This window comes from Ceratosolen solmsi, unplaced genomic scaffold (assembly GCF_000503995.2).
Source record: "Ceratosolen solmsi marchali unplaced genomic scaffold, CerSol_1.0 scaffold39, whole genome shotgun sequence".
NCBI lineage: Eukaryota > Metazoa > Arthropoda > Insecta > Hymenoptera > Agaonidae > Ceratosolen > Ceratosolen solmsi.
This window is the reverse complement of record NW_011948433.1, coordinates 3142076-3214164: the sequence shown is the minus strand read 5'-3', so window position 1 is coordinate 3214164 and position 72089 is coordinate 3142076. Positions and strand designations below refer to the sequence as shown.

Sequence of the window (72089 nt, the reverse complement as noted above, 5' to 3'; positions counted from 1 at the left end):
GTCGTCGCCGGGACGCCGCTGCACTGCGCGAGCGGCATCGGGAGCGCCGAGCTTCAGAAGCTCCTCAACTCCTCGATGTCGGCGCTTACCCTGAAAAGGACCGACGAGGTGCTAGGATCGGTCCTCGCGGTCGCCTTCTCGCCCAACGGCGAGCTCTACATCGCGGCTCGCGATTCCCACCGCGTCAACACCATCCGCGTGGTCGACTCGGCCGGCAAGATGTCGCACTTTGCCGGCCAGCAGCAACGCGAGGACATGAGAGAGCAGTGCGAGTGCAACAATACCACACCGAGCCCCGTCGACCTCGAGGCCACCTGCGCCTGCAGCGACGAGTCCAGTAACGCCGAGACTCTGCTCTCCTCCAACGCCAAGTTCATCTCCATATCCGCCCTCACCGTCTCGCCCGACGGCGTTCTGCACGTTGCCGATCAAGGAAGCCTGCACATCCTCGCGCTTCAGCCTTACCTGCCCAACCACGATGACAGCGGCGAATTTAACATTCCCTTCCCACCCTCCAACGAAGTCTACGTCTTCAACAGGTCAGTTGTGTGACAATGTCCGTTGCACGGATACGCCCATTATACCTGTCACCTTGCCTGCGACCTCCGTACGGTACGCTTGCCTCTCATCACCACCACCGCCCTTCCCAACTCCCCTCCCACCCACCTTACTTACCCCATTCCACCTTGTGCTCCGCTACGATGATTTCTAAATGCGTTTATGCACTTGCGCAGGATTTTATTTGTTGTTTCTTTTAATAATACCGGGAATCGCTTATTTACACAATCCCCGTACATTGTGCCATAAATAATTATTTCGTTGTATCTAAAGACACTTACCGGTTGATATTTGTAAATTTTCAAACATAATATAATCATTTTAATTAGTATTGCCTTGACACTTATTTCGCTCGTTCTCGTAAATGTTAGTGTATGAGAAAATATAATTGCTTAATTGATGGCAATCGTCTGGATTATGAATAAAAGAATAATAATGTCGCTGAATATTCTTTAGAATTTAAAGCAAAGCATCATCGCCCCTTCGTACTCCCTAAATAATTTATTTCCCATAAATCACACGTCGGTTGATTAGCGCGCAATCGTAAGATTAGCGGGCTCGCTGCTTTGACGAGATTTGGATCGCGACGGTGTGCAACGCCATTAGGCAAACTCTGACGAGGGATAAGCGAACACGAAGGAAACCAAACGGTTTATTTCACAATTCAATAATCGGGGAATAGAAGAGGTGCGAGACTAAACGACTTAGATGCATTAGACTCCTTGGCACCGTTAAAACTCGGCGTTGCGAGACTCGAGCGCAAAAAGTACGATCCTCCTGACGAAAGTTCTCGGAAGTAAGTATCGTCTCCACAGGTATGGCCAGCACGTGGCGACGAAGGACCTGACGTCCGGCAAGACGCGCTACTCCTTCCTCTACAGCAAGAACACGAGCTTTGGGAAGCTGTCGACGGTGACGGATAGCGCAGGGAATAAGATACAGTTCTTGCGGGACTACAGTAACGCGGTGAGCTCGATCGAGAACACGCAGGATCACAAGTCGGAGCTGAAGATATCGGGAGTCGGCTTCCTCGAGCGTCTCTCGGAAAAAGGTCGGGCGGAAATCACGCTTGGTTATGACAGCGACACAGGACTGCTGACGAGCAGATCCGGGGTAAGTATCTTTGTTCTTGGGGACGCAAGAAGGATGGGAGTGAGTGAGCGAGCGATAGCTTAATGTACGTACGCGCTCTTCCTCGTCTGATTCATCTCTTTGAGGATGTAATATAGCGGTGCGGTGGGGTTTGGATGAGATGGGAGGTGGGAGGGAGAGAGGGTGGAAGCGGTGGGTGTAGAGACAGAGATAACAGCGGCGGTGGTGTGGCTGCGGTAGCTCGCCCGTTCTGCGCTTGTTATGCAATTTGACTCGTTTTGAAAGGAAAGTAATGGGCTTGCCTCGCTCTTGCCTCCCCCCCCCCCGCCGATTTTCCACAACAAGATATAAAGCCAATAAGATTCTCGAATCACTTACATAAGTCATTTGAATCGTTCTGTTCGGGTGAAATACATCTTACGTGTAATATCAGAATCGATCAACTTATATAATAATATTCGAGTGCTTATTTTCTCTCTCACTCTCTCTCTCTCTCTCTCTCTCTCTGTTCTTTCTTTTTTATGCTCGTCCTCTTGGATCGCATGTCTGAGGGAAGAGATAGAGAGAGGGGGGGGGGAGGGAAGAAGCACTCAAAAGAATAGAAATTAAATAAAGTTCGAGCGTATAATACAGATGGAACCAATAAACGACAAACCGAGGGTTCTCCGAAATCGAAATCAATAGCTGTTAAGCACTTGTTACAAAAATTAATATACTAATAAAATGCGAGAAGATATCGAAACATCGATTTTTGATCGTAATACGTACATATAAAGTGCACGAGCGCGCTTGCAATATACGCACGTAATTTCTTTCATAAAAGTTAATTAAAGTATCGAGATGCTCCATCATTTCACACCTTCAAGCCTTACTCGTGTTAAAGTAATAATAAGCAACTGCTAAAATTACATTGTTTCCCAAATGCATTGTACGAATAATTTAGTTTAATCTAACTTTGTAATAGGATAAAATATTGTTTTTTATGCTACGAGTCTTATTAAATTAAAAAAAAATTTATACGAAATTTTAATAAAATTTCGAGCGCGCGTCATTAAAACTGTCTTTTTCACGATATAAATTTTTACGTCTGTTGTACGTCAAAATAATGCTTTACGCATAAAGATTTTATTTTACATATTTATGATGTATGTATAAACTTAAATATATTTGAAACAATCATGAAAAAGGGCATTATTAATAATATTACCTTGCCTATTACAGTCGAATAAGGCAAGGGAAAATAGAAATGCGTATAAATGATACTGTAAGTTATATAATAACTTACATTTATTATGTTCCTTTAAAATCCGTGTCCTAAAAACCTTAAAAAGATATTCTAGAATCATATAAAGCGTTGGGAAACGCGTCTACGTAACAAGTGCATTTAGAGGATATTTGCATATATTATTATTACACGAGTGTTACGGCATTGCATATATAAAGTATTTAAATGCTGCGAACAAAAAGTTCATATAGTAGTAGTAGCATCTATGCCCTCGAGTTTATTGCACACGAAGAGTGGAGCTTGGTATCTTCTTTTTATTCCTTAAAAAATAAAAAACATAATCTACTCTTCTGTTTGCAAGACTTTATTCGATTGATGAATTAATATAATCGGTAATGGATTTTAACGAAGCTGTATTAGAATTCGATGTATGCGTGTTCTTGAATAAATTGAATTGAACCTTGAGCATGTAAATTTCATTTTACTTTTTTTTTTCTTCAGTATAACTGCATAATTTCTCTCGCTCTCTCTCTCTCTCTCTCTCTCTCTCACTTAATATGAAATTATATTCATAATTGGATTTTATAAATTTCCGTAGCTAAATAACGGTACTTTTATTTCACAGCTAACCATCTTATTTTAATATTTATTGACAAATATAATAGTAGCGCATATTGGCAATTAGAGCATAAAATGGTTAATTTGAATAAAAAATTGCTTTATCACTGAATACAATTTTCTGAAATTATTAGTTTATTATGGGAGGAATTTGAATAATTTTATCGCGTATGATTTTAGAACTCACATGAACTTTATAGGAATTTATAACCCAATAAAATGAAATGCGACGTTTCAGGTCCAGTTGATCGCTCATTTTAAATTTATTATCCTGTTTTTTATTATTTTTTTTTTTAGGGACGTGAAACTTACATATATAACTATGATGACCTGGGTCGAGTAACAGACGTCATTTTACCTACCGGAGAAAAAGTCAAGCTGACATCCGATCTTTCAACCGATGAAGGTCTTTCTGTAAAAGTGGCTGCGCCATTGCAAGCTCTAAAGCGCGGAGATAAGCAACGATTTATGGAGTTTAAGATGAGAAATGAACGCTCGAAGATGCTCACCATTACGGACGGTAAGGATCATTATTTTCTCGGCAAATTTTAAGACCGAGAACTTTGTAAAAACTTTTTGACCAAGTGTAATAACGGCTCTTATACAAATGTATCGGCTTATTTATTTTCACTTTCGCATGCCTTTTACATAATGATTGATCCTCCAAATCGTCTATTCAGTTATCTCTTATCATTCCTCGCCTTCAACATTCATTCATTTTGTATGCGCACAAATTCTAACTAATCTTCACTTTTTATACATGTATTTAATTACATATATTAACGTGACCTCTATTTTGATTATAATCTTGGCCTCGGTTTCCCACTTAAAATGCCGACGGATTTCTTAAGATGCAAAATTCTTGTAAAATTGTCACCAAAGTGCAAAGCAGTGCATCAGCTCGCATTAGCTGCGGGTCTTTGAAATAACAGTCGGTCTAAAACCTAGGAACTCGTTATGCTTTTTTCAGGCTCGATGATAAAGAGAGCCACGGCCTTCACGAATAGTACGTTGGAAGTGAATCTACCGGGCGGTGGTCGCATCACGAGTGCGGCAATGACGAAGCATCCGCTTTTGAAAGCCTCCTTACCCGTCGAAGCCGAAATGCTACCAATGTGGAGCTACCAAGTGATGTCGCTCGGCGAATTAACCAATACGATGACGACGACCTACAATCTCGTCGGGGACCCGAGTCACCTGCAGCAGACCCTGAATCGCGAGATATGGGTGAACGACTCGCGAATAGTGAGCGTCGAGTTCGAGCAAGCCTTTAGCCGTGAAACGTTTTATGATAAATACCGCACGCCGTTGCTTACGGTGACCTTCGACCCAGCCGGGTTGCCTCTCTCGTGGCAGCCGCACGAACATGGCCACAACCTCAGCATCAGCTACGATCGCTTTAACCGTATCCAGAGCTGGCAGTGGGGCCCGTCCGACGAGTCCTACGGCTACGACAGGCACGGCCAGTTGGCCCAGATAACCAACAGCCAAGACGGTACCAAGACTTACACGTATAACGACCTGAATACACTGTCGAAGGTGACGCTGGCCAGCGCGAGGGAGTTCTCGCTACAGTACGACGACGACGGTGGCCTGAGGCACATAATTCTGCCGTCCGGTACGAAACATTCCTTCTCCTGTCAAGCTTCACTCGGCTTCATGCGCGTCACCTACACTCCGCCGGGCAGCTCGAGGTCCTACCTCCAGCACTACAGCCACGAGGGGAACCTCCTGCAAACGGTATTCCCAGGGGATGGCGCGCGAATCGTCTATCGTTACCATACGACCGGTCAGCTGGCCGAGGTCGTGCACGGCGATGGTAAGAGCGAGATGCTCTACACGGAGGTTGGGCTGCCAGCTGAGGTCATCCACTCGGAGCGCGACGTAGAGTACAAGTGGGATTATCAGTATAGCGCGGGATTGCTCGTGGAGGAGAGGATCGATTTCGGGGCGAAAACGGGCCTCAGCAACGCCAAGTTTACCTTCGACTACGACTCCAACTTCCGCTTAGTCTCGGTGCAAGGGAGAATCGGTGGCTTGACACTGCCGTCCCACGTGATGTCCTACAGTCCCAAGACCGGCAGCTTAGAGCAGATCGGCCAATTCAAGGTGTCGAGGCGATATTTAAACGAGACGTCCGTTCACGACGACACGGCCATATTCTCGCGAACGACCGATCTGCGCTTCCTCGAGACGCACATCACCGTTACCATCCGTGGCCTCGAGGTCTTCAAGATGGAGTTCACTCACGACTCCAGGGGCAGAATCAATCAGACGCGTACTTATACAAGGAACGTGGGTGTTAATACCTACACCAACGTGAAGAACTATACGTGGGACTCGGATGGCCAATTGACAGGAGTCGAGGCGCAGGAACCATGGGGCTTTCGTTATGACGTGAACGGGAACATGCTATCGTTGACTTATCGAGGCAACACAATTCCAATGGAGTACAATTCAATGGACAGAATCATTAAGTTCGGCGAGGGTCTGTACAAGTACGACAATCGTGGATTAGTGATTCAGAATGCGCGGGAAGAGCGATTCAATTATAACGCTAAAGGTCTGCTGGTTAGAGCAACTAAGAGAGGCAGATTTGACGTTAGGTATTACTATGATCATTTGGATCGGCTGGCTGCGCGCAAGGATAATTACGGGAACGTCACGCAATTCTTCTATAATAATCAGAAGAGGCCTTACGAGGTCAGTCAGATTTACAGCCCAAGAGATGGGAAGTTAATGTCGCTGGTATACGATGACAGAGGGCATTTGATATATGCGCAAATCTACAGACACAAGTATTATATAGCGACCGATCAATGTGGCACGCCCATAATGATTTTCAATCAATATGGAGAGGGCATCAGGGAGATTATGAGATCGCCCTATGGGCACATTATCTACGATTCTAATCCATATTTATATCTGCCAGTGGACTTTTGCGGCGGTTTACTCGACCAGGTAAATATACCATATTTTTGCATGTCGGCATTATTGATCGAAAGAAGGGAACGTCTAAATTAAAGGAAGTTTTTTAACGTTAATTTCATTTGATAACGAGCCCAATTCACGATTCTCTTTCTACGTTTAACATTTTATTTCATGAACGCACGCACGCACTCACACCTACACACGTGCACACACGCACACACACGCACGCACACACACACACACGCACACATACGCACATATACGCACATACATGTGCATGCATATACGCTAAACGATTTTATTTCATTCAAAATAGATAACGACCTTGGTTCACATGCCAAACGGCAAAGTTTATGATCCGCTTATTGGTCAATGGATGTCTCCGCTTTGGGAAAATGTTCTCGATAGATTACAAAAACCGACGCACTTGCATTTGTACCGTTTTAATGGCAATGATCCGGTTGATGTTCGACGTTCCTCAAAAAATAATCTTCCTACTGGTAAGTTAATTGCTTATTTCATAATAATTATGATGAATGAGATAAGCTAGTTGCGCATTCGACGAATGGAACATATAAGGAATTTTAATTTTATTATTAACCGCACTCGTTTGTCAGCTCTGTTGTAAAATATTAATTGCCCATACAATACATAATAATCGACAAAAGTCATTTAAAATCGTTATATTTATATTCAATGCGCAGGGGGTTAGGGAGGCTATCGTTCATTAACATTTCAAAATTCTTTATCAATAAAAGCTAATTAGACTATTCATGCTTATGACTTATTGCAACAGTTAAATATCGATGATGTTTGTCGATAATATCGATAATATCGAAAATATCGATAAATGTCGATCATGCAGTCTTAATAACAATTAATTACTTTTAATAATTTTTATTAATAATTTTATTATTAATATTTTTAACATTAGTAATTAGAGCTTTTTTAACATACTCAAACACAAAATTGAATTTCTTCTTAAAGACGTTTTTGATCGTTTAATAAAAGTCTGGCACAAACATTTAAATATTCATTTTTGAAATCATAAATATTCAAACAAAGCCAAAGTGAAGTTTTGCGAAGTTGAAACACTTGTAGATTATATGCAAGGATAATTTTGTTGTCAACGCAGCACAGCTGTTAACCCGTATTTTTCAACTCATAATATAACAATATAATTTCATTATTATAAAAGCAAATGATATTTTAATACTTTTTAAATAAAATGCATTTTATCAATCGTGTGAAGGTCAATTTTATATATAAAAATTCCTGCCTACAACAAATAATTATTATTATTGATATCCTAGGCGAAGGTTTGGTTGGGAAATGCACTTAAAAATTTATTTATAATTATAAAATACCTATTACGTATTATCAAGGTTCCTTTCGGATTTTACGCATTTCAGGTATAAATTATTTACAAATTTATTATCCATAACAATTAAAATCCTGAAAATTATTTTCTATCTTGTAATTCTATGCAAATTGCAGTTATTTTTGTGTAATATTTCATAAAACACAAACTCAAATGTATTACTGACTGTTATTTTAATTATTTTCCATATTATTTAAAAACAATAATTAATAATACCATACTGTCGTATAATTTCATTAGGAAAAAACGAAAATTAGTCATATTATTATAAATTTTATTATAATTAATTTATCCTATTATTAATTGATACTATTATTGGTAATCAATCTACAAAAAAAACTTTAAAATCTTGTATTTCATATTTATAAACTAAAAAGACAAAAAATATTCATATAAAAAAATTAAATAAAGAGCCCTATGCGTTCAAAGTCTTTTTACATTAACTAGTAATTTTACAATACTTTTCATTAATTTTTTCCACATAGAGACAATCTTTTTTTAACGCCATTAACGAACTGCACACTGTCGACCATTAAATTTAATTTTTCTGCTCACAAAAGTCGCATTTTAATAATGTTTGTATATTCATGTCGTGACATTGCGTGCAATATATAATAATCTTCCCGTTTCAAAAAGAAAATACGAAAAGCTATTGCACTTTCTCCCTCTCTTCTATTAACGCTCCAAAGTTCGGCAATTTCATATTTGTCGATTCACCGAAATTCGAAGATTGTTATTGTTGTTGTTGTTTTTTTAAAAGATCTTCAAATTAGTTATGCACGAGATGCATATTATGTAAGGAAACAGGAGGGAGGGGGGAGATCTCGATGTTAAAATAGCCTAGAGTGTCGGCTGATAAAGAGTAAGCTTAGTCTTAAAGAAACCTTAACGCTTACTTTCAGATCACACCAGCTGGCTGTCGAATCTTGGCTACGACCTGAAGAGTCTCGCGCCCCAACTGTTTCCGAAGAACCTGGTGAACAGCTTGGTGCCGCCGACCATGGAACCGGCAAGCTCGATCCTAGGTAAGCGCAAGAGCGAGGGCAACCTCGGTGTCCAGTCGGGTTTCCTCGCCTACATCCATCAGCGCCATTCGAGTGATGCCGTCGGCCTCTCCGCACCCCCGCGCTCGGCCCTCAAGAAGGACATCTCCGAGCTGATACCGAGCCGACTGGGCGCGGCCTCGGAGCCTCCCTTCGGCAAGGGGATCCTCGTGTCGCGGACGAAGAGCGGCCAGGCGGTCGTCTCGAGCGTCCCCTCGGCTAACTCGATCTATAAGGATGTCTTCACGACGGTCTTCAACGAGTCCTACTTCCTGCCGTTCACGTTCGTCGTACACAGCTCGCAGCAGGACGCGTTTTACTTCGTGAAGGAGGAAACGTGGCGCGCACCGGAGGACCAAGGCCAGCTCAAGCGCCTCGGTGGCCAAGTGAACACGACGTTCCATGACGGCGGGGGCGGCAGCGCCGTCGGACCAGGCTCCCTCGCCGACGTCAAGATCCACGGGCTGAGCTACGTGATAAATCTGCGCTACGGCACGACCGCGGACAAGGAGCGGCAGCGGCTCCTTCACCATGCGAAGATGAGCGCGGTGCGCAAGGCCTGGCACCGGGAGAAGGAAGCGCTCAAGGCCAATGCGCCGACGAGTATCGAGTGGACGCCGGCCGAGCAGGAGGAGATCGTGAAGCTCGGCCTAGCCGCGAGCTACGAGGCCGAGTACGTGCACGAGGCGCAGTTGTACCCGGAGCTCGCCGAGGACCCCTACAACGTGCGATTCGTGAAGAAAATCCTGGAGGCCGGGGGCGGCGGCAAGAGGCGACGCAGGCGTGCCAATTCGGCCTGTAACATCTGGTGGCTCGACAAGTTCTGCTAGGCCGGTTCGTCCTCGTTTATCTCCACCTTTTTTTTTCTTTTTTCTTTTTTTTTTACCAAAGTCTATATTGTGTACTTTGCAAGATGCCAAAAAGATACAAAAAGAAAAAAAAAACATAACGCGAGCTTGGCGGCGCCATGCGGGGACACTGACCAGGCAGGACCAAGTGCGCGAAGGCTGACGAGTGCTTGGGGTTTGGGGTGTGTGTGTATGTGTGTGTGTGTGTGTGTGCGGGGGGCTGAGAAGAGAGAGGAGAGAGACACGTAGAGCCGGGAGACGTCTAAACGAGAGTTAGATATTTATTTCGATACTCGCCATTGGTAACTATAATAATTATGAATTGAAAACTATCGCTTCGAACGCTAAGAGGATGCGACCGCTTGCGACGTGTGAGTGAGCCTAAAGGAATGCGAGGGACGAAAGGATCTCGGCTACATCGGGCCAGTAGTCGTTACGGGATAGGGAAGAGAGATAATTTGGTGAATTTGGTGCGCGCGAGTGCTATGAGCTGGATGATAATGAACCTAGTCAATACGTAGCTTTAATAGGGGAAGGTCGTGCTCGAGTGTGTGTCTTTTTCTCGCGGATAAACGCATGGACACTGTCCGACAGACGATAGGCAGTGGGTCGGAGGAGTGTCCTTTCTCCGTGTCACGTACTTTCCAACAGTATATGAAAATAACTCGTGGTTCTTAGGGTTTGAAAGGTAAATCGTTTTCGTGAGTTCTTGGTGTCGCAGCATTTATTCATGCTCGAACGACAAAGCGGACTTGTCTTAACGAGTAATTTTTAATGTTCGTTGCCGAGCGTATCGATCCTTACTCGAACGTTTTATTTACCTTTGTTCCATTGAAAATAGTCCGAGTATTTAAAGATCAATTTTCCACGATCAATGAAACATCTTACGTGGAACTGTGTATGCTTTTTCTTTTTTTTTATTCATTATTTGTTTATGTTTTAGTTAAGAATCGGAAGTTTTCGTAGATGATCGAAGTTGGTAATTTAGATGTACCGAAACAATGAAATGTAAAAGCACGGCATTGTAAAATTGTCGGTCATGCGAGGCTAAAATAATGTTTTGCATCAAGAATTGTACAAAGCCATGGGGATTGAGGAAAATTCGGTAAACGAAAATCTTCAAGGAGTAAATGTACGCGCACTCGTAGCAGCAGACCTTCTCGCGCAGTCCATCACTAACTTGTGGATCTTAAGTCTTGAAAATCTTTTCTTTCTCGAATCACTGGAACGGACAATTTGGCTGGTGGACCGTGTACGAGAGATTTTTTCGTGGTGCTTTATAAGTGATGCAATGGGAGGAGGGGAAGCACGAGAAGTATTTTTTAAATGGAGCGTGAACGTCAGAGAATGAAGCTGTGTAAAATCGCGAGTGTGTTATGTACCCTAACATTATCATAGCGTCCACGTTTAAATATTTTGCCGTGAAAAATTTTCCAACCATGCATAATATTGGAAATGTGAGCGAGAGCGTATGACAGAAACAACGCGACTGATTTAACAATATAAATATATAAATATGTATGTATGTATAGATATAATTATATATACATACATACATATATATATATATATATATATATATATATATAGGTAATGACATAAAACTCGTTAATTGTCGATATAAGAATAACGTGTATTAGACGCGTAACTCTGCTTACGGTGGTTATATTGCGTATATATCCGTGGAAATCGGGGTATTTTATTATTATAATTGGCTGTCAAAACGGATACAGTTTTACGAAGCTGGACACATTGTAAGTTTATTCATTCGGCAATTATACGATTATTATTTGCGAACTACGCGTATTTTTTCTTATCGGCATCTTTCAATTTTAGCGGACAAAAATCCACACACACCTACAGCGTGCATACGCTCGCGCAGTCGCGCATGCAGTGGCACACTGACACGCACACGCGCACGCACACGTACACCTGCCCACTCAATAATAAACGAAAGTCGAATTAAATTTATATGTAATTATAGATATCTAGGGAAAGTGTATATTTTTTATTAGTTATTGAATATATTAATTGATATTTTTTAAGAAAAGCAAACTGAGCGATTCCAATTGTTCCAAAAACAATTAATATTTATGCGACACGCATTTATTTATAATATTTCTTTTGTACTAAAGTTCTAAGTTAAATTTTTTGAACTGAATCGTCTCGATGGTAACTAACTCGTCGTATCCCATGTCAATTACGATTCAGATTATCATCATTATATACTGAATTCTTCGATTCTTCCACGTGCCGTATGAATAAATAAAAGTCCAAAAATATCATTCTCTTGTAAAGAATAAAAAGAGATGTAAATTTGTTTTCAAATGTATTATCAAGTACAAAATGTTTTATGAAACGGAATCAAAGTATTTTTTATTACCGATCACTCGTTTGTAAAAAAAGACATAAAACGGAAGGAAGAAAATTCAGAACTCTACACTTATGAGTTTCTACTTAGCATCTGCGTCCGCCTCTCAAATATTCGTTCGCTGTGCAAACCTAAATATTCCAATTATAAAGAAAACCTTTTGCAGATTATTACTTTCATGAAATAAGAAAGCGTACGATACTGCCGAGTAAATTAAAATAAATTTATGAGGGAACGAAAGAGAGAGGAAGAGAGAGAGAGAGAGAGAGAGAGAGAGAGAATATATATATATGTGTGTGTGTGTGTGTGTGTGTGTGTGTGTGTGTGTGTAAGAGAAAAAAAATGGAGAGAGACATAGAGAATGAGATAAATAAAAAATACAGAAAGGTATGTGTGCATGCAGAAGGATTTAATATACACGCGAAATAAAGAGATAAATTATATACATATATACATATTCATGCCCACGCACAAACATATGTATGTATGTATGTATATATATATATATATATATATATATATATATATAGTGGCGTCCTTATGGCTAGATAGTGAACAACGATATTACTGTCTGGTATAGATAAAAAATAACTACTAGATGTATAAAATAAATGAACCGTTAAGACTAGGCGCGTGAGCGAGCTTGGAAATAAATAAATATCTTTTGAAGAAAAGGAAATTAAAAATTAAAAATAACAATTAACGATAAAAAGACAAAGAAAATGAAGAAAAAGAAAAACAGAAAAAAAAATTCGAGAGTGTTGAGACTGACACTTATTCCATTCTGTATCTCAACGGCTGGCTTCTTCCGATTGAGCGACAGTTTCGAGTCGTGATCATCTAAACACGCACCGTCGCACCTTATTACGTATATATAATATTTAAAAAATTAAAAATTAAAAAAATAATGCATTCTATAAATAAATAAATGAGAATAGAGGAAATAAAGAGAGAGCTTGTAAGAGATGATAAAATACATAACACGCCGTCGCAAATTTACGTGAGGCTTAATTGAAACAACTATTTTTTAATAAAAACAATATGAAAATAAAATAAAAGAATCGGTTTATAACGTATGATTAAATGTGCGTTAAAAATAAAACTATAACTATAGAGAAAAGAAAATGGATTACGAGAAAGATCGGTCGATTTTTTCACTTCCACGGTTAAAAAGAATTGTCGCGCTCTACGTTTTGTTTAAAATAAGGGTAAAGTCCTGTCGTTTCTTGCAGGGATCGGATTCGATTTTTTTGAAGTTAATAATTTATCAATTTAACGATATTCACTAGATTTTTATAAACATAAGTTTTATAATATATATATATATATATATATTCATGATTATAAATTGTATTTTATATAAAATTTTTTTAATATAATCCATTGAATATAAATTGTATAGATCATAAATCAATACATGTATGAACAGCTTAGAAGAAATGCGTAACGAGTTTCCTATTGAAAGAAAAATTATCAAATTTATTTCCTAATGCTAATACAAAATGTGTAAAATTTAATGAGATTAGCTGCCAATCTTAACTATCAAAACACAAAAATAAAACAAAGAATACAAATTTTCGAATTTAATTAATTCTAAATTGTATGTTGTATCGTCAAAAGTAAACCCTTGCTAATTTTAAATTTACACATCAAACTACTAGAATTATTTAGAATAATAATACTTCATTGAAGAGCGAATCCGTTCCCGATTTCTTAACAAATAGAAATTAAACTGAAAAATGTTAAGGTGCAAAAACTCTAAGAGTCTCCTATTAGTAAAAATCATGAATTTAACGGGAAAAAAAAAATCTCGTACTCATTAAATACAGAATCACACAGAAACGTACATACACTCTCTCAGATACCAAATAAACTAAATAAGCGCGTCACGTTGTCGAGTACATCCCTAAATACACAACTCTTTCTTGTGATGCTTGTTATAAAAAAAAAAAAAAAAAAAAAAAAAAAAAAAAAAATGTAAAAATTACGCGATCGCAAAGTGACGCGCGCTTTCGGCAAAATCTTTTTTACGTCAGCTTTTTACTACTACAGCGAATAAAGGAGGCAAAAGTTTAAAGTAAAGTAAAGCCACAATTAAGCAGAGAAATACTTTAATAACCAGGTAACGGGGAGTGTATTTGGAAGGTGGCAAGTAAGTACAGATCGAGTACGCTCAATTAAAATGCAAATCAAAGTGTAATTAAGGATTTATAATCTAATAGTCGGGAATGAGAGCCGAGCGAGCGTAAATCGAAGAAAAAAAAGTTAGAAACTATACCGAAGTCATGAATACTGACTAAAAAAATGTAAAAAGTGGGGGCAACAAATAAACGAAAGAAAGAGAGTAGAAACAGATAGTTATTTAAGAGAAGAAAAAAGAAGAAGAAGAAAGAAAGGAAAAGTGAATTTAGGTGAGAGTGAGCCCAAGGCACAGAAAGGAAACGATTCGAGATATCCGAGATTTGAGCGAATGGAAATAAGTGGAGAACACAGTGAACGGTAAGAGAAAAATGAAAATTTCTCAGCAGCGACGACGCGCTATTGTAAAATATAGCTACGACCACTACCTTAGTAAGACATATACTATTTTATGCCGCTGATCTAATTGTTTATTGTCACGTGTTACTGTAATGATAACTAAAATTAACGATACGACATACGACATTGCGTATACATATACACATACACATACACATACATATACATATACATATATATACATATATACATATACATATATATATATATATATATATATATATACATATATATTTTATTTTATTTATATTTAATGATATGTAATTGACTGTATTTATTGTAAATAGTCACCGATGTTTGCTATGACGTACTGAATATATCTGTACTTGAATGGAAAAAAACTTGCCTCATACAATATAATTAACAAAAACAAAAACAAAAACAAAAGCAAAAACAAAACAAAAAAAAAAAAAGAATAAATAAACTAAAATCCTTTTATCGAGATCGTCCCAAATATCACCTTCTGTCCCACTCCCAATTTCCCCCATAACACGAACGAATTAAGAAAGGCGAAGACCCTTATGAAATATGAAATATGAACAAAAACAGTGAAAAAATGAAGATAAATTAAAAAAATACAGTGTGTGACCACGTATGAAATATTTGCGATGCAGATTAGTGCAGATGCAGAGCTCCACAAATCCATTGTCGCTCTATTGGTAATTTCAAGGATAATGAGAAAGCTGAATGTCATGTGTTTGTTATGTGTCGTAAAGCTATATCATAATGACGACTCGTTGAATGGAATCGCTTGTATAATTTTCTTTTCATATGGCAGAAACCCCTTCGTAATTTTATTGCCTGTTGTTATTATTAATTGCTTACGTAATAGGAAAGTTTTTACGCTTTGGATTCTTTTCTGAATTTTTTTCCCCAAAAACTTTGAGTAAATTTCACGAGAGATATTTATAATAAATTGATAAAAGATATTGATTAACTTCTAATGATGAAAATTGTGATTCATTCTCAATGTGAGTGTGAGTGTGTGGGTGCGTGCGTGCGTGTGTGTAGTAAAATTTACTAAAAGTTTTCACGGACATGAATTAATGAATGCTTATGTAAATTAAAATTAGTCGTCACTTTTGTGAAAAGTACGATCGATGAACAATTTCAAGGGTCATCTGATTATTCGTAAGTGGCAGATGCGTGATTCGCACATGGGATTGTTTAATTTTAGAAAATAATTCAAAGTGTAATAATGTAGTTGTTTTGTGTCATCGAAAATAATAAACCGACTGTGTTAACTTTCGTTGCATTGCAAAAGTTGACGAGAAAAGTTCGCGAAAAAAATTCGTTGTCGCTATTTTTATAAAAAAAAAAAAAACAAAAAGAAATCAAGAAACGCGGTGATTTTCCATACGGATATTAGTTTTGCTGATTTTACGCACACGGATAATATAAATGCATACGCTTAATATATGAATTTCGAATTTTAAGTATTGTGTTGAGACGGAATAATCGCTTACGAGCTATAATTAGAATCTTTTAATGTCCACCTATTATGTGAAAATTGACAGATTCAAACGACGCGTAGTATCGAAACGAGATGATTATAAAATAAAATATAAAAAAAGAAAGCCGGTGGAACGTTCGTGGTCCAAGCATGATAATGCAAGGGAATCATCACCGATAGGTTGAGATCGTCTCGAGAATGCGAGAGCCAAGAAGACAATGCGAAGGTTTTGTAATCGCGAGCTCGTCAAACTAATACAGATGTCAATATTACACTCGTATAGAAGAAAGAGATACGAAACTGAGACGTGCGATGACAAAAGAAAAAAAAAAGAAAGAAAAAAAAAAGAAAAACTTGATTGCTGTGGCGTGGAGTACGATGCTTTTGGTATATGCTAATTCAATGAGCGATCAATGAATCGATCATGACAGCGAGAATGCCGGGGGAAAAAGTCGCACGATCGGCTGATTGATCGCACATTTTTCGTTTCTGAATCGCGACTACACACACGCGTTTATTATTAAGAGAGAAAAAATAAAATAAAATAAAATGTAAAGGAACGAATTTTCAATTGCCTCTTTCGATTATATCGCGCGGATTATAAAAGGCGGTTTAAATAGAGAAAAATGTAGTCACGATTTGGGAGTATCTAGAAAGACTTTTGAATTATGGACTTTCGAATTTTTCATATTTGAGAAGTTTAAATTGAAGGAAATTAAAAAAAAAAAAAAAAAAAATCTAACACTGGGAAACTCCACGTAGAGTCACGACTCTTGACCCAACCAGCATGTCCAACAATTTACGATATAATTATAAGTACATTATATTAAGTGTTTTCAAAAAAAAAAATAAATATATATATGATCTATATATGATAATAAAAAGGAAAAAAACGTTACAATTCTTTTCACTGTATCCCCTTCATCGATTATCATACGTTCTCGTTGCGCTTAAAGTAATGATTATAAATTCGTTGGAGATTTTAAAAATTTTTTAATCTTGAGTAAAAAGTGATAACGAACGATTAAAAATTAAGTATCTGTTTTTATTTCTTTGAGAATATAAAACTAATATTTTACAACCATTTTAAATACATTAAGAATTTTTTTTTTTTTTTTTTTTTACAATGGGAGCTTACGCAAAATTATTCCTTTAATGTTTCTTATCCTTTTTATTTTTACTCTTTGGTGTAGTGGGTTTCGGAACTTGCGAGCCTGGGCCAATAACGATGCGGCCTGACGCAATTTCTTCCCTCTCTTCCGAATTTTCAATTTCATTTCGCGCTTCCAAAAAGAACATCAGATCGCGTATTTGCTCCCGTAAATCACTCGTCTCTACTTCTTTCTTCTTTTTATAATCGTTCATTTCATCTTGCAATTGATTGTGTTTGATTTGCCAAGACGTTTGATTGAGCTGTAGTGCTTGTCTTAATTCTTTTTCTTCGGTCAATTGAGTTTGAGTTTGTGTCAATTTAGAGTTTGAATTTTGCAATTTTTTTTCCACTGTTTGCTTTTCTCGAGTCAAAACGGATAATTGATTCTAAAGCGTAAAAATAATTATGACCGTCATAAATTATTACTCGCAAATTTTTAATTCAAAGTACTTCAAAATGCCATTTATTACCTTCATTCGGGAATTTTCTTCGGTTAAGTACTCGACTTTCTCTCTTAACTCGGCTGTTTCGGCACACGTTCGTTCTTCAATTTTCGTAATTCTCTCCTCGAAATATTCCCGTTGAGTTTCCAGTTGAGATGTCAATAAATATGTAAACTCCAGCTGTACAGAGTCAACTTTCTCATCGACACCTCCTCGTTTACCTTTAGTAGATTCTTGGCCTCCCTCGACCATTTTACCATCTTTATTTTGTAATAATCTATCGACCCAATGGTCTCCAACATAATCCCAGACTCGATTTTGCCCCAATTCCATTGCGTAACAATGATGTGTATCTCGGTAGTGCTCGAATGCGTGACTTTGGTCGTATCGGCCACAGCCAATGTGTCCACAAATTAAACAAATCCATAATGCCTCGTTAGGCGTTTCTGCAACTAATTCCCATTATAAATATTAATTTATATTAATTATGCACGATTAAAGAATCCTTTTATAATTACTTTATTGCATTATTTAACACTGTTAGAGCAAATTTTGTTTTTATTTTTTTTTTTTTTCTTTTTTTCTAATAATTTTTTTAACTTTCTATTATACAGATTGTAGATGGAATTCGAGTTTTTCTATTGATTTAGTGAACTTTTTGAGTTAAGGGCTGTAAGACGGTATGAGAAAGAGCGTACCGCATTCCATGCAACGGCTATCGGCAACGGGTTCCGGGGTCTGAGCATAACGGCAAACAGGGCACGAAGTGTCGCCCCATTTAACGAGACAACCAGCGTGAAAAGTATGGTTGCATAAAATTGTTAAAATGCCATCGACGCTTTCATCCATCTTTTCTAGGCATACGGGACAAGATGGTAATTCGGTATGACCTGCAAGTGGCAAACCATTGTCCGCGGTTTCAACTTTTGAAACAAAAACCATGTGACAAACTATTTCAGGTTCCAATGAATTATAGGGAGCCCCATTAAACGTTTCATAAAACTCACTAGCGGCAGCCTATTAACGATAGATATTAATTAATGTACATACAATTTTTAATTAGACCAATGAACTAAATTTACCGATGAGCGAAACGTCATTAGTGTCATATATTGATTAGGATTTCCATCTCTAATGATTCTAAAGTATTGAATATCTTGATGACAAGCTGCCGTAAAAGTCATTAGATCATGACAAGTCATTGTCGCTGGAACTGATAATATACAAATTGTATGGCTTCTATTTTGAGGTGAACGCATTTCTGTTAATGTACTGAAATTTATAGAGGATGTTTTATAGTATAAAATGCAGCCGAAATAAGTAATGAAAATTTTAATTATAGTATTATAAACGACACATTTACTTTTCTTTAAAAAGATGTAAGATTCCCTTAGTAACTTCGACAAAAGGATTTCCTGAAATGAAATTAATTTGATCCGGTGTATTACAAGCAGCAGCACCGATAAAATTATCCATATTCGGAAGTGAAGCAGCACTAGACAAACATGATTTATCCTCTAAATTCTCTCTCGATGTCGATTCAGATTTATTAGACATTTGAAAACTTGTAGTCTGCGGTAATAAAGGTAAAGGCCCTTCGCTACGATCCGAGTATGTTTCTATTGTTATGTCTCGAGATTCTCTAGAACCTCTCATTTTCCTTGCATTTTTATCCATAGCACCTAAAACAGTTTCTCAGCATTATTTATGTTTTACATGCATTTCATGTAAAAGCTTAGTTCAATTTACAGACAATTGTGGGATAGAAATTAATTCGAACCATTAACATCGTTAATTCAATTGATAAAACTATTAATTTTAATTTCATTTTCTTTTACGAATCAAAACAAAGATCAAAACGAATAGAAACAAAACAATATAAAAATCTGCCTTACTTGCGTCCTCGGAAAGATTGTTCACTTCTATTCGAATCACACAAAGAGATACCAAAATTTCAGAAGACATCACATACTAAAATTCTTCCTTTTTTTTCGCGAGGTATAAACACCAATAGACAAAATTTCTCATTAACAGTGCGAGATAATCTCAAAAATGACTTTTCGATTTTTTCATGCGACATTTCTTCATTTCCTCGCACTGGCTTTAGCTTTATATTATTCAAATAACAATGTTGCACAATCAATACAGGTGAGACGAAATTAATAATAGGGATAGAAGTTTTGAGAACTCTGTAAACATAGGAAAATGGCGATGACAAAAAGTATATTAATCTCGAGAATATGTTGTCAATGCCAAATATACATTTCACTCACTAGATGTCGCTACGTACTGTCCATACCAAGTTTCCCAACTTTCCATATTTTCTCCCCTTCAATTTATGTTTCCATATTTATGTTTATATACATGCGCTCGCATACGCTCATACATATATATATATATATATATATATATATATGTGTGTGCGCGAGTGTGTGTTTATGTACGCATATGCATGTGTGCGTGAATGCGTGCAACTAGGAGCTGGGATCTACAGGCAAAGATGTATTGAGGAAAGTGAGAAAGAGACGTATTCTATGAAGGTAATGACAACCGTATTTTATGGAATTATTTAAAATACAAAAGACATAATAGAAAGACGTTATTTCCAAATGGTAATGGAGTGAACTATTTTGTTTTTTTTAAATATATAAAATATTTTTCTACTATGATTCTTAATTTTTCATTGGAAAGAGTTTAAATGATAAGAAATGCAATTAAATAAAACTCTGGACTGCACGATGTTTGTATACAGCAAGGAAGAAGATGCAGAGAAAAAAGGTGAGTTATTTGATTAACATTTGCCATTATTTTAAGATATAAAAGGCATTTCGTTATTTAAGTTTGATAATAATTAGAATGGAAAATATATTACTAAAATGACACGCTTATTATGGAATCGTACAAGGATAATTGAGCTTGTTACATAATGTAAAATTCTAACCTCGAATTCATCAACTTCTTTCGTTATCAAAAATAGATAAGAGTTCTTATGAATTTCTTTAAATCACTTTTGTCAGTGAGCGTTTATTTGTGGTACTTAGTTGCTGGCTACTTTAAAGTAAAAATATATTCTTTAATCGTTTATAATTCATTCATTTTAATTCATGTAATTAATTTTTAAACAAAATTTTTTAATATTTTTGACATTCTGTGTGAAGTTATTTTTATTTTTTAATATTGAAAGAGAATTTTATTCTTCAGTTATTTTCAAGAAACAATTTTCCGTTGACGTGCAAATATAAGTATATTGAATTTTTAACTCAGATATATTGATAATTGAGTGAAAATTATTAAAAACTTTTTTATTTCTTTTATAAAATATATTACATTTTTAAAAAGCATAATAAATTTGAAATTTTAATATTTTTTCTCCAAAAGTTGTCTTATTAATATAAAAAAAATAAAAAAAAAAAAAAAAAAAAAAAAAAAGTAAGTAAATAAAATAAATGTAGTTTTAGTAAGTACAACAACAAAAGTTATAATTCTTTATTATGGTATTTGATTGCAACATTTTTCTATCTAATAGTTACGGATTTAAACTTGTAATTATATTTGAATAATTATTAGTTTATTTCATCTTAAATTTACAACATTCTACATACATATCATATCTACTTAAATTAATAAAAATATTTTAACTTACAAATATAGTCAGTAATTTAAAGATCAAAAATATCGGTCATATTATATATAAAAATTGTATATAATTTATATTGGTAATTAAATTGCTTCACAAAGTCATAATACGGCAAAATGTATATAAAAATGGAAAAAACTTAAATCTTATTGGTGTACAAATTTTTTTTATCCTTAGGTTGGCCTATTATTATGAATTACAATTAGAAGCGGAAGGTATAGAAGAGCTAGCTATGACATCCTTAGGAAAACTTGTTTTTGTCGATACTCATTCTAGACAATCGAAACTATCGCTTTCAAATACTTCCTCTCAAAATTTAAATAAATCATTGTCACTTGCCTTTGAAAATCTTTTCTATATGCCTTATGATATTATTGAAACTTATGGAAATACTGTTCTTACATTGGACATTAGTCACAACAAATTTAGCAGGTTGTTGACAATTTTTTTTTTAATAAAACTGTTAAATCTAACTTGTTGTAAACATCTTTAATTTTCCAAAATTTTTATAGAAATTTACATTTCCTGGCTGAATTTGAAAATTTGACTTCCTTAAATTTGGATTATAACGATATTGATGATTTCACAACTTTTCTCTACATGCCAAAACTACAACTTCTCTGGCTGAACTATAATAATATTAAAAACTTATATCCATTTTTAAAAAATTTATATACAAGTTTGCCCAATCTAAGATATTTGTGTCTCATGGGAAATAAAGCAGCTCCAAGTTATTTTAATGGTGGAACTTTTTATGATTATCTTCAATACAGGTACTCCTGTCATATTAAACAAAAATTATTAGAAATCACTTGATTGATTTTTCTGAATTTAAAAATATTTTTTCACATAATGCAGATTTTCTAACAAAGACATTTTATTATTATTATGCTAATGTAAATGTATTAAGAATATTGGTCCAATAATGATCCAATCAAACTAATTATGTATTGTATTTTGCTCATAAAATAAACAGGTTATTTGTAATTTCATGGTTTCCACGACTGGTACACCTAGATGATCGTGTTATCACAGCTGAACAACTTACCGAAGCCAAAAGGCTATTCAAGAGGCCTATTTTTGATCAATTAGTTGAAAAAACACCACTTCCTAATTGTTTAAAATTATTACATAATAAATTAACAGCAATGTTCTTCAAACCACTTGTACTATCGGAACAGTTCAAATCGACTAAAACAGTAAATCTTATAATCTGAATCAGTATTATTTAAAAGTAAAAATTTAGTTTACATTTGGCTATGTCTACATTTTTATAGAATATGGGATAATACGAGAAATTACTGTTAATTTTATTATTAAATTTTATTTCACATGTAATACAAATTATATATTCAATTTATATATTTCGTTTTTGTATTGCATAATTATGTATTACATTTTTATATTCTAATTTTATGCACTATTTTGAATTTTATTTGCAATTTAGCATCAGCAACGAACTTGTATTTACGTGCCTGTCTGTCTTATAATGAAATTTTACGAATTCGATACATTTGGATTATAGATAATTATTTAATAACTCACGAAGTATATATTTATTAACTATGACGCACATCGAGTAAAAAGGTTACTGACTTCATTTTTTTTACTTTTATATCTTTTTGTACATTATTAAATTTCAAAAGATGTAAAGTTTATGATAAGATAAAAAAAATCTTTAATTGATTTATTCCAAAAATATTGACGAAAAAAACTCAAAATTATTTGTTTTTTTTTTTTTTTAATAAGACTATTAATTATGTAAAAATTTATCAATTTTTTTATACACCGTATATTTATAAATATTTAATATATTTTAATGTAAAACGTTGAGAGTTTAATAAATTACTTAAATTTTTTTTTTTTTATTTAATTTTCTAGCCATATAATCTATGAAAAATTGTAAAATATTATAATATAATAAAACAACATTTTTATTAATGTAATATTTATTATTTTCCCCTTCTCTATTTTCTATTACCAAGATATATTTCAAATTTAATTATTAAAATCTATTTAAAATAGGTAAATTTTTTTTAATACAATCTCAATAATATGATGTTTAAATTATGTATTTTTAATCATATTTTCATCTTTTATAATATATATGTATACATATAAAAAAAATTATAACAATAACAACATATTACGACAATTATGAAGCTTTTTGAATTAAAATGTATGTATGTATTTGCAAAAGTAATTCCTTATCATATGTAAATAGTAATTTAATGAATATTGTTTGATTTAAAATGTGTAAATATTTATTGTATTATCATTAATTAAAATGATTTATAAAACATCCTTCAACTACAGTATCTTTGTAATTACTCTGTTTAAAAACATAACATTTCATTATAGTTAAAATTCATTATAGTTAAATTTTGATAATCTTGATCAAGATATATCGATAAATTTTCAATCGTAAGATACAAAGAATTAACATGCATTGTAATTTATTTATTTATTTATTTCAATCATTTGACATTATTTCAGATATATATGAGGTTATTATTATTTTATGACACCGTATTTATGTGAAATGTTTGTAAAGATAATATTGCTTTAGAATTGTTAAATTAATATTTCTGTTATTATTATTATTTTCTTTTTTTTTCTTTTTGTTTTTCATAAATTTCTTTGCAAAAATACTATAAAAATAAAATGAAATATAATGATATAGCGATATTTGATCTTTATAATAATATATATACGGATATTTATGACATATTCTTAAGTAGACTGCACAAGAAAGCTTATTAATTGTGAAGAAATATAAAAAATATTGTCCCAACTATGGTAAGATTTTAAAAATTGAACAAAGTTTACATTGGAGTTATAAAAACGCTTCGTTACGTTTTGTAAACTTTTTAATATTTTGTTTATTGTCACAAAATATTTCCATATATTATAGAAAGTTTACTTTTTTAAATCCTAATTTATTGTATAAGTTATTCGAATTTTGATAGAAATAAAAATTATTTAATTATTATATATATATATATATATATATGTATGATTTCTATTTTTCTAATTACTCTAATATAATACATATGATTAATGTGATATTTTCTAATATTCTTATAATTCGATTATCCACAATATTTGATTTAATTACTCGGTATCACGAGATGAAACGAAAAATAACTCAACGTTCCTCGGAAAAACAATTATATGAAATTTTTTAATAATATGAAAAGGAGATGTTGGAGAGCAGATACGAGTAAGAAGAGTTTCAGTAATATGAGACAGAGTACAAAAACAAAGTTTCTATGAGAAAGCTGACTTTGTCGACCTCCAACTTTAACTTCATCCATCTACCTTCATTGTAAAAATTTTTTGATATGAAAAAATCATCACCGTGGATGCAGGAGCGCGCGCGCACGCACAGAAAAAAATACCTATCTGTATATATATATATATATATATATACATTTCAGATTTAGAACAATCATCTCAACAAAGGCATATATTATCAGTTATCCAAAGCATTATTATAATTATACTTGTTAATCTGTATTTATGTGACGATTTATATAGATTAAATATATTTGAGTAATTTCATAAGTATTCGGATTAATTAAGAGTATCCTGTCACCAAGTAACATTCGCGTATACTTATAAATATTTGCGTACTTAATAAAATCACTTTCATTCTTCATTATATTATTAAAGTATATTAATGTTTTATTTACATAATAAACATTATACTTAAAATTCAAATTCAGATATTTTATCAAAAGAAACATGATATAATTTTTATTATTTACACAATATTTATTTTGTAATAAATTATTACAGTGGCCTTTTCTAATAAATAATCGAGCTTAGTAAATCTAATAATATTATTTTGTTTTCTTTTAAAGCAATATCAGTGATTCCATATTTATGCTTAATAAATCATGCAATTTCAAGTTTGTAGCGACCCGACTGTTTATTTAAATATAATGTGCAAACCGATATAACACACAATTCGTCGCATAAATTGTAATTGATATATTGCTTTAATAAATTTATCATTTGTTAAAACCAAATATATACAAATTTAAACATATAAGATAAAGTAGTATTTGAAATTTGAATAAATATTTAGTATTTATAAATATAGATATTGTATCGTTAATTTTTCTTTTTTTCTTTTTTTTTCAATAATTACGTTGAATATTCGATATGGAATTTCTATTATTCTGCGTTTATTATTTTCGTTCTATAAAAATAAAGCTTTATACGAGACTGTTTTGATTATTTACTCTATCGTTAAATTAATCTAATAATATATCCGAAGAAGTGAAAAAGTAAATGTTAAACAGGAAAACGAATGTATTGCGATTAGAAAATATATATCAATATATTTGAAATCAATATATTGATTTAGATTTAACAATAAGTTGAGAGACAAAATTATCGTACATGATTTACAAATGCACACATGAGTAGAAATTTTTAATTGATTAGATGTTTATTTATAAAATTTATTCATGAAAATAAATGTATAATAAATTCAAGTTAATTAATTAATATTTATACGAAATACTGGAAAGATGAATAAAGTTACTTTTCACAGATTTTTCATATTATTTACAAAATTTTATTAATTTTATATTATTATTCTTTAAAATTTACTTATTTTATTAATAATATATGATGAATATTAAATAACAATAAATAATAAATTTTATTAATAATATATTTGAGTAATTTTAAATAAGATGCTTTAAAATATTTGTATTTCTAAGTACTTTGTTCATAAATTTGAATTTATCTTGGTTTTAACAATTCTTCTTCTCAATTTATCTCAATTACGATGAAGAATAGAATCCTTAAAATTTAATAGTTTTACCCATAAATACTTTCTTACGTTAGCATACTCTCATTGAAAAAATAATGTTAATAAAAAGCAAAATATCAAACAACAGTAATTTTCATGTATAGTTAACTATTTTTTATTTTTATTTTTTTTTAATCTTTAATTTATTATAAATTATATGAAATCTCTACTTATGAAGTACACATACACACACGCATATATGGTTCTGAGTGGGAATTTACATTGCATATTATCATTAAAGATATTTTTAAGTGTGCTTATTCGTTGCTTGTCAAGCTTCATTATAACAGAATATTAAAAGTCGTATTAGCCGATTATTTAAAATGGTCTCGGTATTAAAAACAGATATATTTATGTGGGTTACATTATGTTATATAAAGTGTTATATTAATCAATATTTTTCCGTCATTTTATTTAACATCATTAGATGAGATAATATTTTTATGCATACACATTTGATATAAAAAGGATTTGTGCTCGTCACGTCTAGTATTATCATTAGAGCAACAGATATACAAAGATAAGGATTTTAAAGTAGGTGCACACCTAAATAGTCTTATAGAAAGTGATAGGTGCATCTTATGGTAATAATTTGGTTAATAATGCGTCCTAAGCAATTCAGCAAAATCATTGCAATTTAATGAAAATGATTTACAAACTAAAATCAATATGATATTGAGCATTTATAACCCCAGCTCTGTTTTATATTCGGAAGCTAAATTATGTTACAGAATAATTGCGCTATGTATATACCATTTATGGCAATTACCTTAAAATTTCATGACAAAAAATAGAGCTTTTTTAAGATATTTTTTTTTTTATATATATATATATATATATATATATATATATATATATATATATATATATATGATATAATTGGAATATTTTGGTAAAAACGGTGTTAATTACTTTTAGTTACGCATAAATGTCCTGAACCGATAAATAAGAGATTGTTCACCATTTATGGTCTCAAAATTTCTGAAATTGGACGTAAGTTTTCGAGTACTTGTTATTTTTAACGAGGCTTAAAAAATTAGTAGCAATAATAATTTTTATAATCGAACAAGCACGCGTTGATTGATTTATATAAAATGTCCTTTATTTCAACATTTTAATTGAGAATTTGTTTTATTCGTCAAAAAATATTGCACAACTTTTTATCGCTATATCTTTAAATTATCAAATGCAATTCAATAATTTAAAGATCATTGATGTGGACAAAGTTCTGATATTTTTTTTTTTTTTTTTTTTTTTTTTTTTTTTTTTTTTTTTTTTTAGAAATCATCTACTTTTATTTTATATGCATACATTAGCTTTTCTTAAATGATTGTATTTATTTTTTAATAATTTGTTTAACTGAAATTAAGTTACTTACGTATGTATGATAATTATTTATATATGTTTAAAATATATAAATTTGATATTCATCATTTAATGTTTTATGACTCTTATATTAAATTACTAAGTAATTAGTATTATCTGATCAAACAACATTTTTAATAGAAAGCATACTTTTTATGTGTTTTAAACGTGTACTATAAAAAAAAAAAAGAAAAAAAAAGCTTAATAATTGCACCATTTTAAGGTAATTTTATATTTACGTGAGTGATATAATAAGTATATAGTACAATGTAAATATAGTGCGTTTCTTATAAAAGTAATAAGTTTCTAATAAGTTCCTTTAAAAAGTTCCTAATTATTATACATTCGAAAATTTTAAATTAGATATGACTTACAGAAGTAAATTCACGGTTGAGGCAGAATCTGAAATTTCTAGAACTCGAGTAGTATCCTAAAGCATTTAACTTGGAATAAATTATTCCAAAGTGCTGAAATCAGAACAAAACATTCGCATAGTATTATCATGATTATTTCATTATGAAATAATATTATGAAAAGCATTCGACTTTAATCAATATTGAAATCGATAATTTCTAAATGTTCGGAATCATATTGTTTATAGTCATAATTTCTTGAAATGATAAAGAGATTAAATATTCGTCTCTGTCTATCATATAAACAGTGATTTTTAATACCAAATACATAATATTGGAAAGACATTGGTTCGGTCGAATAGATCGATGTCTAAAATCAAACTCTCGCTTATATTAAAAATGTTAATACACGCAATAACTTTTACAATAATCGTATAATAAATTGACATCATTTAAGTTTTATGAATTTCGAAGGAACGCGACAATTATCTCTTATTTGCTTAAAATGACATTATTTTTATCCTTCACAATATTTTACTCGTCACTTACTTAAAGTATTCGTTTATAAAAACGTAGCATTAGTTGATGTTCATCTTTCAATTTATTTCCAATGTACTTTCATAAGTAGGATGATAGTGCATGTTGTAAACTTATATTAAAGCTTTAAAAAGTTCGTGAATTCTCAAGTTTACGAATTCCGGGCCATTAAGTTAGTATAATGCGATTAAGAAACTAGGGGATATTATTTTAGAATTTAAGCTCGTTAATTGAAGATTTAAAATTGCTGACAAGAAGAACATTTGAATTAAAAATCGCGAAAAAATTGCAATAAGCTCGCTCGAAAGTCATTTCCAACAATCGTGAGCTAATAAGTTGATAATTATTAGCCAGACATCTTTGACATAAACGACAAAAGCGAGCACGCGAAACAGCTCGCGTTTTCAGCTTCGTCATTCCCGGCTATTATAAGAATAAAAAAGAAGAAAAAATATATAAAATGAATAATAATAATAACAAGGACTAAAGCTAAAAAAGGTATGGTATCGCGTAATCTCGACGTAAAGAGCAAAAGCAAGAGCATTTGGTTGTTGGGTGTGTGGGGGGGGGGGGGGGGGGGGGGGGGGCGGGGTGGGGTGGGGTGGGGGGGTGGTGGTGAAGGGGTCGCACGCGTTCCCGCTTGGCCTGGCCCCGCGATTGCAGGAAGTAAAGAAACGCGAAATCTCGGCACGCCTGGAATATTCGTGCTGAAAAGGAACGAGGGTCGGCGGCCGCATTTTCCAGAGTCCGTGCCGTCAAAGGGCTTTGAGCCCGATGCATGGTAGGGGGAGGGTTGGTGTGGGACGGATGAGGGAATCTCGTTGATAAGTAGCTTACCGCAGCAAAGGAAATAGCGGCGAATACTGAGATGCCGAGCCGCAGAGCCGCCGGTGGTGTGGGCGCATCTCGGATACCACGTAGCGCAGGCGCCGATGAGAATCGGGGATGTGCAAAGTATCTCGATCAGGATCGCTTGCACGCTCGATGTACCGGGGATGTGGATGTCGAGGTGGCACGGCCGCCCCCGCCCCTAAGGTCCTCGAGCTGCCGTAGCTCATCAGTCGTTGGCTTTCGGGCATGCAAATCGAGCGCGTCACGTTCGCTTTATCGGACGGTAGGGGGAGCGCGTCGCCGGCGGGAGGGAACGAAAGTGGAGTAGGGGTCCGCACGACGAGGAGGAAAGTGCCTGGCGTGCGAGACGGCGCGGGTGGTGGTGGGGTGGGGGGGGGCAGGAGGAGGGATACGGGACTTGGACGCGACGCAGCTTCGTCGACTTTAGATTGTGTTGCGACTTTTCCTTGGCTGCGACTCACAATAATGAAAACAGACTTGGAGCTCTCGGTATTTTTGACCTCTTTCTCGGAAAGTTAGATGAGTTTGGATTCTTATTTAGCTTGCTCATTACGTATGTTAATTAGATGCTGCTTAAACGAGTAGTTGTTAATTATGTGGCATTACTTAATTAGAAACTTATATCCTGTTGATGGCTGAATCAGGCTATGAGCTTAATGTTAATTTTGACTTATCTCCTATATTTTGAAGTTTCTGCTTGAAGGAATATTCAAAACCAATTTTTGTTGTTGTTGAAGGAGTCAGTTTAAAATCATTTCAACTTATTTTGTACTAATTGTAAGAAATGTCGATTAACAAGCGAGGAGACTATTTGATAACTTCGTTTTATTATGGGTATTCAGGCCCAAAATGAGCTTATCGTTATTCATGATTTTCTCAAACGCATTAGCGAATTAGCGAAAGTATTTTTAAGAAAAGTATGCAGTTTAGAATTGGATTTGGCTACCGATAGAATAACTCCTTCACTATTCCTTATCTAATAATTTACGAATATTTCGTTTCCATTTGAATTAATATGATTAATCATCCAAAAATACTACTAAAATACTATAGTCAATTAAAAACTCTACTGATACGAGTTTTAAATTAAGAAAAATAGACAATTGAGCCGTCACTTCAACCACCAACAATTTTCCATAATTGTATGAGATTGTATACGTGCAATGTCACAATATTATTTCATAATTTATAAGAATGTAGTACTTGAAATTATTATGATATGATTACGAAGCAAAATTCTGTTTGTAAAAGTATTTTTAAATTAAAGGAGTCTGTTTTTACACATGCGCTCTTTAATACGTCGTTTAAAGTAAAGCGATTCTCCTTGCTCGAAAGATCAAAAATTTGTTGAATAACGTATCAAAAGATTAATTGTTAAGCCAAATAAAAAAGCTATTTGCGTTGTTGGAGGAGATTTAGTTAAGATTGTGTACGTATATTCTATGCACCTTATGAAGAGAACCGTAGTGATTTTAATAATTTTTTCTTAAAAAAATCATTGTGATTTCACTTTATATCTTAAATCAAACGACCACTCGTATAATTCAAGTCACATCATTGTTAATGTTAAATGTTTTATTTGAATAATTTCTTTTCGTTAACATATAATAATTGCATTGTGCATACAATACGCGAATGCGGAAATCTTTCAGGATTATGTAATGTACGAATGAATCTGTGAATATTTATTACTTTGATGTTATATATTCTTATACGACAGCAGTGCTTTTATCGTGTCACGGTAATTTGTGTTTGATAAATAACATAATTATATTTTATTCAGTACAATTTTTTGCTATTAATTTGATTAGTGATTAAGCAAAATAAAACAAACTATCTTAAAAACTTAAATTGACTAAGTTAATATTTAATTGAATACGACCTATTATAATATAATTTGTTTGTATAATCGTCGTGCATTATCTTCATATTTTTATATTTTTATAACGAACAATAGATATTATCGAATCATTTAATCAGTTCAGAATGATGTTAAACAACATTAACTAAGCATATTTTTTTTTTAAACTGATCGATATCTTTAGACAATCGTAACAGATTATTACACTCATTAACTAATTTTAACTTTTTGCTGTTTTTTTTTGTTGTTGTTTTGTTTTGTTTTTGTTTTTGTTTTCTTGAGATCTTTATATCGTTAAGCGATCGTAATTATGGGGGAAAAAATTTACTTTTTAACTTTACTTCTTAACAATGTTATTAAAGCAATTTGACAATAATAAGATTATACGATAACTTTTAGTTCGACATAAAAATTCCTTCGAAATGTAGCTCCCTAAATAGTATGGGTAAAAATATAAATTAATTGTTTTATTAGAAATAAGCATATACGTGAATTTGAAACAAATCATAAATTAGGTTTTTAAAATGCTAGTTTATTCACCATGTTAGAAATTATATAAATATTTAAGAAGTGCAGGTAAATTTATGCGATATAAATATCAAAAGTTTTGCATATTAATCGCTTGCACGTGTAATTTGATTCAAAATTTTAGTTACGCTTTAAAAATATCTGTAATAGTATAATATATTACACAAACAGCATACTTATCACATTATATAATAAAAAGAGCTTACAAATATATTATCATTAAAATCCATTTATTCTGTCATATCAAATATATTAGGGCAAAGTTTTCCATTATACGCACTTTACTAATGGATTCGATAGTAATCTTCCACCCTTTATTCCTCTCATCCGCTCATTCTGTATTCATATCAAATCCTGTTTGTTCTCTGCCTCTCATAATAATATATTTTGGAATATTACGCGACATAAAAGTCGGATCTTGTGATATTTTTATAAATGTAACATTCAAAGAAATGACGAACTTTCTTCCAACCAACATTTTTCCAAAGCCAATTATACGTAATCTAAAATTAGTTGTTGGCACGAAATTTATAATCCATAATAGCCGAAACTTCGTTAATATCTACGGACTTATAAACAACTCTATCGATAATTTCGATCATTAATCATGTATTATACATAAGCACGTGCCATATGTTTTTTACTTGTTTACCCAGAGGGTAAGTTGCATCTAATTTTCTCTCGAGTTTACGATGAGATAATAAAGACAACTATTTTCGGCACTTAATAATTGTAAAGTTCCGAATGATAACAATAATATCCCGATGACTATTATTAAGACTGTAAAAATAATTGGTAAATGTCAACAAAAATGTAAAGATTGATTTGCATTTTGTCACGATTTATCGAGGATCGTCCTGTAGCGTCGCTCTATTCAATTACATCACGAAGCTTTTACTAGTCAATTGATAAAGTCGACACATTTCATTACTGAATCTCGGTTAATAGATGTTTTTCATCTATTCTTTACGAAATTGCTTTCGTTACGTAGATTCCCATAAGCGCCTCCATACTTTACAGTAAAACTGCTGTCTAAACTTTTCCACGCTTCGTTATTCTGTATTGGCCTAATGTAACAAATAAGGTAACAAAATGTCAAAATAAGTACTGCTTACGAGACGCAGATGTTTTTAAGAATAAAATTCGATTATAATAAAGCATTAGAAAGTTGAGATATTTTGTTAAAATGCATACATTATACAAGGCTTTATAATATTTATAAAAACTATGGAAAACGAAATTGCCTTGTGATTTATTATATTATATAGGAAATAATAGGCATATGGAATAGACGTAAATATGTTCATTATGGCATTATAAACAAAATATTTTCGTATTTGCTAAAATTTTTAAAATAATAAAATATGGTTTAGAAGAAAAGTATGGATATTTCATTGACCTTTCGATCATCTTATCTAAGTGTATAGCATACGAATATCTGAAACTGCCTAATAAAAAGAAATATTTCACTGACAGAAGAACAAAATGGAAGAATTGAACGAGAAAAAATAAAAAAATTAACCATTATTAATTATTATTAAGTAAAATTTATGTAGAAGCATAAGAAATACAAGTAAATCGAAGATATATGAATAAAAAAATTATGTTTAGTTGTTCTACATTCATCATCATATCCACAATAATATTATGGAAATATAGAAGAAATTGAATAAATATGGTGAGATTTTTACAACGCGGACTACTATTTTTACACTGATACTCTCTGATGGAATTCAAAGTTTATGCATATTTCTAACTTTTGATAATAATTTATGAATAATATATATATATATATATATATATATAATGGCATTAACAATGGTAAAAAATAGTATAATGTCTTCTTTGATAAGCATCATCGTTTTTTTATATATGAACAAAAAATACATTATTTAATAGAATATTCGCAGAGTGGGAAAGCAATATATATTCTGTGACAAAAACTTCGATAGATTTTTGGGAAAAATAATGATTCTAATAAATTAAAAATAGCATAGAACTGTAACTTATAATAAAACTGAATAAATTGTTAAATGAATAATAATTCATAGCACTATATAACTTTAAATAAATTTTATGTACATACATTACTTTCAAGTTATTAATAATAGTAAATATAAAAATTAAATTTTACAAATTAAAATAAGAATTATTTACAAATGATATCTTATATTACTTAATAATTTATATTTGTAAAAAATTTTTAACTCTTTTTTTATTGTAATTCGACAACTAATTATATACAAACTTTGTTGTTTAGTAATTTTTCACTATTTACTTATACACAGTTATTAGGAATTTTTTATTACGTTTCAATATATGAAACTATTAACACTATATTAATAATAAATTAATCGCTCATAATTTAATAATAAATTTCTTAGCTTACAATTTTAATTCCTAATGAATAATTAAACCATTTAGTAAAATTATGCTTCAATTATATTAAATACATTTTTCTTTAAACTCTCTTTTCGAAATTTGGTCCTTGAAAATATAAATTTTTTATACAATACCTAATTGACATTGAATGTTTACATTTATACTGAAAATCTTCTTTTTATCTTGTGAATGTAAGATGCATAAAAATACATAAGTAATTAACTATTCGTAATAATTTCATTTCACTCTATACTTATGATTAAATTCTCAAATGTGCTAATCATAATATAAATAAAGAGTTTATCATTAATTATTATATTTGCAAGATTTTCGTAATAAACAGTAATATATATTTTCATTTCGATAAATATTAATATACTATTTAATAGCCGAGCTCGCTGTATAAAATGATTGCTAATAAACGTATGTTTCTTTAATATAATTGAGTCAACCAAATAAATTATTTTTATATTGTAATTATATTTTATTTGCTGGAAACGTATATTATAATTATAATATCATTGCCAAATGGATAATATGCCTTTTCGTATTTTTACTAATAATATATTACTATATAAAATTAATTTTTATATCCTGTATTTAATATGTGATATATTCTAGTTATAAAGAAAAGTACTTGAATTTTACAAGCCTAACATGATTATTTATTTCCTATATATTTGTACATCTTATATGATAATTATTTGTTTGTTATCGAATACTTGAGGAACTTTTGATATAGTTAATGATGAAAACAAAATTTCCTCACACCAAACACACTATATACATAAACTCATTAATCACAATTTACATAAATTTATAATATTATTCTCAATTGTTATAGTATTAATTAATTATTAATCTTATTTAAATTTTATTAAAATATTAACGAAAAATTATTTAAATAACATTTAACCGAATAATTTATTAATATATAAATACAAGTCTAGATTTGTTAACATAATAATTGCTTGTATTTAAAGTATAATTCTTGCAACTGTCAGTTTATTCTAATTACTTTTTGTAATAATATTGTATAAATCGATTTTATATATTCAATTAATCATATAATGTACATTTATTAATTTAGTATAAGAATCGATATAAGTAATTGTAACGTAAATAATGTTTGAAACTGAACTATTTTAAAATAACATAATTGTATGAAGATCTTATGAGCTTCAATATTTTTAATGCTAAAAACTATATCTCGTTATTACAAGGTAGAATTCAAATGTATATATATATATATATATATATATATATATGTGTGTGTGTGTGTGTGTGCGTGCGTGCGTGCGTGTGTGCGCGTGATTTCTTCACATAAAAGACTAATAAAAATAATTCAATTGGAAATTACGACGTACTTGTGTAATAAACTTCAGATATATATAAGGTGACAACTATATAAAATACTATATATTTTTTTATATTGTGAATGTATTTTACCGTTTTCATTAAATAAAATAAATGTATAAATATTTGAGTGTGTTAAGTTATGTTGAAATTTATTACGTAATTATACATTTTACTGGAGTACATTACCTAACTTTATAATACTATATAAAAATCCGAATGGAAATCAGGGAAAGCTCACACAATTCTTACATCCCGATTAGCTGTTTGAAGTTGTTCATAAAGTATAAAATATATATTAATTATTTTTAAACAGAAATTCTTTGATATCTGATATCTTGAATCTTAAACAGATTCCCATTGTAAACATTTTTCAGTTAATTATTATTTTCTTTTAGAAAGAATCAAATTTATGTCATATCTTGCATAAAATTACTGTCACTAAGAATTTTTTATGGTTTTCATGAAATATTTTTTAAAATATTCCTCGTATAGTATTGTAAATTTGATGTTTATTTAATTCTAAATTGTAAAGTACAGTGTCAACCTTTCAAATAAAAAAATCCTCCAAATGTAATTTTTTCATAAGTATTGTGTTGTGGTCGACACTTTTACCCGCTTCATAAAAGTATGTCATACCAATTAGATTATTGTAAATGATAGTTTAGTATTTTTGTTTGAATCATAAAGTCAATATTAATAATAACGTAACATAGATTTTCTTATATTTGCAATAATATTTTTAATAATTTAATTTTATTAAAATAATCAATTCAAATTTTTTTGATTTTGACACTGGAATATTGACCTATTAATAACAATTTGAAAGTGCTAAATCATACAGTTAATAAATTTTTTAAATATTATAATGTTAATTGAAATATATAAAAATTCCTTGTTGAATGTACACATCGTAAAAGGTGTCAGCAAAAAATGTTTTATGTTCGAGAATTCATTGACGTCAGTGTCTATTCCTACTTACATAAATATTATGAAATGTGCATGCTTGATCGGATTGCCGTTCAATTGTTTCATTTTACTTCACTTGTATTCCATTCGCGCACTGCCATTACGTTCTTCTCCCTTGCACTGTTATTAATATTATATATTTATTTACACTAAATAATGTATAGAAATAATATGTACATAAAACAAAGTGAAAATATCGACTAAAACTATTTTTATTAATGAGAAACGTATTGTTCGTGTCTTTCAAAAGTTGTGATTTATAATATGTTCACACACATATGGAAAACACAATCATTTCTACACAGTCTATCCGTTTTAATTAATTTACCTTGTATGAATTCAGATTTCTTATATATATTTAGCAATAATAGTTATCATATAATTAATAATTAATATGATATAACATTTAAAAGTAATTTATTTTAAAACGAATTTATAGAATCGTATTATGAACCACGCCTTTTAAATTATGATGGAGAATAATTTTCTTGTAGAAATATTATTATTTGGTGTAATTAGATTTCTAAACATATATATTTAATCGAACTTTCTCTAACGTACGACGACTATTTAACATCACGTAATCTATTATTGGAATTTTTCTTAATTTGCCAAATAATTTCTTCTTGAAACTTACACATTATTTTTATTTATTTATTATTTTATTCAACTAAGAGTTACCAGTATAATATAAACTACCAACAAATTTGCAGTTTTTTCAGAACTAGAATTTTGTTATACATTTTACTGATTATAGTTTTAAATGACAATTTCGTTAATAATAGAAGTATTCACCTGGAATTTTCACAGAAATTGAAACGATTTCATTTTATCCGCATTAAAGTTAGCATGTTAATGGGTGTATAATTAATTTTGCTCCACAAATTGCACGTAGAATTTCAAATAATTCACTAATATTTCGCACACATTTTGAATCGTATTACTAAACTAATGTGCATTTAATCTTTATTTATACAACATGAGCTCATAAATAAAATATTGGATTTTACTTATGGGAGCAATAAAAATTAAATTTTAATATAAATGGTTATTTATCGAACATTTCAAACTGCTTGGAAATCTTGTTACATTACGCAGAGAGTATAATTTGCTAAATAATAACAGGATTTTCATTAAAAATGATAATGATAAAAAAAAAAAAAAAAAAAAATTCAACTAAGTAGAGCAGTGCAGCCTAGTGTAGCACAAAGTGATGAACGAACAGACATTTGCATAAAATAGTCAATGTTTTAGAGAATCAAGGGTATGACATTTCTTTTGACCTTCAGAATATCAAAAATATAAAAAAGTAATCAATCTCATTTGTTTATTCATTAAGAAATTTGATGGATGTTAAAAATAATATATTACTATTACAACAATTAAGTTTAACAATAAGTATAATCATTATTTATTTATAATTCGTAAAATTAAATTTTTTCTATAAATTAATCAAAACATAATTCTGATAATTATATTATAAGTTTATATCATTTTTATCATTGAGAACGAAATAAAGAGGTGCAATTCATTATATTACTTTTTGTATCTATTGTATATAATTCCAAATTACGTATTTTATGTTGATGAAGAATCCCTTCTATATATTCAACCTCCTAAAAAGTAAAAGATAATTGTTGTTATGTTTAAATATAGAATTAAGAATTGAGTAATAAGAAATGTATAAAATAAAAAAATTTAAGTATATTAATCTAATTTTTGTAGTAACATGTGTATAAAGAAACAGCTAAAGATTAAAAATGTATTACATTTACGTGTATTATATGTTAATCTAAATTTTTGTGATCCACTGTGTCCAAGTTTATGTGTGCAATGTAAATTAAAATAACTAAAATTTCGTTCTAATTAATAATGCTTATTGTATCCGAAAATAAGTATTTAAATTAGAATATTATCTTATATAATTACAAAAATACTTTATTAATTTGGGCATTTCACATTGTTAATACTATATTACACACACACACACACACACACCCACACACACACACACACGCACACACACGCACACACACATTTATATATATATATATATATATATATATATATATATATGTCTTCTTGAGCTTATGAATCATTTAAAATGATATTCATTAAATTAAAAGTTTAGAGTGAAGTTAGAACTGAATGAGATGGAATTCATATATTTCATTAAATATATAAAAATCTAAGTTAAAATTGAATTTCAATTTTATCATTACATACGGAATTATAGAAATATGAATAATTATACAAGTTAAATAAAATAACTTTGGACCTTTTGTGTACAGAAATTTTAAAACATTATTTTATATAATTATTTGGAGTATCCCGTGGAGATAGAAGAATTACCACAATAACTGCATGCATGTTCGGAATAATTTTACGAAGAACATAAAATAATAAAATGTTACATTACAAGCACATGACAAGGTACAATATTATTTTAATAATGTGTTACGAAAATGAAAATCTGACAGCCTTTGAAAAATTAAATAATAATATGTTTTTCTTTCTTTTCAGATACATAAAGTGCTCGATACATTTACGATAAGTGCCAAACTAAAACCTTCTATATACATTAAAAATATTGTATTATTGTTTTCAACAACAGTACGGTTATTTATGAATATATGCTTGTTGATAAATCGTTATAGAACGTAATTTAAATTATCGTGAAAATACGAAATTATTAGTAAAATTGTATAAAATTTTTTGCATAAATGTTGAATAGTCTATTCCAAAGAAATCAATCGAAAAAGCATTTATAAATATTTGTATAAGAATAAAAACTATATGAAAAAACTTATATGTTATGTAAGGAAATAATTAAATTCTACGGGTAAAAAAAAAAAAAACTAACCACACATTTGGATGTCAAACTGAAGGTGACAATATCATGGTGATTGAAAAAAAAAGTTAGTAGAAAGTATTAATATAACAAATTTATAAATTTCTTATTATTTTAATTAATTATTATTTTTGTTTTCACATTGAAATATTCAAACGTGTAATTTAGTGAAAAACAATAAAACATAAAATAAATTACAATCATACGTTGTTATAAAGTTAATTTTCTCCAAAGGTATTTAACCAATATTTTTGTGACTATTATTATACAGAATATTTATTTATTTTTATTTAAATTGGATTATGTGTAATTGTTTTATTTAAGTATATTTTTTTATAATTTATACTTACATTAAACGAGATTATTCAAGGTAAACAAAATGCTTTATATATATATATATATATATGACGTACACTTAACAATTATTATAATAAATAATAAAAGAAAAAAAAAATTACGTCGTAGAACATTGCAACCATTTTTTTTTGTTGATGTTTTTGTTTTAAATAACATTGATAAAACTTTTGAAATATTAAATTGTACCTTTCAAATGCTTACAACACGGATAACAGTTTTCTCACGTAAGCCATATTTTTTGCCTACGTAAGACAACTAAATATATATATATATTATTAGATTTTCTCTAAACCAGAAAGTCAGTTTACAATCGCACATTCTTATCTCGGTATTTTCTGTATTTTTCGGATGGAACTTATTCCGACAGACCTGGTAAATATAACAACCACTCCTCGCTTTTTAAAATGCAGATATAATAATATACGGATTGGCAGACGTAATGCAACAAAATCGATAGTTCATACGCATTTTAGACAGTAATAATTTAATTGCCAAACAAATTGTAGTTTTCCAAATAAGTTAAGCACGTAGATGCATTCGTTGGTTCTTTTACGGGTAATTTTTTTTTTTTTTTTTTTTCATTTTGCGTAAAATCCCACTGGAGAAATTTATTTCGTCTGTTGATATTCTAGTTTATTTTACTTTGCAAATTACCCTTTGCATTATTCGTTCAATAAATATTTGTATATTATTTATATATTATTATTATTATTATTATTATTATTATTATTATTATTATTATTATTATTCATTTGATTCTATTTACAATCATGATTTATGCATAAATTAAACACTGCCTATATGCAATGATATTATTGAAATAATTAGTAGGAATGATGAAAACTTGAGTATATTTATTATTTATTATATTTTTAAGTAAATTAATTAAGTAAATCCAATGCTATCCATTATATAAGGAAATTTCGCTAATTTACTTTCGCCTCGGCAATTACTGTGATGAGAGCAATGAAATATTCCATTAAATGAGCGAAATATCGTTAATTGTATACAATGTAATTGAAAATTAAATGTAACAACTTTTTTTTTATCTCTTTCTGAATAAACATAAAAGAATTTGTGTGCAAAATATCGTATTACATTCGCAATACAGCTTATACCTATATAGCAAATTATTATTTATTTAAATTAATAATAATAATAATGACTTATAATACAATGACTTTAATATTCAATGTTATTGTCATGAATTAATCTTCCTCTTTCCAATATTCTAAATTAATGGTTGGCAAGTCGAAGCACGATATTCTTGGATTCTTTCGAGATATCACTTTAAAGGGATTCTCTTGAACTGCGTATAGAGCCTCGCCCAATTCACATATCATCGTTGCTAAACTTGCCTTTTGTATTTCCGAAAATTGCTCTGTAAAGTCAATAGCATATCGCAACCTTATCGACATACCAATTGCAAATCCATTGGATTAATCATAGAAGCAAATAAAAAGTCTTACCATGCGTGAAAGAATGAGGGAAATTAACATTATTGTAAAAATATTTATCACCCACTCGAGAACGATAAAACTGCTCTCCAATTAAACATTGTAATGTTGGTCCTAATAAGCTTCCCGGCATTCGGGTTTCCATCGTAGCGCCAACCAACAAATCAATATCATCGACGTGCTCGTAAATACTCTGTAATTGCTGAATGCTCTAAAAGAGGAGGCTTTAGTAAAGAAGAGGATAAACGACTCGTTTCATTGCAATTAATCATTGAGTGAAATTATTCCACAAAATTTGTCATTAAAGCATTATTTTTCAAATTCTTTTGTTGCAAATGGCGTTGAAGTGACAGTGATGGTTGCACTATAGGCAAACGCAATTGCGTGAATATTCTCAACCGTTAGCCTTTATAGCATTTATATCTAAAATCTTTTCTCGTCTATATTTTCCCAGATATATATATATATATATATATATATATATATATATATATATATATATATCCCCCATCCGCCCCTCCCCGATTATCTCTGCGATTATCTCTTTTTACTAAAACTTTATCTTTGAAATTGAAATAATGATATTTGAAACTGCAATATAGCCGGGAATGATAATTGCTTTAAGAATACATATCCGTCAGAAGTAAGATTGAAACGAAAGTTCTTACGTTGAAGGGGATTTCGTTGATAAGACCTTTAAAGTCTTCGGCACGATCGAGATGGCACAATTCGCGATACGCATTATAGCCAGGTATTCCATGGTCCCTGCCCCTTTGTATATCAAGTGCTTCCAAATCCATTCCGAAATTGTTACCCGAACGGAACAAGTATTCGGTTACCTACGCGAAATAAGGAAGAAATATAAGAAGGAAAAATGTAATTAATAATAATGTCCCGGTGGCTGGTGGGGCGAATTTTCCATATTTATAAAGTCGTTCGCGAGAAAATGACGTGGTGGGTACCTCTTCGTGAAAATTTGCGTCTGGCTTCTGTATCGTCTGGTAAATAAGTCCCCGGAGCAGTGCCTCGAAGTTACCGTTCGTCTCGACGATTTGCGGCCGGAAGTAAAAGTCACTTAAGCGAATAGTGGAAAATATGCTGTACTTATCGGGCATTAAACTGAAACGAAATTCAATGAAATTGCATCCGTTGACATTATGTATTTACGTATTTAGATGTATTTAGGTAAAATTTTATTCTACGGTCGCTTGCTTGTTCAGGGGCGCAACGAGGGCCAAGCACATGGACTTACTAAATGTTGCCTTCGATCATCGAGTGCAGGAATCGAAAAGCACCAGAAGTGAAGCCGTTAATCGTGCCAGGATTAATCGTCACGTCGTAATCTCTCGATAATCCAACGTTCAATGGGAATATATTCTCTCTGCAATATTTCTTTCCTATAATGAGCAATAGTAAAATGCGATATTACATTGGGCATCTTGCTGGTCTACGATATCTTGTTAAAGTTCATGAAACTGCCATCGTAGAACAACAAGTTCTTTTAATGATAAATGGTAATTCATTATGGTAAATTGTTATAAAGCCAGGTGATGATGGCAATCTCACCAATAACAAGCGGAAGCCAGTGGCTGTACGTTATGTGCTGATATTCGGCAATAAGGATTCGCCGAGCCTCTTGAAAAAGTCGCTCGTCCCTCCAGTGTGGATTCAAAGCCTCGAGCTCATAAGCGATCCGATTATGCTCCCTAATAAATAGCGTTTGCAACACTATCAATTGAGGATTCTGATTGGTACGCACGTCCCCTTATAAACACAGAAATTTATCGAATTAGAGTCGTGTATATAACGAGATCGCTAATTAAACATTCTTTATCGAAAAAGACAGGAGCTAAAGACAAACAAAAAATACAATACATTTGTACATTTAACTTAACCGTCTAAATCCATTGCAGTGAGCTTGTATTGTGTAATTGGCCGACGATAAATTACATAGTAATTTTTATATATAATATGAGAATGTCGCGTGTAAGAAACGTAAAATCGTCCTTGCTACGTTACTCTTGATATCTTAATGTGCCCGTTAGCATAATTAATAAATTGTTGTACGTTTTAAAAGAGAATTAAGGATAAAACGTTTTTCGTTCTTTTTTCTCTGTTCCTTTCCATTCCTCACTACTCATTAAATATCAAAATGACGTTTTTATTATAGTTTTCAACTGTCAGTTGTGACTCGTACACGCTAAGTAGGCAGCGCTTGAATGCGCCGGCAGACAAGAAAATGAAAGTAAAAATGGATTTTATCACCGTCGGGCTCGTTACTACTCACGAATTACCGAGAGGCAGAGGCAAGCAAAAGCAGAAACCTGTTTCGAAGCAAATGTCCGAATTGGTCCGCGCATCGCAGTATCCAGATCTTGATAATGTTGGCATCATGACGCGATCGCTCCTGATCTCAATGCGCATACGCCCACCTCGGAATTCGCGCAAAGTGTCGCTCGTGGCTCGGTCCGCACCATAAACTGGAGATAAATCGAGGAAACTCGAGACACCGTTCAACTGAAAGTTTTATTCTACGTTGGAGAATAAATGTCGTTTATTATAATACTTTATAACCAAGGATGGCTATTTTAATTTTCATAGTTTGCAAGTGCACGATTAATGTCTAGGGCGCACCATTGTTTTCGGGACCGAGACAATTTTGTCATACACCAATATTTGCACGACGAGATATTTACTTCAGTTTCTCGGTTATTTATTCGGATAAATATATCGAGCCTGGTGAATTATAAATAGTGCAAAATATTTATATAAAATAAATGCACATACTACGGATATATTATATTATATTCGCGTTTTCACATTAAGAGAGCACTTGTTCGAAGGTATGAAAATAATTTTTTTACATACGATATAAATAAACTATCTAATCGGTTGGTAGCTTCATCACGGAACGTCATACAGTTTAAAAGAATTTAATTTCGCTGTATTTACTTTATCAATTGTCTTATATTTAATCCCTCCAACCTAACTGCTCTTCGCGCAAACAAATTAAAAATGGCTATTTAACCGTCTTTCCTTGTAATTGTCATAAAAAAAAAAAAAAAAAAAAAAAAAAAAAAAAAAATCTTTACATACACACGGGCTCGCTTATGCACAGGCATACAATGTGAGATTGCGAATAAAGTTTGAAACTCCATTTACTTCTCCTTGTCCCGGCCGCGAAATCAGATTAGGCGATTACATTTCCAGTTTTGTCCTTTGATGCTGCTTAGCGATGCGAAATAACTTATTTCACGAGAATTAACGCAAAGTTTACAGCTCCATTAGAAAATTTCCGACAATCTTTATTGAATCATCAAAGTAAATACAACTCGTCGACCATGTTTTCTTACATCTTCCTTATGAAAAGGTTACGAAAAATTAATTGCTAATTATACAAGCAAACATGAATTTCAATGCCCATATAATGTAATAATAATGTATGTCATTAGCATTGAGCATAAGACTCGTGTCAATGAAATTTCTGACGTATTAATAATTAGCTCGAGATTTATGCCGAGAGCTTTTTGGCTTCTTCTCTCCTCTCAAGTCGCTCAAATTAAATACGAGGAGGGCAACATATATATATATATATATATATATGGCTCGCTCTATTCACCCGACACCGCAACATAAATCCATCACCCTGTTGTCCAGAATTTCTACGAGTGCGAGAAATCCAGGCACTAATTGACGAATAATCGAGAAATCGAGAGTCACAGAGGATAAAGCGAGAGAAAACTAAACTCCCATTCTCGTTGATCTAGCACTACCAATCAATAGCGCGAGCATAATCGCGTTCGCGCGCTCTTATATTTTATTTTTATTTTACGCAGCCGCTAATGAGCCTAGCGGACGGGATGAAAAGCCGCGACTTTACGAAGCGCACAAGTGTTTATAATCGAGCATTGCCAAAGGCCGTGTCATAGTGACATCGTGAAATGGCATTTGAATTCGTAATGAGAGCGTGCAGAGGAGGAAGAAAAGAAAGTTATATGAAGACAAAAGAAAAGAGAAGGCGGAAGCGGAATTACCTGGTTCGCCGGTCCCAGCGAGCAGTCCTCCCTCACGACCGTCATGCTGCGCACAAAGTTCATGCAAGTCTGGCCGTATCGGGCGTAAAGATCGTCGTCCGTGGGTATGACGATGGGCAGACATGAGTGATGCTGGAGTGTCTTGGGTAATGGGCGCTTGCCGGTGTCGGTGCAGCACTCGACACCTCCCTCGACTAACCGCCAAAGTCCAGCTTATCATTATTGGATTAGCTAATGGCGGGCGGGTGGGTAAGGAGGCCAGGACTATTCTCAACGCAAGTGGATCAGGATCTCTTACCGGTCTGGTCGATCGTCTGTCGCGCGAAGTCGTGGGCGATAATTTGGCCCCATTGCATGAGAGCGAGGGTGAAGAGCGAATCGGTGGCGTTACGTCTTGGAAACAAACGGGCGCTGAGGGTCCTGGGGTTCGGTAAGGGGCCACCCGATGAGCCGAGTGGGAGTGCGTGGATGCCTGCCGACATTAAAAATGCATGTCTTAGGTTAGGTGCTTCCTTCATCATTAAATCCACCCCCCCCCCCACACACACACACGCACGCGCACGCACGCACATCCCGTCGACTACGAGAATAGCCAATGTTATTTACGGCCGCTCGTTCGTCTTTTCAAAGCGGATTTGGGCCTCTCGATGCTTTTGCTGGGAATTTCAGCTGCGGGACCAACAATCGCAAGCTCGACCATCTTGTCTTTTATGATTCAGCGCCAGATTCAAGGCTTCACGTAACGTTTCACGTTATTTACTAATTTGCTCTCCTTGCTTTGTTTCTGTTTCTGTTTTTGTTTCTGCTTTTTAGCTGCTTGTTTTTTTTTTTCATTTAAAGTTGGGCGCAGAGTGTGCATTGGCCACGAATGCCGACTGTCCGTATCATTTCACGCGACGTTTTTGCACCGACAATCTGATTTTATGTATTTATGCTTGGAAGGTGACGTAAATTTTTTATTAATTTAGCCGGCGAATGATCAGTTTTGTCGTATACGTTTGATTGACTGATTACAAGATTGAAAAACGCTAAAGACTTGAAAACAATATTTACCATAGTAAATTGAAAGCTCCACGAAAGCATTTTGTCGTGCATCGATCAAAATTATCATTATCTTAACGTTGCTATAATACTTTGGTACTTTCTTATGAGTAAGCACGTGCTCTATGCTCTCTGTCAATAAACTCAATTAATAAACTCTATGCGCTATATTAATTATAAGTGCTACGTCGATGACATTCTTTGCAGTTTAAATAGCGTGAATTTTAGTAATAGCTCGACTTTACTTTATTCAAGTGCCTTAAGGCAATTGTTATTTTTATATTTGTGCTTATACTGTGAACGAAAATTTGACATTCGATGACTGTATTGAGATACGGCTAAAACGGCACGAAGTAATTATTGCAAATTTCAAGAAGAAACAAAAAGAGGAATTGTTACCATCAGAGTAACGAGCCGGCAATAATCGTACAAAAGCAGTGTTGCTTTGGCCCCAGGAGGGGTTGATAAAATTATTGCAAGATCCTTCGATGCTTCGGAATTTCGCCAAACTGTTGCAGCGCTTTTGCCGAGAGTGACAGGTTTCATTTCCAGTGACACGGAATCCATGATGCTGGAGAAAATCAAGGAATGCGCGTGGCTTCACGTTATACCTTTTTAAGGGAGAGAAAAAGTTAGATTGAAAAACGTCTTGGTGCTGGCTTCGAGTACTCGTCGAAAGTGGGTACATTACAGGTAGATCGATGATTAAGTTATTAATTGAGTTTGCCCGATTTCACGAGCCCGTAACAGCACGTATTACAAAAATGGCGTTATGAATTCAGTCTTCGCGTGTGGATAAACGACTTGGTATATTAACTCGTAAGAATTCTTTAAAACGCATTCCACGATTCTTTAAAGGCGATAAATCAAATGATTGAGCAGCACAACTTATCCTTAAAAAATGTCACGTGAATGGTAAAGCAGCTCTCATTGATCGCCGATTACGAAATTCCCTGTCTCTCCCGCGTAATAATTCATTATCGTGGTATTTCGCGGCAGCGACATTCTCCTCTAATTGCACAAAATTATCGCCCGAGTGAGAACGAAAGCGAGCTCGATGCTTTTCACGAGCAAAAGAGATAGATCGAGAGTGGGTGAGAGATAGATAGAGAGTTAGAGAGAGTTAGAGTGGGTGAGAGAGAGTTAGAGAGAGAGAGAGAGAGAGAGAGAGAGAGAGAGAGAGAGAGAGAGTTAGAGAGTTAGAGAGTTAGGGAGTTAGAGGGTAACAGCCGAGGTAACAAAGGACGTCGTGACTCCGACGCCTCGGCCCATTTACTCGGTCCGTAATTTCTCCTGGAGAACTTTGGTCCCGTAGAGCATGATCTGCGACTCCTCGTTCAGCCTGACGGTCGTCCCCGTGGTTCGGCCGTTCATGAAGTGCAGCATCGAAGCCGTGTGAGCCGATGGTCGCAGACCCTCGGCAATCTGCAGCTCCCGGCCGCGCTCGTGCATGTCCGCTCCGAGGTCTCGACCCTGGCTCAAGTAGTCCCGCACCGTCCACAGTGGCACCGGATCTGCGTCTTGGATCAGGGCACGTCGATGAATGACGCTGCGACGTCTTTTGTAGCGGGGGATGATGGGGGACGATGGGGGACGATGGTTAGGTGGCGGGCGGGGGCAGCGGCGGCAGCGGCGGCGGCGACAGGGCTCGAAACGAGTGCTCGTTTAGTTGGTGATTGCGAAAGCCGGCATCGCGCGCACGCGATTTGTTAATTAAAATCAATAATAAACCGGCGAGTCCCGCGATTTACTTGGGCCATTTGGCTGCGCTCGGCCAATGCATCCCGACTCGCAGCAAACGGCGCACGTTTTTGCGCGCTTCAATAACGTAAGTGTTTCGAGGGGGAAAAGTTAACAATTTCGTAAATTCTTGGACTCTTAATATGTCTAATGCAGATAGACTGGTACATTAGCAACCAGAATCAGACGAAGAATGCTCAGTATTTTTCTATGCGGAATTTACAGCCGTGACTACCGGATCACTCTCGACATTTTCAAATTGAATATTACAACAAATTATTTTTTGAGAATTCCTGGAAAGTAAAAGTAAGAGCGGCAATTTTCTACGTAAAATCCCGCTCGGTGCAAAGATTTGCGCAAGATTTTGAACGAAGAATTACATTTACATAAAATTCTAAACATATTTTATAAACTTTCATTTGCCGGCATAGTTTATGCTTGGTGACAAAATAGATCAAGGTTTCATAAAGTGAAAGTTCAGGATTCAATTATCAATTCTAATGTGCCTAATAACGGCATTAAAAGAACACAAAAACAAAAACAAAAAAAACAAAAAAAACAGAAAAACATTACTTTTATACGGTTCTGTTTGACATTCTTTGTCAGAAATCCCAACCAAGTATGTAAATTTGTAATTTTTTTTTTCCGCGCAATAGAGACGAGCGAATTTTGATGAAACAGGGTGGAAACTTCAAAGGTCATGATGGATTTGAAGAAGCAAAAAACAAAACCAAAAAAAAAAAAAAAATAAAAAAGAACGTTATCAACATTAAATGACTGTTTTTTTTTATCAATACCTTTAGGAGTCACAAGTTTTAATTGTAGCCTTTGACAATCCGGATTTGCGAATTCAGACGTCCCACTACAATTCATACTCAAGTTGATGAATCTAGTATTTTCGTAGTCATTAAAATTGTAAAGTTTATTAACGTCTTCCCAAACGCCGCCTGATTTGTGTCTCTAAAAAGTAATTACAATCATATAATTCACATCGCTCAATCAACTGTAATTAATCCCTTCAGTCACGACATCCACTCGACAAAGACACGTTCAAACTTTCAAACGCGGCAAACTTCTAATAAGAATCTTCTAATACAAATTTGTAATGTCCTACTGGCGCTGATTATACTTGTACGAATTGTTTGTGAAATTTTACTTTTCAACATGATTATGATTTATATGCATATGATCGAGTGAATACTTAAGTAAAAAACAAACTTACCAATAAAGCTTATAAATAGGACGCCTGGTGACTGAAAGGATTAATAATTCATAGGGTTCTTGCTTTGCTTGACGTCTTTATTTCACATCATTACATAGTAACATAATAGTAACATGAACAAACGTTAAGAAAAAAAGAAAATGGGATAAAAGGAAATAATAATAACAATTATTATTATTATTATTATTATTATTATTACTATTATTATAACTATTATTATTATTATTATTACGATTATTATTAGGCTATATAATAGCGTAAAAAAAAAATAAAAAAATAAAATAATAATAATAATAATAACTCCATCACGTAAGGAAATTACGTATCCAGAACATTCAAGAACAGCCCCGTTCTCTCACTTGATATTGACCTTATTTTGCTGAAATTTCTGAAGGTGATAAATCTTGCCCCGGTCGTCCGCGTACAGGCCTGACTCGCGCTTCGGCCGACTCTGAAGCTTAGGCCCGGTCGGCTCGGGGCCGCTCCTTTTGCACACGGGGCACACGTTCCCCATTCTCATGTCGTACTTAGAGCAGGAGTCGCAGCGATCCCGCGCGTAGGGCCCCAGGTGATCCAAATACTCGTCGTAGAGATCGAGGTCGTCGTAAAGCCTCCGGCCCTCGAGGAGATCGCGATGTCTTAAGTAATCGAAGCCCGCATTCGTGACCAAGCCGGCCTGCAGTTCCGCGTCGAGCACGGAGGATTTGAGGTAGTCGTCGACTCCGTTGTACCTGTAGCTACCCAACAGGTCGAACTTGCTGCCGACTTCGCCGCCGGCCAGACCCAGCGTCACCCTGTTCACCAACTCGATGGCGAGGCCGAGGATGCGCCTCTCGAATTCCGGATCGCTCTTATAGCCGATCTCGCTCCTCGTCTCGTAAGCCAGCCTACGGATCATCGCGGAGGCCTCCTGGATGGCCATGTCCATGATCATCTTGCGCTCGTAGTCCTGGCAGGAGCCGAGCTGCCCGAGCAGACTCAGGCCGAGGTTCGTGCGGGCGCCGAGACCCGCGGAGAGGCCCGTCGCACCCTCGACGCGAAGTCCTCCCGAGACCCCGAGAGCCGCGTCGACGGCCAAACCCCCGGTGGCCGTGCTCGCCGTCCCGGCAACGTTCACCGCTCCACCCGTGCTTACCGCTCCACCCGTGCTACTCACACCAACGTCGACGGCCGTCGAAGAGGCCGCCGCGGTGGATGCCGCAATCTCCACGTCGCGTTTGGCCGTGTCGTCAATGAGGTGCTCGAGGATTCGGCCCTTCTTCTGGCCCAAAAGTAAAGCCGACTCGGCAATGTGATCCGCCAGTAGCCGACTCCTGTCCAGGTGTCGAGATTTGCCGGAATCGACGAACCGTAGGTTCTTGCTCAGACGACGCTCAGACCGATGCCGCATCGAGCGATCGTGACTCAGCGACTTCTTCTCCTGCTGTCGCCGTTCTTTCTTCTTCTTCTCCTCCTCCTTCTCCTCCTTCTCCTCCTCCTCCTCCTCCGCCTCCACCGCCTCCTTTTCCTCATCATCATCTTCCTCCCTTTCATTGTCCGCGCGGTCTCGCTTACCGGAGAGGCGGTAAAGGTTCAGTAAGTGGAGTAAGGAGCGCCGGTACTGGTCGTCCTTCTCGTAATCGCTGAGTTGATTGCGATGGAGCCAACTGTCGGACGAGCGTTCACTCGCCAAACCATAAGCTTCTTTAATAAGCTGTAAATAGCGAAGATCAATGTAATTTCAAGTTCCCTAATGACAATCCGAAGCGAAGAATTGGCGGATATTGTAATTTTACTCGAATAGCGCGTATTGCCTCTGGTTATTGCTGACCGTTCGACAGTCTAACGATTACTTAAACGTTTTCGCGCTTCTCAATTTTATTTGCCATATATAAATGTAAAAATTTAATGTTAAAAATTTTTTCTTCTTTTATTCATCGGTTTTCTTAATCAGTATCAGTTAATTCGTTCGTTCGTTCGTTCGTTCGTTCATTATTTTATACAAAAGTATAGTCAATTTTAATTTTAAGCTAATAAAAGTGTCTCTATATACGGATTTTTTCCTCGTTTTGTCTCAATGTATAAATTGTATCAATGTATCAAATTCAAAGGAAACGGAAGTTAACCTCGTCAATATCCTCGTAATTGTCACGTGTCTTTTTCTTATGGATTCGTGCACGAGCATCGAGATCGTCGATCACCGCTGAAATGTCCGCTTGTTGATCCCTTCCAGTTCTTCTGGCGTTTATGGACTTCCGATCTCTTGGATTCGGAATTATCGTACCACTACCTGTCGGCCCTTCAAATACGCCGGTTTTATCGCCGCTCGAGGGCTTACGCTGCTGCGCCATGCCTCTCGAGTCTCGTTGGTTCTCCTCCTTAATCAACTCCTCGCTGGTCGCCTCTTGGGCATTGATGCTTGCCTCGAGATTTTTTATAAGTTCGTCCATCTCAAATTCTTGAAGCTCCTCGGCACTTTCGTAATTTTCACCGCTACTCGAGGCGTGAAGCTGCCTCTGCGATCCGCTTTGCTCATCCGCCATCGAATTCCATACGTAAACGATCAAGATTAGCAATGGGATAGAGATCGCGGAGATCTTACGATTACTTTCCATGTTACCGCGGGCTCTGGCAAGTGGTTACAACGAACAAGTGCATTCGCCTATCACAACATATCCGTACTTGATGATTTTTGAAAGGCGATTGCAAACGGCGAGAAGGACAATCGGTAAATCACGATTGCGTCGGAAGAAGTCAACGTGAAACTAAAAAGACGAGTGACGCGTGAACGACTCCGTACCGAAATATTATACCGACGCAGCATTTATCAAAAATTCAATTTTGTTGATGTATTGTGTAAGGTGAAAGAATGCGATTTACCGCTGATTTCGCGACTCTTTATTGGTATTAACAATTCGAGAAAGCACACGATCGATCAATAAATAATCTTCTAAGGTATTTTAAAATAAAATAAAAACATGCGCAAGTGAGTATGGGGTAATTTAAAGGAAATGGTACAATGAAGAACGTCAGCTTTTTTCACTATGGTTTATTTTATTACACTAAAACAAAAAAAAAACAAAAAAAAACAAAAAAAAAATGAAGAGAAGACAAAAAAAAACTATTAAAAAAAAAAAAAAAAAAAAATAGAACATAGAAACAAGAGAAGAGAAAAAATTTCAGATAACAATATGTCAACTGATTACAATTAATAATACAATTTTTTTATGCGAAAGTAGTACAAATGTATAGGATATATTAACGAGATCTCGTTTGGATTAAACGGTCCGCTAATGTCATAATATTATCTACATATGCACTCATAATAAACTTATCACACACACGCGCACACACACACACACACACACACACACACACCCAGCCATGTATATGCATATGTATATCAAAGTTTAAACAATTTGTTTTAATGTACAATAATTACACTTTGATTATGAAATGATGATATACGTGAAATGACAATAGCGTATATGGTCAAGCGCAATTCTCGGGCAGGCGTATTCACTTTCCTAAATTTTAAATATTTAACAAAACTTGGATTATTGACGCCATGGAAGTAGCCATGTGGATGGTAGTATCGTCCACGTCTGTCCCTGGATCGGGGGCGTCGGTAGCGGCGAGGTTGGCGGTGACGTTTGAATGTCCTTCCATAAATTCAAGTTTATAGACGGAATGTTGTCGCACCTCGTTAGTGGATTTCTGTAAAACAACGGTTAAAGATATAATTAACGCGTCATTTACAATTTGCAATAATGCAACAAACTTCAACTTAGCCTTATGGTTATCCTTACGTTTGTGAGACCTGTTCGAAGCCTCGTAGCTGCATTAGGTGAATCTCGTCTCCGTTGTCGCAGAATAGCCTAGAGATACTGGCCTTACGGATTTCAGTAAGTTGCTCTAGAAATTTAATAATCATTTACGAGTTGTCGGCTCCCGCTAAACGTCACGTAAGAACGAAGAAATTTCATTCTACTCGCAATCATAAGCTCCCCTTACTAATAATCGTTACTAATAATATCAAATACGAATAATCATCGTGTCAATACCGAGCATATATATTATTCGTACAACATGCCTCTCCACATTTGTGAATTATACGATAGTTATTAAATTTTTATGAAAAAATTTTAAGGAAAGCATAATGACATTGTAGTAACAGCACTTGTAAGAACAATATTGCCACGCTGAAATCGATGCTCAATCACGACAATCATCTATCCGCAGTTTCAATTAACGTCCCTCCACGCGCAAATTAACATCCTCGATGTTCAATGGGATTATTTTGATTTTGCCAGGCGCGCATCGTATTCGAACGCCAGCGCGGGCAAACAATTCGCGACTACAGAGACGGAGCAGGGAATACCGGTAGCGACGTTTTTACAAGCCGAGAAAGTAAATCCAATTAGAAATCAATTGTGCTCGAGCGCTTGGCATCGACTCGCAGATTAGAAATTTAATTATAAAACAATGGGAGCCGCTGAGGCACCCGCATCGCACTCCACCCACCAATTGTAAAGGCGATATCGGGATCTCCGGTCTCGTACCAGAAGCGATCGCCGACCCTCGTCCTCCAGAACTGCTCGGTCAAGATGTCGAGGAAGGTCGGTCCAACGAGGGTGCCGTCGACGTGGCGCTCGAGCGACCCACCCACTGTCAGGTCCACGTCCTCGGGACTCTCGTACAGCTGCACGAGCCTTTGAATGTTCTACGGAGTGACAAAGCGTTAAAGCGTTAGTGGCGGCGAGCCGTGAATTGAAATAGAGAAGGACGGGGTGGAGTGTGGGTGCCGGGAGGGCCGGCAGTGGCCGATAAGAACCTCCGGACTGATGACGTCGCCGAAGTCGCTCCACTTGTTGGCCTTAGGTAGCTTCGCGTAAGCGCGATAATCGTTGTAAGTGGCGAGGCCGTGGTCCCGGTTCCTCTGTACGTCGATCGCCCGCAGATCGTCGCCCAATTTTCGACCGTTTCTGAACAGGTAATTCGTTATCTGAAACGAGAGGTAAGCCAAGCGGTCAGGATTCTCGTGCTGGTGGCAGCCTAGAGCGGCCCGTTACCTCGCTGTCGAACCATTGGTCGCTCGCCTCCTGAGGCTGGAAGGCCATGCCCCTCGTCAGTTTGTCCAGGTTGTCGTCCTCCTCGATCACCGCCGGCCGGTTAAAGTGATCGCTCAGCCTCAGGGCGTTGTACGTGTAGGAGAAACGGTGCTCGTCCACCAAACTGCAGAAGGAGAGCGCGAGTAAAGAGCCTTTGGCAATTAATTATTCGATTGGTTGAATGGACGCTCGTGTCGATCGGAGAATATCGACACATTGACGGGGCGCAAATTATTTCCGATTCTCGTAATTTAAAATTCCCGTGTCGATCGCCTCGTCCTTTGCTTGCGTGTCGTCCAATATTGGAATAACGACGTCAGCGTCATTTTAGCGAAACGCTACAGTTCCAATTAAAGTTAATGCTTGAATCGACATTGTTATATATTGCGATGCCTTATTATGCCGTGAGGACGAGTTGGGATGGTGTGGGGTGGAGTGTGCAGTGTATGAATGGGGATTGATGATCGGGTGGTAGGTTGGGCGGGGGAGAGGGGAATGGGAGAGGGGGATATTGGGGTGGGGGGGGGGGGGAGGGGGGGGATTACAAGGTTCGAAAAGGGATGCGCGTGTATTTTGAAATTGGCGTGAAAAGTTATGTCGAATTTGATATTTTGCAGATAATGCGTGTTGCGTAGATTGATATTGTTATTTAAAATCTCGTTAAATTCTTCCGACGATCTGCTGTCGAGTCAATAAATTGCCAAGCCAATTTGTCGACGAAACTCCATTTTCATTGATAATTCATCGAGCAAAAAAACACGATCGCACTAACAAGATAATGTTAAGGTAGGTATTTACTTACAGTAATCTACCGGCAATGAGAGAGTGGAAGTAACGGAAAGCGGCGTTCGAGTGCTCGTTAAGTGTACTGGGATTTACAGTGGCATCGTAATCATTGACCCAGCCTTGAGTACTGTACAGAATTCTACGATTGTACGAATTTTGCTTTCCTAAAGTAGAGAAGAAGAAAAAAAATGGGAAGAAGAAAATAGACAATTACATAGGATATTTACAGATGCCCTTTAAATGTCATAGTTTAAAAAATTAATTAGTTTATTTAAATATTTTGTAATACGACATTGTAATCAATAATGTTTCGAGTTAAAGTAAAAAAGTGTTAAAAATATTTATAAAAACATTACTGATCGATAAGTATATATTGGACGATGTAGCAGAAAAGTAATTAAATTTGCAGAATGTTAGATGCTCGAAAGTTATGATTTTCTTCTCTCCCCATTATACGTGCTTATTTATGCTTATTCGTAATATTTCCAATCAAAGCAACATAATAATTGAAATTTCAACTCTTTGCAAATAAAATCGTCGAATAAGATAGATAATTAGCGACCTTGATGCGTGAATTATTAAGATAGACATTTATTGTACAGAGTCGGCAATCGGAAAAGGGCGAAATGAAAATATTTTAATAACGTACGAGCCGCAACTCACCTATGAATATCGGAAGCCACTCGTAATACGAGATTTGTTGATGTATGGCAATAGTTAATCTCCTTGTCTCTTGGAAAATTGTTTCGTCGCTCCAATGGGGATTCAATAGGGCGAGTTCCTTGGCTATACGATTGTGTTCTCTGTGCAGCATCAAGTGTAAAATCGTCAGCTGTGGGTTTTGATTGACTCGAGCGTCACCTACAAAATTCATTGAAAACTCAGTAAACTTCATATCCGCCAATCCGTACAAATATTCCATTGCATAGTTTAATTCAGTAGTGATTTATATTAAATTTCAAATAGATACTTGATTATTTATCCAAAAGGGGAGATGAGATAATGGCTCTGAGCGAGCAGTGCAATCGTTTGAATTTTACAATTAGCCGAATTTTTCTTTTCATCTCCATTGCGAATTGTTGCGTGGCTATTAATCGTTTTTTTTTCTTGCGTTAAGATCTTACAAAAATATTGTGAAATCGTAAAAATCTGCATACGCGACTAAGAAACCGTTTGAAATAAAAACAAAGCATAATTAGTTGTAATCGCTATTTAAATCGAAATAATTTTCATGGATTTTTTTTCAAAGCACACGATTTCTTAATACTTTTCTTTGAACACGAACGTATTACTAAAAATACCAAGAATAACAATACATGAAAAGCTAGATTAAATAAAACACGTTTCGTAATAAATTATAAGCTAATGACTCATAAACATAAGATTCTGGATAGTTTTAATTATCATAAAGAAAATGCCATCATAATTTAGCAAGAAGTATAAAATTATTATATAAAATACTTGCTCGAAATGAAGTGAAATGTCAAACAGATTTGCCAATTAAAGAAATTTTCGTAACTAAATGCTACTTAATAATTCCAAGCATGAAACATTACATATTCTGAATTTCAGATTCACGCGCATTCGGTTAATTAGATTTTATTGTTTCTAAACTTTATAAGGTGGACATAACCATTATATTTGGAACAATCCATTTTGACTTTATGTATTGTGTTATGCGATTTTTTCAGAGCCATAAGAAATAACAAGTCGCTGCTTTTATGATGTAACGTGAACGTTATTGAAACTGCAAGTAAAGGACACGAGGACATTTATTCACGAGTTATTCAGTTACACAGATAATTTAACTGTACATTACAACCGACGTTATTTCGAAATTTATATGAAAACGAGTTGTAGCGATTAACTAATTACATGTTTCTTATGGATTTATATAAATTTACTGATTTTATTTATTTAGTATGATTAAACTCATAACATTGATGCTTATGCATTGATTTGAAATATAAGTTATTATTTTATTTCCCAAGTTGATTAAATTGCTTTTGAATCTCAAAACTTATTTAATTATATAGAAAATTCACTTGTAAATAATGTTAGCATTAATATTAAAACTCTTTTATAAATCTATATGGCTTCTATTGTATATAATTAGTCATTGATTTTATTGTCCCTTTTATAAATTGCATATAAAAGAAATACTTTTGGTTTGTTCAATTTTTACTGCTGATCGTAGATGACTTTTCAAATATTTATGTTTATAATTATTTATACATATCATTCCATAATTTATAGTTTATAGTTGCATAATAAAAATACTCGTTTAATTTAATGTAGATTTTAATTTGATACGAAATGTAATCGTTTAAGTTTAATCATGAAAATTAAAAAAAAATAAATAAATAATTTAGTTTTTTTTTTTTTTTTTTTTTTTTTTTTTTTTTTAATTACGATTAACGATCGATTTCCCAATAAAATTTTGTTTCAGAATAAATATTTGTACCTATAATACCCATTATTGTAGCAGAATATATTTATGTTTTCAAAATGATAAAAAAAAAAAAAAAGCTATTAATTACGCAGGAATGTCGTACGCTCTAGTTTTTGCATCTATGTAAGAAAGAATCTTAACTGTTTGTCAATAAGGAAGAGGAAAGAGAAATTTTTAACATACATATCGTACAAAAAATACAAATAGCATGCAGTAAAAACGTCGTTCTTAAACTTTTTCCGATAAATTGTGCATTTAATTATAAAAGTATGCAAGTTATAATGTTTGAAATAATATATGTAGATATAGTTATTACAGATGATACATATAGATATTACACATTAATTATATCGTTATTATAATAAATTTGTTTCGTTATATTCTAGATAAAGTAGAATATTTATGACATTCTTAATTCGATCTTAATTCAATGACTTAATACATAGAAACGCTAACCTTCCGGATTGCGTCACATTTCTTTATCTCCGAATTTCATACAATTTATAATATTAATTGAATGCATTATCTGATTTATCAACATATTCATAAACATGCTTATATAATTAATTAGATGAAAACAAATTGCTAATTGAATGAAATATTTAATTCATTTTCACCTAATAGTACTATTATCTTAAAGTATACAACGTAATAATTTTTAACACAAGCAACCATTATATATTATGTTATTATGTTATATTAATTTATTAGACAGATAAAAATGTACAATGCAAAGTAAGTGCATTAATTTATTAAAAAGCAGAAAAGAAAAAATAATGGGGAAGTAATGTAATTAAATTTAAATATAACTTTCTTTCTTCGCACGTTTTATGTGAGCAAGACTTCCTCAATAAAGTTATTTGAAAGTGGTACAATATAAACTTAATCGTAGATAATAAATTTTAGATGCAGTTTTAATATATCCAATCCATAAAACAAATGCGTATTTTTTACCTAGAAATATGTGTATCATAAACTGACTGAACTGCTTTATTAATACGACAAAAACCATTGACTCTGCGATCGATAACTTAATGAATTATTCTGCAATATTGCTCTTAAAATCCCATTATATATTTTCCTAATTAAATAATAAAAAAAAAAAAAAAAAAAAAAAAAAAAAAAAAAAAATACGGCTGAAACGATGAATGGCGCTTTTTATGAAATAAATTTCCATTAATTAAGTCATCGATCTTAATAATATATAAATTTTTAAATAAATAATTATTTATTTATTAAATAATAATAAATATTTATTAAATATTATTGAATAAATAATTAAATAAATTTTTAATATATAATTATAAGATTTATAAAATACAATTTATTAAATTAATATATGTTGTTAAGAAGATCGAGCATATTGATCTATCATACGAAGATCGCACTAATAATTGCATTTAAAAAAAATCAGATAATATTTAAAACACTACAAGCAATGAAATGCGCCATGTAAATTAGCAAATTAAGCCGTAAGTCATAATAGAATTGTGTAATTGAAAGTTTTACTAAATAAGCATTAGACTATATTATGAATTCTCATTTTTATCTTTCATTTTGATTAAAAGCCAGTGTATGAAAAATTATGGCACACATTACAGACAGGCGCCTATAATAATAATAACAATGATAATAATAATAATGATAATAATAATAATAATAATAATAATGATAATGATAATAATAATAATAATGATGATGATGATGATAATAATGATAATAATAATGATAATGATAATAACAATAATGTTAGCGAATAACGAAAGTATCGTTTGGATTATAAAAGGAATAATTTAATGTACCTGATGCGTAGCATATTTCAGCTTCGTTAGAAATGTCGCATGAGTTGCTCTTGTTGGTGGCATGTGGTAGATATTCTCGATTTTTATTCACATTGACGACCAAACGACCACCAACACCAGCACGTAGACTTGCAGCGATGTTGTTGCTCGAGCCGTAAATAATGGAGAGATCCAAAAAGTGCGATACGACTGTCAACTGATAATCGATTTTCTTGTTAATTTCAGCGATATCCCATATACTCTCATCATTATATTATAACAAGATTGTGAGCATCCCTTTATCCGTAATCATTGAATGGTATTCGTCGATTTATAAACGAAAAAATAATATCCCCTTTCAGTGCGATGTAGTCGTTCAATGAGAATAAAATATTTTTCAGTAATAATAAGTCGTTTCTAATAGCAATCGTTGTTAATCAACGAATAAAATATTTAAGATAATTATTGTCAATCGGTGGATGACGGTAAAAGTTTATCGTAAAATAGCTATTAAATGTGAAAAGGATTTTGGAATATCGAACACTGATAAAATATTTTCATTATTTTTTTTTTCTTCCATCGTTTGCCTCTCCTATCGTGATCCAGTGCTACTTACATTATTATCAAGTAATTAAAGTTTCATTGTCAGGCGTTTATTAATTTTGTTATTTATATATTATAACATTTATCATTAGCATTTTCTTCATTATCAAACGTTAAAATTCCTAATTACGAAAGCATGGGAATTATGTAATTCGTAATTTATCCGTAGAAAGTCTAATTACTTTATTAGCTTAGCATAACGAAAACTGCTAAACTTCGTCATAAGTACAGCATTAATGCAAACGAATGGCTTAGTAATATAATATGAGATAATTTGGAATGAATAATATGTAATGTAATAAAATTAATGTAGGTCGAGGAAATTTTGAAAACTATCTGGAAGAAAAAGAAAAAATTATTTTCACTCATCGAATAATAAATACTTAATATGACAAGTACTAAAGATAAAGAATATTTATTAGCCGCGTTAAACGAGCTAGTAACAGCCATAGGAAATTACACAGCAAATGAGAAAGCACTTTTCCGGTTAATATTTTTCATTTTCCGTTAAAAGTTGCTTTAACGCTATGTTAATGATTAATTTGTTTAGTAAAAACGTGCATCCAGTATCTTGATATGGTAAATGCGAACAATTATGAATTCGCAATTGATTACTCTAATTAACAATTAAAAAGTAATTTTGCTATAAAACGCGAACCTGTTCGGCTGGTTGATATCCAGATGAACAACCTCGGTCCAGGTCAGTCGTACTGCGGACAAAATTGCGACATTGCTGCCTATCCTTCGAGTAAACTGGATCGTTAAGAGGTATTAAAATTGGATAACATAAGGGGCTGCTTAATGCCTGCCTTATTAATCGTCCTTCGTTCGTACAACACTGCGTTGCATGGGCCTCTGAAATTGATTTCCGGTTATGGCACTCATAATGCTCGATCGCTGATTAATTATTACAGTTGTAACTATTTGCTGTGTCTGTCGGGCGGGCGAGTAGTCGCTCGTGGTTGTCGTGCGAGCCGCATCACGTATGCCATAAAGACGTAACGAGCCGAGGCGACGAAAGTTTCACGCGTATAACTGACAAATCGATATTATGAATATTCGTGGCTAAAGACGAAGATATGAAATAACCGCGACAATCGAGTTTTTCCAAAGGCCACGAAATTCAAAATACCACGTTTAAAAAAGAAATTATCGCAGCGCGCGGGCTTATTCTAAATTGAAAATGCCAACTATCGTATTTAAACTGCTTTCTTTGCAATTCGCCGTGTACTTTCTAAGCCGTTTTCTCGGCAAAACATTCCCCCCTCCCCCTTGATTTTCCACTCCCGTTTACACAATAAATTCGCAATTCTCGGAGCTTATCGTTGCCATGAAATTCGACTTAACATTTTCATTGTCGCGAACGAATTGAAAGAGGCCAACAAGAGGGCCAATTAACAAAATTCATTTTAAAAAAATTGACGCTTTGAATTAATACTCGACATCCTCTCGATGTATCCATCCTCCCCCAATGCCTGGATAAACGTGCCAAATTCTCGCGAACGAGATTTCTTCGTGCCTCTGGACGATCCTCTTAAAATAACCGAACAGAATGAAAGAATAAAGAAAAGGCAAAGAAAAGAGAAAAAGAAAAACGCCGTTAAACAAGAGGAGGCCGAGAGAATCCGGCCTTAAGAAGCGAGCTTAACAATATCTCTTGGCGGGCGTCGTCGTCGTCGTCGTCGTCGTCGTCGACGTCATTGTTGTCTCGTCGAGCAATCAATAACCGACGATGAAAGAGCGCGTCAAAAGTATCGAGTCCCCGTACATTTGGCGTACGCCCACGATATCGGACGCACTCTTCGGGGCACAAAGGAATCAGTCATTTAGGGGTCGAAGGAGAAGCGCCCGCGCGATAGACGCGCATTGTCGTGGTGCGGCATCGCGTATGAAATTGCTTACTCGATTGGGTGGTTCCATCTATCATGCCCATGTCGTGCGTCATAATCTGCCCCCATTGCATGGCGAGGAGAGTCCACTTTTGGTCTTGGATGTCGATGTCCGGGAAGAGAGTATAGCTCACCACACGGGCGTTCGGCAGGGGATTGCCACTCTTGGACACTGGCGGCTCGTGAATGTCTGAAAGTCAGGTGCCGTTGATCATTATTTATCATTCTCCTTCTCCTTATACTCCTCCTCCTCCTTCTCATCCTCCTCCTCCTCCTCATCCTCCTCATCCTACTCATCCTCTCTTTCATCCTCCTCATCCTCTCTTTCATCCTTATTCTCATTTTTATGTTGATTGAGCGACGTATTGTCGCTTAAGCAAGGAGGAGGGGACAAGCGGCGCTCCCCCTGGCTCCACCACAAAGTTTTGCGGATAATTGAGATATTGATAAAGCACTTAAATACTTCAGACATTGTATTAATTACCGTTTTACCTGCAATTTATCTCGAATACTAACGCTGCTGTTGATTTTTCGCGAGATGCATTAACGCGCACGTTTAAATCAATATACCGGAAGCACATTTCTAGAGCCCCACTCAACGATTGATAAATTAAATGTTTTACGATACTTTTCTTAGACGTACGTAAGTATACGCGTAAGCGATAATAAAGCGATATAGTTATGATTTTTCGTTATTATACGTGCGCATATATCTCACTCAACTAGATTAATCGTGCGTTCACATAAAATTATTAGTATATACATTAACGCGTATTGATATAACAATCGCGTGATATCCGAATAAATACCATAATTTTTAAAGTGTCGTACATTCGCGAGATGTTTTATGCGTATGCGCGCGCGTCCGCTTTAACCGCGCCACAATTCATTAATCTCATCAAATAAATTGCCCTCGCAATATCAAATATGTTTGAAGTAGATAATAGATTTTCTATAGGCGTGAGGAATTATTTTGCCTAGTCTAGGATATGATAAGCTCGTATTATTGTGATATTATTAATCGCCTATCAATACCTGGAGATACTAGAATAAACATGAAAAGTTAAAAATTTTCATTTTAATTGCCTACACCCGCAATCATTAATTTTTTATATATTGCAAAAATACAGTTTACAGTTTAATTACTTGAATATATTACTCGCTACCTTATACTCATAGTAAGTAAAAATGAAAATTCGTTTCCTATTCGTCCGGTTACCGTAACGCTCGACCTTAACGATTGTTCAACACATATTCATTACGATCCTTAACAATAACTTGACGTTTACACACACTCTATTGTGCTGAATACTGCGAATGTCAAAATCCCCGTCGAATTATATCTCAAGTTTCAGCACTACGCAAACAATTCACTCGCTTAGGCAACAATTATCCAGTAAAATTTGTCAGACACCGAGTATTGCAGGCTAGTTAAACAGCCGGTAATTACAATTTCGACATAGACCCTCGGCAATTCTGTCAAGCGGCTGGAATAAGGGAAACCGAGGACGATCGCGCGCTTTACGTAGTCTTACCAAGTAGCGCGAATGGGATCACGCACGTGACATAACGGCGCATGGCATAATTACCAAGGAGTAACGAGCATCGCATGTGCGACCGTGACGAAAAATCCCGCCAGCCACACATACAATGTAAGCCGTGGCTATCGACGGAAGATCGCTAGTCGTAATTTTCGTTAGCGATTCTAGTCTCGTGCGGATCGCGTGCGGACGGCTCATGGGATACGTTTGCCTCCCACAGCGCGGAGGGACAAAACAAAAAAAAAAAAAACGCTCGACCCTCTTCCGCGTGACAGTTGGCTACGTGTAATTCCAAGTGGGAAGTAACGTGATCTGTCGTCATTTTAATTGATGATTATTTTATTCACCGGCTCTGCTCGTTTCAGATTTATTTTGCGTGCTTATATGGATTTATTACATATTTCGCAATGCGAGTAGCTTTATGCGAGCCAGTGAAAAGCACGTGGTCTTTGGTGGCGAATGTCTTTTATTCACGTTTGCTCGCAATTTTAAGCGAACGCATTTGTCCGCACTCCACTTGTCACCAATTCTAGAAAATTTAAATAAGAGAGAGAGAGAGAGAGAGAGAGAGAGAGAGAGAGAGAGAGAGAGAGAGAGAGCGTTCGATGTATATTTTTTGCTCTCTTTTTCTCTCCTCCTAATTCATGTATAATGTATAATGTGGTATAAATGTGCATGCAATTTCGATTATTCACCGCTTAAAGTATAAATAAAAATATATAAATATATAAAGTATATATAAAAAAGGGAAACAAACATGCTCTAATGGAATCTACGTATTCGTGGAGCAAACACTTACGTGTAATGATAATATTGCTTAATTTTTGAGAGTACGATTTAATTATTTACACGCAATTTACACGTAAACGCCAACGATGCAGAATCAATATATTTTCAAAAATCACCTCTTAATCTCGCGCCTCGACGTTTGTTATTCGTTAATTAAGTGTATCTCGATAAATTAGAGACTCGGCCGTCCCAATGAATTATTATTCCCGATATCATATTCGCCATTGTCTTCCTCGTAACAAGCAACGCGATATGCAATTCGAACGCCCAGTACAAAGGATTCGTTGGCCGACATAATAGGGCAAACCATCAGCGAAGTGATCATTAATCAAACGCACCGACAGCGTCCGCGAGTCCGCTGAGTTGAAGGAAGAGAGTGTAAGGTATAGATAGTAGACTTACTGTCGGCGTAATTGGCGGGCAGGAGGCGCGAGTACTTGGTGTTGGCCATGCCCCAGGAGGGGTAGTGCTTGTTGTTGCAGGAACCGTCGTAGCTGCGGTAGCGCGACGCTTGGCAATTCGGAACCAAGTTCTGGCCGCAGTTCGCCAATGGCTTCGGGGCATCCTGGGTGGACGGCTGCTCGTACACCAAGTTTCTATACACACACACACACACAGACACGAACACACACACACACACACACACAGAGAGACAGACAGACAGACAGACACACGGGGCATAGAGATTTGCGTTATTATTGTTGGTATTACGAGTGGTGGTATGGTTAGTGACATTAGCGCGTGTTGTTGATTGACGGGGTGGACGGTGATTTTAAGTGATTGCGAGCGAGCGTTGAATGGCTGACTTGAAAGGTGTAGGACACGATGGTTGGAGGAGAAGAGAAAAATGCTCCGTCGATGGATATTAAGATCGACCGTTCGCCGCTCTTATTCCCAAGATATAATGCACCCGATAATTTCGACGGTAACGACCAATAAGGTGGATAACTGCAGCTCTTTTTACTTTGCGAACAATCAGACGTAATCCCAATATAATAGCACCATTTATCTTTGTCGGAAAATCAACTTTCAAAATTAAATTCTTATTAGTTTATTTAATCTCTTTAGGCCGACTTCAAACACCGTCTGCGCAATTTCTTACGCTGTCCCGAGCAGGTTTCCCTAATGATCTTAATAACGAAAGTGCTTTACGCAGTACCTACGTAGTATCTAATCGACGATAAAATATTTACCGAAAGCGCAAATTGACGCCACATCGGAGCGGACCGGCTCGCTCGTTTCTCGTTTATTTTGCCGCTCGCCAGCGAATAGCAAAATAGCGAAGCCGAGAAAACCGTTTAAAGTCCGCGCGTAGCGCCTCGTTGAAAAAGCCGAGTTTCTCGCAGCGGCCGTAATGAAATTCACGCGCAAACGAAGCAAGGGGCGTGAAAATTTGAGCGCGACGTAGACAAAGACTTCCGTGAGTCATCGTCAGACATTTCCACTCCCGCGTAACGAGGCCAGGTCGATAAAACGCCGTAAATCGTAACCGACCGGTGAAAAGTGCCTGGCACTCTTGACGCGCGGGTAGCAGTTTTTTTGCGCGCCCGCGCGTACGGCCGAGGGAGCGAGGGACTCCTGGGACAGGGCGCCGACTACGAGAGCGAGAGCAAAAACACGGACCGCTCGCCACGGGAAAGCGATTCCCGATTCCCGTGGACCGCCGCACGCTGCGATATACCCAAATTGGTAATGGGAGCGCGGCGAAAGGTTTTATCTCGTGGCGAAGCTCCGGCCGAGGAGAGCGCCTGGGCTGTTATTACGCGAGTGAGGACGCGATGCCCCGCCGGAAAACTCGTGATTGCCGGATAAACAAACATCGGCGACGTCAATTCGCGGACCTTGGATCGTAGATTGATCCAGGCTATCGGAACTGCGATTACATTAATCGTACCGATTCAGGCACTGACTGCCTACGGGATTTATCAGTTGGCGACTTACGAGTATTATTGTCACGTCCAATGGCATATTTAATGTCTTAAATATTTCTCACCGACGACGAAATTATTATGCAATTAATGTATAATATCGGCGCGACTTGTTTCTATATGGTATTATCACTAAATCTTAGAACGATCCTCTCTTTAGTTTAAGCGCCAGTCGCGTTTCCTTATCCTGACGCGCAATAATACTTTCCATTCTTAGCGCAATCTTGGACCATTGGTTATGTGTATTCGCTGAAATTATCTATGGAAAACAGGTTTCTACGTTTCTAACGTGTCCAGGGTGATATTATGCTTAGCCAGGAAAATCCGTAGCCGAGTAATGGCACGTGATATGCAAACGTGATCATCGCGGCCCGTTTTTTCCGCATTAACAAAAACGCTTTCTCTCCGCTCGCAGGAGAGACGGATTGTGAATTTTTATGCAACTCGATAAATTGCGATAAATTTGTCCACTTTAAATAAATAATCGCAGCACCGAATAAAATAAAGTAAGTCCTTGAATGGGATAGAAAATCAATTTCCGATCATTTTATTCTAAGAATGTTTGTTATATTGGGTGACCTATTCGTGTATATGTGTTGGTTTTGAAGAAATTCTACTTAGATTTTGATTATAATTATGGCTTATGACAATAAATTAAAGCACTTTTTCATGAGAATTTTCATTGAATGCTGTATTTTCAGTAGCTTACTTTTGTCCAAAGAGCATAGTGCGCAATATTGTAGCTTCTATTTGCTTTAAAAACCTATTTTCTGAAATAGTAAAAACACGCGAGTTAAGAATAATTTTTACATTATACTATAACCATACAATAATGCGTTTCTTTCGCTCATTGAAGACTACTTTTGACGTAATTGCTCCCGACCATATGGTCATTATATTAAAAACTCATGTAAACCGCAGGCAAATAAATGAGTTTGTTTGTTTTTTTTTTGTTTTTTTTTTTTTTTGTTTTGGTTTAAATAGATCGATTGCACTTTCGTCACAAGCCTTTTTGTTTATTAAACTAACAGAATAAGCGAAAAATATCGTGATGGTTAAAGAGAAAGGACGGTAATGGAAAGAGAAAGGACGAACGCAATAGATAATGGAGATCATGATATTGCCATGCATCGGCACGCAGACATTGTTTTGATTTACGGCTCTTTTACACACGGGAATCGACCGTATTAAAGTTATCCGTCGCTTTCCATTCGCCGAACAACGGCGTGAGCAACATAGAGTTTGTGTTGTTTGAAACACAGATAAAAATACCTCACCGAGTGAAGGTATTTTTTTTTTTTATGTTTTTTTTTTTTTTTTTTTGCACACTTTTCGCGTGTGAAAATGCACACGTAGCAAATCACGATGCCGATATTAATGCGGATAGATAATATTCAAATGGAGATTAAAATTTGAATGTGAAGCGCACGTGAGTGTAGAGTCAAATGATTGAAACAGCCTCCTGCAGTACGTCTGTACCAGCTGTAATTTTGAAAACGAGTCTACATTTATAATCAAATTCAGAAATTTAGATACTCGATTGAATTGCAACGGTATCTTGGTAACTCAAGTGCGTCTACGTGAAACAATTATCCGAGCGAAATCTCCATTTATCGCACAAATCAAATATATTTTTGCAATAAATTAAACAAGTAAATAAGTAAAAAATATGAATGTATAGAAGTAAGTGAAATCTTAATTTTAGCGGAGTAGCCTGTAGTTAAATACACGTAAGTACATTGAGATTCATTTATTTTTCAGTGGTATATTATCGAAATTTTAACAACGCAATTAACAGTAAGTATTAAAAATAATTTTCTACATTTAACTTTCACCATAATTGTATGGTGGTAGGCGGCGCACAGTTTTATTCTCGTGCAAAGTTCATTTTATCACCGTTAACAGCGAATTAATTATTACTCTTATTGTTATGATGTAATGATTATATATATGGAAATTTTTTTCCCTCTCAATTAATATTTACCTCTGCGACTGCAAATACGGTTCGTAAGATGACTGAGGCGAAGATTGTGGATAAATAAGTGATAAGAGTGAATTCACTGGCGCGAATAACGAAGAATAATCATAACGGCTCTCTTCCACTTCCAAAGCGTCTGGAATCAAAAAGTCATAAATCAATGAAAACGTCATTATAAAGTTATCTTTTATATATTTCGCGCATTGCATTATGAATTTACGTGCAAATTGCGCTAATGGTTAAATAGCAACAACAACAACAACAACAACAACAACAACAACAACAATCGAAAAATTAATTAATAAAATGAATCTTAAAAAATCCTGCATTGCTTAATTGTATTGGGTAAGACAGGCGAATGAGTATGATAATGTAATTGAATTTATTTCAAAACATTAGACTTATAGTGAATTAGTAGTAAAGTAATTTATCTAACATTGTATATCGTTCGCTTTTATAGGCGCGAAAATTTTTATAAACTCCTAGGCTCAAAGAATATTATTATATTACATATTAATTTCACAGATATTTCTAATCGATAATGATTTTAATTGGCAGCCAACTCTGTCCCCGGTACACATAATTTAGGTAATATCTATTAAACTTCACATCCAAATGTATTATTTATACAGTTATATGTAGCCTCGTGTCTTATGAGGAAAATAATTATATTAATCCCGCCTTTCCAGTCGTGAATTTAATTAGTAGGTTACGATTTCGCTTATGATGTACAATTCACATATAAACTCCCGTCGCCGTTAAATTCAACTTTATCTCATTTAATGTCATTATCTCAAATTACACACTAATCGTGTGATTTAATCGATTTTCAGTACATATCCGGAAATATTTATTTATCAGCTGTGAAAAATCTTTCCCTTCATATCCAATCTTAAAAAGTATAATTTGAATTTGAAATTATGGCAAACGTTGATAAAAACATTGCAATTGCTTTAGCTGACATTAACGTTGACTTCCGATTTGCACAAAATTTTTCAAATGCACATTACGAAATATCATTTGATCGGCGCTCACACTCGCACACGAAATAAGCCCCTTGATGGATTAATTGGAAATGAAAGTTTATGGAAAAAAGAAATGAATGATAAATAAAATTCACCAGCACATCGCTCGCTTTACTCCTACTAAAGTGTTCCTTATCGTCTCTCGAATCGCCAAAATTATACAATTTCACTGTTTTACATCCGATCTTCCATCCGATTATTATGTTTATTTACCATTATAATGTAATCTTAGTTTTCATGTTGAAGGAGCATGACAAACATAAAGCAGCATTTGTCTATTTTGCTTTGAGGCGCGAACAGAGGTGAAATGTCACTAAAGGTAACGGAATGAAATGGAATGGAGCGAAGCTATCTCCGTATATTTATCGGTTGAAATGAAAAATTCAGCTTATACAACCCGCCTCTTGTCTCTGCTGATTAATACGGGTAGATAGGGCGCCGTTCTCTTTCGAATGAATAACTAATAGAAGGCATCATCGAATGCACACTCTCGCATTCACAGCCTCTAATTTCCCGAGGCACAAGTCCTCGACAAACTTAAGGCAAAGAGAATTCATGCACCCGAGCAGCAATCTCCATCTACGATCTACAAAAGCAGCGTCCACGTTGACAATAGAAAACGCATAAAGGTGGAGGGGGAGGGGGGGGGCATGATTTAAGGAAAGAGCTTGCTTTCCTAATACGGTACCGGTCCCTCTCCCCCCCCCCCCCCTCATCCTCCTCCCCCGTCCCCCTTCGATTATTATCAGCTTTTTTAATTAAAAATTACACCGGATCCCGACGTGCTTTAAGGCTCGTTGAGCCCAGTTCTGGAGTGCGCTGGCCGAGTTTCATCGTCAACGACCTCTCGCGTTGACCGACAATTTCACTTGCCAACTCCTCCATTACGAGAGGCGCATAACATTAACCGAGTGCGCGGATGCTTCCTCATTACCCGGCTCGCATTCCTGTCACTAAGGACTAAACAACCAGTTGCGCAAGGAGAAAAAGGGAGAGTCCGAGAGTTGCGCAAGTGCCATAATAAATTGTCATATGAGAGACTTTCATACGGTCGCCAAATGCATCTCCGGCAATTATCCATTTTCCATGAACGCCGGCTACATTTACGGGTGGCGATGGTTCATTGTGTATCGCGCGCGTGACGACGCGAGCCCATCAGGAGTCGCCACCGCGCCCACCCCCCAACCCCATCGCGGCCCGATCCTCGCCACCTCCGACGATCCCGTCACCCACGTTCCCACCGACTAATCGGATTCGTGCGTCTCTCGAGCAGAACGTCGCATCCGGCATAAGCAGCGTTTATCGGGGGCCTTTCACCGGCTGCCGCATGTGTGGGCGCGGGCACGATAGATCTTATCGTTGCCCCTTGTCTTTTGCGCGGCTGCTCCTCGTCGTGAATCCTTCGAAGGCCGACTCGGCACGCGCCCCCGTCGACGCCTCGCCCGTCTACATTTGAACGTGCGCGTGAATTCCGCGGTAGGGAGTCGTGATAGTTAGGGAGCCTGTTTGGCTGGTATTTGGCTAGAATTTGATTGGCATTTCACGATTGGAGAAAATTTGTTATTTGGCATCGCGAGCCGGGTCGTTGTGCTTCCAAGGAGTCGGTTATTATGTAAAAGAGACAAGAGATGGAGCCTTTACGATCGAGGAAGGAAGTTGTTGTTGGTGAGCGCAAAATATTTACCGATACATTATGTAAATGTCCTGTATCGATAGTTGCCAGTCGACGTCGGCACTCGATTTCCACTATTAATCGCTCGATCGATGAATTTCATTTGCATCGAGTATTTCGGAAATTTACCCTATTTATGCGAATTCTACTTTGCAGAGTTATTGCATTGGGCTTGATTATTATGGCAAAAATGAAAATAATTGATATTCTTATAATGCGACAGATTCGATAAGCACGTAAATAATCGTTATGAATCGTTTAATGAAGCCTTAAAAATACACGGTCATGTAAGCAAATGGCTAAATTGCCTTGGCTCGAGAAGTAAATATGACTTTCTTTTAGGTGTGACGCGTGCCCAGCAGACCTCTCCATAAACTCGCTATACAGTATACATAATTCATTGGCTTTGTATCAATTTCACACTACTTTATGCAAGAACAAAAAGGCTTTGGCAAATACAATTAAAGGGATTGGCTTGGAAAGCAAGATAAATCTTTTAATAAAAGATGATCTCGAAATATCCGCGTATACGCTTTGCTTATATTCACAGGCTACACATATATGGCCAACTACGTGTGTAACATTTCGCTCTAAATTGCTTCTTAATTTATGCAATATCTCGGATTTTTATATCGCAACAGTCGGCAAAATTGTAAAGCTGGAATATTTCAAAATTTAATTTGGTAATATTAAGTTTAGTACCTATGCTAGCTTATAAGACGAAGCTGTGATGTATTATTTATAGATGAAAATTGCACGAGAAAAATGTAGTTAAAAACTAAGGTAGTACTTTCTTATGAGTTACAACTTTTTTTTTATAATACAAATATGCGTATACTACATCAAAGATTATTCATTGAAATTGGCTTTAAAAAACATCAAGAAATTCAATTACCGACAAATTCTAATAATAAAGTTTAATTTACTCATTATCTATATAATATTTATTAATTAATTGGTTTTTTCTTATGTTTATTGCTTAATTATGTTAAACATTGTTGTTTTAATTTTGGGAGAATTTTAATGGCACTTGAAAAATAGATATAAGCATTGCTTTGCCATATTTTTATTTTAACCGAGTGATAGAAAATATTTAAATATTTTTATCAACATTACTGAAGTTGCAGTTTGTTTTATTTGTAGTTTGTTTCATTGCAGTTTTCATTCGTAAGTTTCGCATTCTTCTCTACGTGAAAAGCAAAAAAAGCAAAACCTACAAGTTGTTTGGCTCGGAATATATGACTTGTTTCATATTTTAAATTACCTTGTGTTACACATAGTATACAGTAACAACTAAATTTGCATGCCTGTTCTGTTGAGAAGCAGCCTTGACAAGATTTATAGTAAATTTAATTGCACTAAAGAAAACGATAATTCTATTGTATTACCAAAAAAAAAAAAAATAAAAAAAAAAAATAAAAAAAAAACATTATTAATCGTATATTTTATGAAAATTTGATAACCATTTTTGTAATATTAACTTTCTTTAATAGTAGCTATGTTATTTTGAACTGTTATGTTATGTTATTTT

General features: G+C 34.5%; 5 protein-coding genes across 9 annotated transcripts in view; 2 read left to right on the top strand and 3 right to left on the bottom strand.

Annotated features, from left to right (window-relative positions):
* The window catches only part of Ten-a (Teneurin-a transmembrane protein), a 99265-nt gene extending 89403 nt beyond the window's left edge, over positions 1 to 9862 (top strand). For all 4 annotated transcript variants that reach the window (XM_011502547.1, XM_011502546.1, XM_011502545.1 and 1 more), the window contains 6 exons: positions 1 to 539; positions 1374 to 1671; positions 3791 to 4013; positions 4464 to 6454; positions 6741 to 6924; positions 8708 to 9862. The exon at positions 1 to 539 is cut by the window's left edge and continues 266 nt beyond it. In XM_011502547.1, coding sequence (XP_011500849.1) covers positions 1 to 539; positions 1374 to 1671; positions 3791 to 4013; positions 4464 to 6454; positions 6741 to 6924; positions 8708 to 9678 — 4206 coding nt within the window. In that variant the 3' untranslated portion in view covers positions 9679 to 9862. The remainder of the gene's footprint in view (positions 540 to 1373; positions 1672 to 3790; positions 4014 to 4463; positions 6455 to 6740; positions 6925 to 8707) is intronic.
* Positions 9863 to 17186: 7324 nt separating this feature from the next.
* Positions 17187 to 19895, bottom strand: LOC105364573 (BRCA1-associated protein). Its single transcript, XM_011502543.1, has 6 exons — positions 19550 to 19895; positions 19018 to 19336; positions 18737 to 18926; positions 18353 to 18671; positions 17682 to 18106; positions 17187 to 17597 (listed from the first exon to the last, which is right to left on the bottom strand). The coding sequence occupies exons 1-6, from the start codon at positions 19617 to 19619 to the stop codon at positions 17211 to 17213; spliced, it is 1710 nt and encodes a 569-aa protein (XP_011500845.1). The 5' UTR covers positions 19620 to 19895; the 3' UTR covers positions 17187 to 17210.
* Positions 19896 to 20126: 231 nt separating this feature from the next.
* LOC105364572 (leucine-rich repeat-containing protein C10orf11) lies at positions 20127 to 22600 on the top strand. 2 transcript variants are annotated; one of them, XM_011502542.1, is made up of 5 exons: positions 20127 to 20266; positions 20346 to 20432; positions 21469 to 21723; positions 21804 to 22064; positions 22268 to 22600. In XM_011502542.1, exons 3-5 carry the CDS (start codon positions 21524 to 21526, stop codon positions 22506 to 22508), a joined length of 702 nt encoding a protein of 233 aa, XP_011500844.1. In that variant the 5' UTR covers positions 20127 to 20266; positions 20346 to 20432; positions 21469 to 21523; the 3' UTR covers positions 22509 to 22600. The 2 variants fall into 2 exon arrangements, with proteins under 2 accessions (XP_011500844.1, XP_011500843.1); XM_011502541.1 differs by having other exon boundaries at positions 20127 to 20432.
* An 18138-nt stretch (positions 22601 to 40738) lies between these two features.
* Positions 40739 to 51618, bottom strand: LOC105364638 (eosinophil peroxidase-like). The gene is made up of 15 exons (XM_011502616.1): positions 51130 to 51618; positions 50520 to 50717; positions 49395 to 50444; positions 48600 to 48762; positions 47339 to 47582; positions 46462 to 46673; positions 45320 to 45493; positions 45022 to 45215; positions 43312 to 43504; positions 42554 to 42751; positions 42240 to 42384; positions 41950 to 42106; positions 41656 to 41826; positions 41000 to 41198; positions 40739 to 40911 (listed from the first exon to the last, which is right to left on the bottom strand). Exons 1-15 carry the CDS (start codon positions 51616 to 51618, stop codon positions 40739 to 40741), a joined length of 3960 nt encoding a protein of 1319 aa, XP_011500918.1.
* Positions 51619 to 52485: 867 nt separating this feature from the next.
* On the bottom strand, positions 52486 to 68034 carry LOC105364637 (peroxidase). Its single transcript, XM_011502615.1, has 12 exons — positions 67868 to 68034; positions 64358 to 64551; positions 61639 to 61815; positions 60395 to 60591; positions 59155 to 59350; positions 55564 to 55761; positions 54917 to 55064; positions 54076 to 54238; positions 53838 to 54008; positions 53528 to 53726; positions 52813 to 52918; positions 52486 to 52720 (listed from the first exon to the last, which is right to left on the bottom strand). Exons 1-12 carry the CDS (start codon positions 68032 to 68034, stop codon positions 52561 to 52563), a joined length of 2076 nt encoding a protein of 691 aa, XP_011500917.1. The 3' UTR covers positions 52486 to 52560.
* Positions 68035 to 72089: the final 4055 nt, after the last annotated feature.

Bases quoted from the DNA above. Each gene is read 5' to 3' on its own strand.
- LOC105364572 (XM_011502542.1), top strand. From the start codon at position 21,524: ATGACATCCTTAGGAAAACTTGTTTTTGTCGATACTCATTCTAGACAA. The intron at 21,724-21,803 runs GTTGTTGACAAT...AAATTTTTATAG, and splicing joins AGTCACAACAAATTTAGCAG to AAATTTACATTTCCTGGCTG. The intron at 22,065-22,267 runs GTACTCCTGTCA...TAAAATAAACAG, and splicing joins TATGATTATCTTCAATACAG to GTTATTTGTAATTTCATGGT.
- LOC105364637 (XM_011502615.1), bottom strand. From the start codon at position 68,034: ATGACGTTTTCATTGATTTATGACTTTTTGATTCCAGACGCTTTGGAA. The intron at 59,351-60,394 runs GTTCGCGTTTTA...ATCGATTATCAG, and splicing joins GATATCAACCAGCCGAACAG to TTGACAGTCGTATCGCACTT. The intron at 54,239-54,916 runs GTAAGTAAATAC...CTCCTTCTGCAG, and splicing joins CTCATTGCCGGTAGATTACT to TTTGGTGGACGAGCACCGTT.
- LOC105364638 (XM_011502616.1), bottom strand. From the start codon at position 51,618: ATGGAAAGTAATCGTAAGATCTCCGCGATCTCTATCCCATTGCTAATC. The intron at 50,445-50,519 runs GTGGAGGCGGAG...CGGCGACAGCAG, and splicing joins ATGATGAGGAAAAGGAGGCG to GAGAAGAAGTCGCTGAGTCA. The intron at 41,827-41,949 runs GTACCCACCACG...TATTTCGCGTAG, and splicing joins ACGCAAATTTTCACGAAGAG to GTAACCGAATACTTGTTCCG.
- LOC105364573 (XM_011502543.1), bottom strand. From the start codon at position 19,619: ATGTCTTCTGAAATTTTGGTATCTCTTTGTGTGATTCGAATAGAAGTG. The intron at 19,337-19,549 runs GTAAGGCAGATT...AAACTGTTTTAG, and splicing joins CAATCTTTCCGAGGACGCAA to GTGCTATGGATAAAAATGCA. The intron at 18,672-18,736 runs GTAAATTTAGTT...TATCGTTAATAG, and splicing joins TAATGACGTTTCGCTCATCG to GCTGCCGCTAGTGAGTTTTA.